Source organism: Panthera pardus, unplaced genomic scaffold, assembly GCF_024362965.1.
Source record: "Panthera pardus isolate Hobbes unplaced genomic scaffold, ASM2436296v1 HiC_scaffold_22, whole genome shotgun sequence".
NCBI classification, from domain to species: Eukaryota; Metazoa; Chordata; class Mammalia; order Carnivora; family Felidae; genus Panthera; species Panthera pardus.
In genome coordinates this window covers 45,235,751-45,307,839 of record NW_026526788.1, presented here as the reverse complement: position 1 = coordinate 45,307,839, position 72,089 = coordinate 45,235,751, and the positions used below count along the sequence as shown (strand labels likewise).

The 72,089-nt window shown below is 46.6% G+C and overlaps 1 long non-coding RNA gene across 1 annotated transcript; it reads left to right on the top strand.

Moving 5' to 3' along the window:
* Window positions 1-56,111: 56,111 nt before the first annotated feature.
* On the top strand, window positions 56,112-67,086 carry LOC109264546 (uncharacterized). Its single transcript, XR_002078772.2, has 5 exons — window positions 56,112-56,216; window positions 61,050-61,179; window positions 61,481-61,587; window positions 62,248-62,359; window positions 66,789-67,086. It is a non-coding gene; the product is annotated as an uncharacterized LOC109264546 (long non-coding RNA).
* The last annotated feature ends 5,003 nt before the right edge of the window (window positions 67,087-72,089 follow it).

The following is a 72,089-nucleotide window of genomic DNA, read 5'->3' as shown; positions in this document are numbered from 1 at the left end:
TTTTGGGATTGTATATCTTTTTGATGAATTTACCATTTCATTATTATAAAATTGTACCTCTGTATCTCTGGAAATACTTTCTGTCTTGAAGTCTACTTCTTCTGATTTTAATGTGAACATACCTTATTTTTCTGCTTGCACGATGCATATATTTCCATCTTTTACCTTTGGCTTCTGTGTATTTGTATTCCAAGAGCATCTCTTATAGTCAGCATGTGGTTGGATTTATTTCATTTTCCATTCTGATAACGTCTGTGTTTTTATTGGAGTGCTTAGTCCATCCAATTACATTTAATACAATTATTGGTAGATTGCATTTAAATCTATCATTTTGTTTTCTAGTTGTCCCAGACAATTGTTTTACTTCTATGTTCCTGATTCTTGTCTTTTTTTTTTTTTTTTGAGTTAACTGAATTTTCTTGGGTATTCTAATTTTTAATTTCTTTTGCTCTTTAGTTATAAATGTTTGTGTTTATTTAAATGGTTTCTCTAAGGATAATAATATGCATACTAAACTTACCTCAGTCTACAGAGAATTAGTATAGTAACTTCATGTAAAGTATGAGAACCTTAAACATTGAAAGTCCATTCTTTGTGCAATTATCACCACAAATATAATTTGATGTAATGTAATGTAATAGAATAGATCATATACAGACACAAAGAGATTACAGAGCTATCGTTTTGCTTTGACTAGTCGTATATGTTTAATTGAATAAAATTTATATATATATATATATATTTTTTTAAACTTTATTTATTTTTGAGAGAGAGAAAGAGAGAAAGCACAAGTGGGGGAGGAGTAGAGAGAGGGAGACAGAATCCCAAACAGGCTCCACACTGTCAGCATGGAGCCTGCCTTGGGGCTGGATCTCACGAGCCACGAGATCATGACCTGAGCTGAAATCAAGAGCTGGATGCTTAGCCAATTCAGCCACCCAGGCAACCCCATGTATGGTCTTTTATGAAGACTATAAAATTTTTAAATTTTCATTTGATATTTTTATTTTATATTGTATATTTATACATATTTTATATCATTTAAGAAAAAACTAAAACATGTTTTTATAAAGACTATATTTTATTTTTATAAAATAATATATGATTAGTTAAAGAAAAATGATAACACTCTATTCTCTCTATCTATATTATATTTACTATGTATAAGGATATAAAATTTATGGTGATAATAACAAAGAATGGGATTGTATATATACTTTAAATATATTGGAATTTTATATTTATTTACAACAAAGAATGAAATTATATACATTATGTATGTAATTACGTTGCTAGTTTTTATAATTATACTTTCTAGTTTTCAACATAAATATTATATAATTATAAATATATCTATTATCTAGCTATCTATCTATCAGTCAATCAATCCATCCCATTTCGGTTACTCTTCCTTTCCCAGATACAAAATTCTATCTGTTGTTTTTTCCCTTCAGCTTGAAGAACTTCCTTTAGTATTTCTACTGGTTACAGATTCTCTCAGATTTCCTTTATGTGAGAAGGTCTTTATTCATTCACACATCTAAAAGATTGTTTTCTGGATATTGAATTGTGGATTGACACTTTTTTCCCACCCATCATTTACAAGATGTTTCATCATCCTCTGGCTTCTGTAGTTTATAATAAGTTAGCCATCATTGTAATCATTGATCTTTGTAATGTGTGTCCTTTTTCTTTACCTGCTTTAAAGATTTCCCCACTATCTTTAATTTTCAGCATGTCGACTATGATCTAATTACATGTGATTTTCTTTGTATTTATCTTGCTGTGGTCTGCTGAACTTCTTGAATCTATCAGTTTACTTTCCACCAAATTTGGGGATATTGGGAGTATTTTTTAATATATTTTCTTCCCCATTCTGTCTTCTAATTTCCCTGAATTCAAACTATATGTACACTAGACTGCTTGATATTCTCCCACAGGTGACTGAGGGTCTGTTTTTGTTTTTGTTTTTTTTTTGTCTTATTTCCCTTTGGTCTTCAGATTCGAAAATGTCAATTGATCTGCAATCACATTTAATTGTTCATTCTTCAGAAGACTTTTCCTATCAAATGAATTACTCATTTTAGATACTTTAATTTTTAATTCTAGAATTTTCATTTACCTCAATATGACTATATTTTTAAGTCCTTAAAAATATTTGTAACAGCTACTTTAATGACCTTTCCTGTTATTCCACATCTGGACCACCTTGGATTCTCTTCCTGTTGCCCCTTTGTTGCCTCTATTATGAAATGCATTTTCCTGTTTCTTTGATAATGGGTCATATTTTCCATCTGCTTCACGTGTGAGAATTTTTTTATGAGGCAGAAAGAGCACGAGTGGGGGAGAGGGACAAAGGGAGAGAGAGAGAGAGAAGGAGAGAGAGGGAGAGGGAGAGAATCTTAAGCAGGCTGCATGCTCAGCACAGAGCCCAACATGGGGCTTGATCTCATGACCCTGAGATCATGAGATCATGACCGAGCCAAAATCAAGAGTCAGATGCTCAAATAACAGCCTCGTGGATGCCCCACATATAAGAATTTTTTAATTTATTTAATTTATTTATTTTTTTTATTTTTTATTTTTTTAAATATGAAATTTATTGTCAAATTGGTTTCCATACAACACCCAGTGCTCATCCCAACAGATGCCCTCCTCAATACCCCACACCCACCCTCCCCTCCCATCCCCCATCAACCCTCAGTTTGTTCTTAGTTTTTAAGAGTCTCTTATGTTTTGGCTCCCTCCCTCTCTAACCTTTTTTTTTTTCTTCCCCTCCCCTATGGTCTTCTGTTAAGTTTCTCAGGATCCACATAAGAGCGAAAACATATAAGAATTTTTTTATTGAGCACGGACACTTTAGGTAATGCAGGGTGTCTGAGTTGTATCATTTTCCTTCATAGGATGTTGAATTTGGTGGGCAGTTGAATCACTAGTAGAGCCTTTCTGTTCTGTCAGGCTTAGTTTGGGTCTCTGTTAGGGGAAGAGTATAAATGTTGTTTGTTTGTTGATTGTTTTCATTTTTAATCTAACTTCTTAACTTAGCTCTAAGTAAGAACCTTACTTTAGGCTGTGGTCCTTACTCTTAGATCTGGCCTTTCTGGTTCTCAGGTGAATGTCTGAGGCAGTCAGACTTATCTCCGAACTCTGGCTGGCTGGAACTCTGGAGACTGTAGCTCTGCACAACCTTGTGTCTCTACTTGGCTTTCAGTTCCCTGGTATGTGATTACCTCCAGGCCATCTGGAGTCTCATCTTGCATATTCACAGTCTGGACCTCACAAAAGACCCATGGGTGACCCCATGCAGACCTCTGGGGCTCACTGGGAAACTCCTGATTCTCTCATTTATGCCTCTTCAGCTTAGTGAAATATTTTCTGCTTGAGCCCCACCTCTACCTTTCTGCATGGTGGTTGAAAGTTGCTTCCGGGCAGAAACCAGGATGAATGTGTAGCTGACTTCATGCAATTCTCTTCTCTTATATATCACCAGTCTGCTCTTAAAGAGTTTCCTCTTGTATTTTGTTCAATTACAGTTATTTTCAGTGGGAGGACAAATTTGGAACCAGTTACTCTGTGATGATCAGGAACAGAAATCCTGACGGATCATTTTTACATTTTGGTTCAAGATCTCAATACTTTTTTTCCTAACCATTTCTACTTGCCTTTCAGTTTTGGCTCTTTGACATTTCTTTTTGGAGAGAGATAATTCTGTAGCTCAGACGTGAGCTATTGGAAAGGTAGTCAATGCTGTGGAAAGAACATGGGATTTGAGAAAATCTAACCTAAAGTCCTAGTTTAGTCACTTACAAGCTTGTGACCGATTAACTAATCACTTTGAGTTCCAGTTTTCTCATTTAAAAATGAGGCAGTGATAATAATATGAACACTTATGCTCATAACTTATAAATACAGAAGTCTAACTCCGTGCCAGAAATTTTTCTAAGTGTTTTGAATTTGAACATTCTTGAACATTCTTTGTAAGGATAGACATAATGATATGTGTAATGGTCAAGTGGCTCTGGGATTTGGGAAGAGAAAAATGAAAGATTCTGGGACTCAGGTGGGGTCTGACAGCCCCAGTGATGAGTCTTTGCATGAGTGTTGTCACTTGATGCTCAGTCTTCATTGTGATCCTCCCATTTTGTTTCTACCATCAACTGGGGGGATCATTTGCCTCCTCCAAGCATGAATGAATGCCCTCCTAGATGTGGGCAAACAGATGCGCTATAAACATTACTTGCTAGTTTTCTAAACAAATCTATTGGCTACAGTATAAGACTTATATTTTTACAGTGATTAAATGTTTAAGCTATTAAAAATTTGATATAATAAAGAAATTATAGAAGATGGGACTTAACAATTCTTGGATTAAAGACTTTTTTTTCTTATTACTTAAGCAAAGTAGAGAGTAGTAGCTTTCTTGACCAACATTGTTGAATAAACCTTAAACCTTGTATCAGTCAGTATAGTCTAGGTTACATTTAAGTAACAAACAATACCTAAATTTCAGAGACTCAACACAACCAACTTTGTTTCTTACTCATATAACATGTCAAATTCAGGGCAGAAAACTATGCTCATTGTAGTTTTTCAAGGATGTGAGGTTATCAAGACTATTTTTCTATATGGGCTTTCATAAACATTGAGACAGAGGAAAAGGAGCAAGGCATTTTTGGTAATCTTTTAAGGGCTTCCATGCATTTCATTGTCCAAGCAAGTCATTTAGCCATACGCTCCTTTATATTTGGGTAGGGAAGCAAATTTTAGCAGGTACTTGTGGTGGAAAGGTGGAATATTTGTAATGACCCTATTGACTATATTGTCTTTTTATAAGTTTCACCGAACCAGCTTGAAACGTGTCAGTCACAATTTCATTTGGTAACACCTAATATTCACAGGTGCTTTTGCTAAGGAGTTATATCTTTAAAATGGTTTTTGTCTCTTGAACATATGGTCTAGGTCTCATCTTTAAAACTCTCATAACCAATAAGAATGTCATTTCAGCCAGAACCTATGTCCAGCTCCATTTTTCTAACAAATATTTTTAAAGCCATAAAATTACATTTTAACCAATGAGAAAAGATGCAGCAAACACAAAAAGTGAAAGCTGTTGCCACAGAATTAAGACTGTGTGCTTTCTTTGGTTTCTAATTTCTTTGAAACTTACATAAATAATGATTACAACTTTGTGTATAACCTTAATTCATTTATATATAAGTTCCACAAAATTTTTCTGCCATCAGTAATGGTCACTAAATTTTCTTTCATTTTATATATGATAGAAGTGTGATAGAAATAGGTCAAACCTACTGATAGGTGAGATGTAGAATTCACAATTTAATGAGTAAGTTTTTCCATCAGAAAGAGCCAGACTAAACTGCAAACCACACAGTGAAAAGTGAATTGATTTGAGGGTGTCTGGAAAATAAATCTTGAATGTTTGCTACAGTTGAAATATTTCAGTAGTACCTACCCACAGAGCCCCCAGATTCTGAATTTCATGGACATGCTCCTGCCTAGCACTTCTGAAAATACTTGTTATTTGGGATAAACATTGCTTTGCTGGTCTCACCACACCTGGTTGTAAGCACTATTATATAAGATTATAGAAAGAGATTCATTTATAGAGAAGCATGAAACAGCCATGAAATCTGTGGATTATATGTCAAAGCCAAAAGTCTACTCAAATTCCCATTCTCAGTAGATTTATGCATGTTTTCCTAAGTTTCCAGCTAGGAAAATTTGAGGGTCATTTTAGGATCCAAAGCCTCTGGGATATTCACACTTATTAGGTAGCATCATTTCAAACACCACAAAACAAATCTCTGTGCTTCTCTCTTGCTAGTGATTTCAACAGTAAAAATGCTGTTTCATTCCTATAAATGCTCCCATCCTTCATCTCACCATGATAACCACCTCTGCTTTCCTTCTACCACTACTGTAACCATCGGGGTATCATAAACCTGTATTTTGTGGCTGGCTTCTCTTTTGTTTCTATCAGTAAGGGAGGCTACTTCTGGACATGATACATGTTACTGACTCTCCAAAATCGTCACTTCATGCACAGTCTTTTAGGATAAGAAAGTTAAGCCAAAAAATCAATAACAAAAAGAAAATTCTGTCCTGGACAAGATGGTGTAGACCTGTTTCCCCTTGTTCCTTCCCACTAAAGACAATGATAAACCCTGAAAACAATGAAGAGTCAGCCAAAGAGAATTTTGAAACGTGGAAAGGAGAAGGCAAACTGTTTAGGAGCCTCAGAGTGGGAGGAGCAACATGGCTGCGGGTCTTGCAACCCCTTCATATGAAAGAAAAAGAAGACCCAGGCCCAGTATTTCCCAGCAGCCAGCCTGGTAGCAGAAGTCAGCCCAGGTGGGCTTGTCCTCAGATGGGGGTCCTTCCAGGCACTACTTCAGGCAAGCTCTGCTGAACAACTGCTCAGACAAAGCATTTTTTTCCTGCTGGGCTTAAGACTCTCCTCCCCTAAGGGATTCCAGACAGCCCGGCAGCACTGGCAGAGAGATCCCAGCCCGACATGCTCCCAACTCTGGAAGCCTCTTTGTCCTCTCAAGCTCAAGACTCCTCTCCCCCAGTGAGAGACACTGAGGTGCAAGGTGACACCAACAAAAGGATCCTGTCACAAAAAGCACCTGACAAGGAAGTGCTCTCCATGCACCATAGGCAAGAGAGATCTCTCCAAAATGCAGCCCAGGGACTTCCTTTATTCATATACTGGCCTGGGAAATTCCTTCTTCCCTTCAGATAGCACCAGCAGAAAGGAGTGGGAGCCTCAGGAAAAAATGAGATAAACTAAGTAAACGAAAATAATACCACAAAGACCCTGAAAATTATATCATCATTGGAACCACAGATGACAAAAGTAGGCCAGGCCTTTGGGCTAACCCTACATGGGGACCCTGCCTGCTAAACAAAATGTTTAAGTAGAATCCAGACTGTTAGAGTAGCCAAAATGCTCTGGGTGCACTCTAAATCATCCATTACAACGAGAATCTGGACAATCACAACCTGAATGAGAAAAGACAATCAAATGACCTTAACATTGAGAGGGATCAAATGTTGGAATCATCTGACAAATATTTCAAAGCAAACACCATAAAAATGCTTCCATAATCAATTCTGAAGTTTCCTGAAACAAATGGAATAATAGAACATCTCAGCAAACCAATAGGGCTTATTTAAAAGAACCAAATAAAAATTATGGAATTGAAAAATACTGTAGCAGGAATAAAATCTTGTTAGATGAACTCAGTGCTAGAGTGGAGATGGTAGAGGGTAGAGTCAATGAACTTGAGGACAGCTCAATAGAATTTTACTCAATCTGACAAGAGCGATAAAATAGACCAAAAAAAAAAAAAAAAAAAAAAAAAAGGAACAGAGCTTCAGAGCCTTATTGGACCATAATGAAAGATCCAATCTTCTTATTACCGATGTTTCAAAAAAAAGAGAAGAAAGAAATGGGCTGAAAGTGTTTGAAATACTGGCTTTAAAGCTTTTCAAATTTAGCGCAGATTTGTAAATCTGAGCAAACTCAAAACAAAATAAACTCCAATAAATCTGTGCCAAGACACATCGTAATTAAGCTATTGAAAATTAAAGGGAAAAACCTTGAATCAGCCAGAGAGAAACAACACATTTTTTAATAAGGACCACGAATTTGATTAAAAGCAGGATTCTCATCTGGAACCCTGGAAACCAGAAGGAAATATCGCAACATTTTTTAAGTACAGGAAGACAAGAAGTCAACTGTGAATTCCATACCTTCAGGAATGAAGGAAAAATGAAGATACTCTCAGACAAAATAAATAAATAAATAAGTAAAAATAAATGAGCTTGTCATCAACTGACTTTCTTTAAAAGAGATGTTTTGAAGGAAATTCTTTGAACAGAATGTAAATGATAAAGAAAGGAACGTGAGAATATCAGGAAGTTGGAACAATAGAAAAAGCAGAAATATGGGCACATATTAGAGCCTATCTTTCTCGTGAATTTTACAGATCTCTTTGATTATTGAAATAAAAGCGATAGCACCATCTGACACTCAAGACAGTGGGACCTAAAAGAAAGATCCTGAGCAAGGCAGGAGCCTTGAGGGCAGACTCACCGCGGAGCCTCCCCCCACCTCTACCCTGACTTTGAGTCAGTGAGCTGCTCCCCAAGCCTGGCCAGCCTGGTGTGGGGCCCCTCACTCTCTGCTGCATAGGTAAGGCTATACCCCTCAGCACAGAGTAAGGATAAGAACCAAAAACTGAAATAAAAATGGAGCTACGAAAGCACACCTTTAAATCCTTGGGTTAGTTTTTTTGTAACTGATTCCTTTTGTGTAATGCAACTGACTAGCTTTAAATCGTTGTAATATTTTGTAAGTTTCTTTTTTAATTTTAAGATTTCTTAAAAGATTTAAGATTTTCTTAAGAGAGTTGGTCACATTAGACTTCTGATTTTAACTGAATGATAAGAAGTGTTTACATTTGCTACATTTAAGCGCCTAGGGAAATTTAGTTTGTTAAATGATATATGTATGCAGTTTGAACTAAATAGTGGGAGGCATGCTTATCTCATATTCAAAGAAAACCTAATTGTTTGGTATATTCACACAGTAAATAAATTGGACATTATCCAAGTACAAATTGTAGGAACATTATTTTCCACGCCTTAAATCTTCTCAATTTTTTATTTGAGAGGGAGAGAGAGAGTATTCAGCAGTCTCCATGCTCAGCTTGGAGCCCAATGGGGACTTGATCCCACGACCCTGGGATCATGACCTGAGCTGACAAGAGTCAGCCGCTCAACCAACAGAGCCACCCAGGCATCCATGTCAAATACCAAATGATTTATCAATAAGGGGAATCCAAATAACAATAATCCTCATCACTATTATTTCCATGCCATTTATTGGGCACCTTTTTGTGCATTTAGGGGCAACAGCAACACTTCCCTCACAGGAGAGAGCTGGTCACCACTAATGGTTTTCTAACAAGGGTTGCTACACCCCAGCATGGAGGGCTTTAACCCTGCCCCTGTGCTTCTCGGGTCTGAGTGTCATCATCAGTAGAACGGAAATTAATAGGAGATAAAACAATATGATATAATGCATTTGGCTCAGGGTTTCCAGGAAATAGAAGTGGTTAACACCTGTTAAATATTTACACTAGTGACTACCACGTGGTTAGTCTTCCATGCATGTTACTTACTATCATTATTCATTATTATTATTAATAACCCCTGGGAATCTAGGAAGGCTTCTCAAAAGAGGTGACACAGGAGTTGGACTGTGGAGGGGAATAGCAATGTTTTCAGTGCGATTTAAGAATGAGGAGGGCATTCTAGGTAGAAGGAACAGCACGTACACAGGTCCAGAGACAGGAGACACATGTGGCCTTTGTGGAAATTCAAAGCAGTCGGGTACTAATGGCACAGGCATGGAGAGAGAAAAGGCCAGGGGCCCTTGGAGGCCAGGTGTGGGAAGGCCACAAATGGTGGCTGAGGTCCACAGACTTAGCCCTGCAGGCCGGAGTCCACAGACCTCTGTTAGGTTCACAGGATGTCTTCTCAGGGGGAGCATAACCTATGAATATTTAGTAACTTTGTGGCTTTGTGTTTATAGTTTTTAAAAGGCTCTTTTAAAATGATAGTTTGCATTTGGAAGACGTTTTAACTGACTCAGATTTTAGTTTCATTAAGTCGGGATCCTGCCTAGGGTACCTCAAACTAAGATTCTTGGTCACCCGGAAATTTTGAACCAAAGTCTTATGGAGACTTTCTCCCCTCCCCCTTCACCCTCCCCCTCTCTCTGTACATAGATTCACCCACACCCATATGTCTAGGCTAAGAAAGGGTGCTGCATTATCCATACTGTTAGGCTTATGAGATTATATTTATATATTTATAAATACACACACATACATACTACACACACACACACACATTTCTTTTTCACTTTTTTTCAAGGTGACAGCACATTTTTATAAGCTTCAGAAACACTGCTGTGGGCAATGAATGCGTGTGGGCAAGGGCCAGTTTTGTGATGTGACAGCTGTCCGACCCTCTGGGCTCTGCATTGAGAGGCGCTCTGGACACATTTGAATGCCATGCTGTTACCAGAGATCCTCAGTGACTTTTGTACAAGGGCCCCGCATGTTCGTTTTACACTGGGTCCTGCAGATTACGTGGCCAGTCCTGTGCGTGGGGCACTGATGATCAGCTTATTCTCTTCATTGGTAGTTACGAAACCTGAGGTTTAGAGATGTCCATCATCTTGAATCGGGAAGTGGAAGATGGATGGGGCCAGCCTGGCTGACGCCTTTTTATTGTGCGTGAAGGTAGCCAAGTGCTGTATTTGAGTTTGGGGGAGAGACATAATTAGTTCCAACAGTTTTCCTTGAGTCGATAAACAAACATTCCCCTCACCGGGAGAGTCCCTTCCAAGGGGTTCCTGCTGTGGGCTTTTTGAGGCCTTTTTCCAGCAGCAGCTAATGTCTCCTCAACTCCCACCCAGGACTCCGGATCTGGGACTGAGCATTCAAGGTGGGAAAGCTTGGATCTTAATGGTCTCCACCCAGGCTGCTGTCCTGGGTTCCCAGAGCGGCTGCCACCCCGCCATGTCAAGGCTAAGACATGCGCTGCCTGATATGTACCATCAGGCCGCTGCTAGTGATGGGGGCTGGTGGGGACCCCTGCTCTCTACCTGACTCTCACTCCAGGAGGCTTCCATTTTTTTCCACCATCAGAGACCCCTTCGGGGGATCCCTTATAAGAGCAGGTTCATGTCACGGACGGCCAATGCTAAGCAGTGAGTTCTGGGCAGGTGCTCCAGAAGCCGCCCACCCCCGCTCAGGGCTGCTCTGACAGTAAGAAGGGTCTTCCTTACTGTGACGGCTCCAGAATGTGTCAGCGTGGCTGGATTGAGCTGCATTTCCCAGAACTCATTTTCAGCTATGTTTCTGGTTAGGGTGAGTCCCAGGAAGATCTTGGGAGTCTGGAAAGGTCTGCTGGGAAGTGGCACACACATCCATTGCTGCTGACTGCTGATTCATCCTGAGGGCAGCTGTGTGTGCCTAACCCTGCTATGGAGGGCCCAGGACACCCTTGTCACCAGGTCCAAGGCCACACGATGGACACGGTTTCAGCCCGAGCTCCCACTGGTAGCTCTGGCCTGCCTGGGCCCCTCCCTTCCTGACGGCCTGTTGTATGGACGGCAAACTCGAGCAGCAGCTGTGAGGACAGCAGCCTTGGAGGGACGGCTTAGCAAACCGCCTTCCATCACTGGGTCAGGTCAGTCCCCTCCACCAAAGCACGCATCTCTTTCTGGTTCTGCTTCTCGGAGTGAACCCCCAATGACACACTTAGATCCCACGGGAATCACGCTCCCTCTAACTTGCACTTGTGGGCCCTAACTTGACCTCTGGGAGGAACAAGCCTGTTCTCTCCTCTGCATCAGACTTTCCACTGCATCTGCTTTTCTCCAGCCCAGAGACCCTCAGGGCCTTCAGACAACCTGCCGAGGAATGTCTGGGCCCTCTCAAAGCTGGTGCTCTTGTGCCCCGTCTTGTCCTCATAGGGAACACCCAGAACAGGGCCTGATTGTCCAGGTAAGGCCTTTGCTTTCTTAAGTCCTTATTGCAGACCCTTCACACGGAGCTCTGACAAAACACGTATCAACGACCCCTAGTTCCTGCCTGAATTCATAAGAACCCGTTCTTTCTCCTGACTGCAGGAGAGAGTGGCCCCGGGAGAAACCTAACCCACTTGGTTCTTGTTTGGTTTTCTGCCCAGAGACTGAATGCCAGGCCAGGCTGGGCTGCCTCTGTCTCGTTATCACTCATCGGGCATCTTGGGCTTGGCAGAGGCTGTCTGCTAGTCTCAACACAGTGTCCTCTGTGGGTTCTGGCTGCATGGGGGGCTGCAAGGGCCTGGAAGTGCCCACTCACCCTTCCCCTCACTCCCAGGGTGGACACAGAGTGGAGCCACTCAGCCAGCTGAGTTTATGCACCTGATTCTCTGTAGTTAACTGGCTTCTGAAGTCACTGAACATTCCAGACCTCTCACCTTACCCCATGGCTCAGGGCTCTGACAGATGTAAAGAAAGGACTAGAAGTGGACCAGTCTGTTTGATATGCTTCTTCAGTGCTCTCATCCAGGCCCTGGGGTTCTGTCCTGTTCTGCCTCACTTATCTGCCCAAAGAAATTGTTCAGCTTTCAGTTCAGGCTTTTTCATTAAAACAATGAGGCAGTGCGACTAATTGCCTGACAACTTATCTCTGGACCCTCCCCCACTCCAGAAAAGCTAGCCACTCCCCCCCCCCCCCCAAATCTAGGCAGAGGCCAGATCCTACCTTACCCTTGGTCTACCCTGACTCCTTAATTTCTGGCCATAAACATACACTGTCCACACTTGTTAATCTCATGGCCCCTTAATTCCTGTGATTTTATAAGTCTTGTAATCTTGGAACAAAGATTTCTTCATGGACAACCAATCCCAAGGAAACTCAAAAGGTAGTTTGGGGATCCCAGAAAAGAAAGATTTAAGCCACGGTTGACACCTTAGAGGTTGACTCATGCATGTTTAGTATTGCTATAGGCACTGACTTTGGGTCAGGTACTGTTGGGGGCATCATCTGCACTGACAGTGGCATCTGTGACTGCATGTGTCTGTCCCCAGACAATTTATGTGGGGCTCGTTATAGGCAGGTATATAGAATTTGCTTATAAATTTCTGTGAGCTTCTAAGACTGGAGCGAGTCTGAAAGACTGGACCTCGAAATGGAGCTAGCCCTTCTCTGGTCTCCTGGGAGCAAGAATGGGAGCCCACTGAGTCATAGAAAGTGCAACTTCAGGCACCTTCTGAGAGTTCTTTTGGACTGTGTGAACCGCCCCTCCCCCCACCTGTGGTTCCAGATTGGCTTAGAGATTCTTCAAGATGTGAGGCGAAAGGCCAAGAAATCGGTTCCTCCTACCCCTTCAGCTGGGGTGCTCATCCTCCCTGAGGGCTGGGGAACTGGCATCTGGGAAGCTGCCATCATTAGCCCCCACATTCACTCTAGCTCCTCCTAGAATCTGAGACTGCGTCTCAGCTGGGCTCTGCTAGGCCATCCGTGGGGTGTGCTGGGGCCAGCACACCAGTAGCTCTGATGTCTCTTCCTTCTCCATCACCTCTCCTGTCCCTTTCTCCTACCTCCCATGCCTGGGCCCTCCTGCAAGATGACAGAAGTTTGGCCTAAGCTTGTAGTGCTCCTAACCCCCTTGCCATATTTGGTCTGCCCCCCTCATTTGTTCTAAAAAAAACCCAGTTATTGTCAACTTGTTTTTCTCTCCCAAACCAACCAATGGGCCTTTCTTCATGACATAATAGCCTTGGGGGCTCTCCCACCTTTTTTAAATGTTTATTTATTATTTTTGAGAGAGAGGGAGCGCGAGTGGGAGAGGGGCAGAGACAGAGGGGGACAGAGGATCCAAAGCGGGCTCTGTACTGAGAGCAGCGAGCCCGACATGGGGCTTGAACTCACAAACTGTGAGATCATGACCCGAGTCAAAGTCAGACGCTCAACTGCCTGAGTACCACCTTTTCACTGAGTGTCTTTGGCAAGTGAATGACACCTTTGTGCTTTCATCAAATGGAGAAAATCGTTGATGTTGGTTTGAGGATGCTGGAATCTGTGAGGGTGATTTATGAAGGTATCTGGGGGAGGCTGACCCCCTGTAGGTATCTTGTACATATAGGACCCCACTGCCCCTGTTCTTGCTCTGCTAGTTCAACCACAGTCACTCAATAATTGTCCCCTTATGTCCCTGACCAGGGGCATTGCTCTCTTCCAGGCAGGGAAGCCTGGGGCCCAGTGGCCTCAAGCTGTATGCTCATGGACTCCTGGGTGTGTCCAGGGCTCCTGGCCCCACTGAAGCTCCCTCCCCAAGAGGCCATCAAAACAGAGAACATGACTCCTAAAACAATTCTCCCATGAGGTGCGATAGTTCCAGAAACAACTTACCACATTTCATAGCAAAGTTTACTCTGTAATCAAAGTTTAAGTAACAAAATAGCCATTCCTACCCCACACTGCTGAAGCTTATGATAATAACTCAGTGATTTCTTTAAAAAAAAAAAAAAAAGTTGTGTTGACATATTTCTTTTCCTGGCCAAAAAAAGAAAGGAGTGAAAGAGAAAATACAAATGTAATTTTTGCCCAAGCTCAGGAGAAAGCCCGAGACTGTGTTTCTCCTCAGGTCAGCAGGATTTCTGGGTTGTGATGTTTGTGGTCCAAGGACGGGGCCTCAGGGGGGCTGGATGAGTACTTTCCAGGAGCCTTACTTTCAATGAAAAAAGGGCAATGGGAACCAAGAAAAGGCAAGGATGGATGCCGATACAGGATTCTGGAACAGTGTCTTCAGCTGGAAGTGCCCAGCACTAGGCAATGAGGCCTGGGATCTGCTGAGCCCTGCAACTGACACACATGTGGCCTGGGACAAGTGACGGGTCCTCTCCAACCCTCTGTTTTCCCCTCTGTGAGAGGGGTCTCCACAGTCCTTATGATATCTGAGAGCAGATGCCTGGTCTCTCTTTTGTCCCACTGGAGAGAATGGGGGCCAGGTACTGTCCCTGCTTTTGTGTCTTTTTCCTGCCTCCCCAACCCCCCCACTCACGAGACCTCAGTAGCCTCCCATGGAAGCCCAAGCAAAGTTCCAGCAGGGTCAGCCCATTAAACCTTGCAGGATCTGCAGAGGAAGTGAGCTCGTAGGTAGAGGCCTCCCTCCAAAAAAGAAGACCACAAAGGACCACTGTTGACAAGCTCGTGCCATGTGCCAGGCACACACTTTATCCTCATGACAGCTCTGCGAGGCCAGTGTGGAAAATCAGGTCCAGGGAAGCCCGTTCACATGCCCAAGGCATCCAGGCCTCCCAACTTCCTGAGCTGCCTACTCGGGAGGTGGCAGAAAACCCACCCCAACAGGGACCCTGGGGACGGTGCCTGTGTGTGACCCTCGCTGCAGCAGGCCTGGGCACTCTGTCTGCACTCCACTTTGGTTCTCCTTCCCTGGGGCCAGAATCTAGAAATTCCTGAGTCCCGAGGGCCCTGTTGTCCAGAGCTCTGCAGTCACCGGGACCCTGTTTTCTCCTAATCTTGAGCAGGGATCCTCACCGTGGTCTCCAAAGGACCTGAGAGGTCACTGACTCCTTATTTCATGATTTACCCATTATACACATGGGGAACGGAGCCCCAGAGAAGTTCGGTGATAGTCCAAGGTCACCTGACCCGTGAACCAACCCAGCCGCGCTTTGTTGCAAAAGCTGACCTACGGGCCGGCCCTGCCAACCCCACAAGGGCACGGAGCTGATGTGGCCAAGCCACTGTGCAACTAGGAACCTAACCAGTGAATCGCAGCAGCAATGCCCCCCCCCCCCCCCCCCCCGGCTGTAGAGACAACTCGCCAGGATAAGTATGGAACATAAATGACACAGTGCCCGGCACCTGGAAGGTGTTTGAGACATTAGCAACTAACACACATATTCTTTCTATCCTGCGGCAGGCTCTGTTCCACAGGCACTTAACTCGTTTACCCTCACGTGTCTGTGAGGCCGGCAGCGTGGTCATCTCCAGTTTACAGAGGACACAACTGAGACTCAGCAAGGCGGGCTCGTCCGGGCTTCTGTGCAACAGGGTCTGCGCTCCCGAAGGCCGGTTCAACTGCTCTCTCTTCCTCTCTTGGAGCCTGGAGACAGACTGGAGGAGACCCAGCCTGGCAGAGTGGGGGAAGGGCCTTTCAGGGCACAACGCCACCTGAGGGAGGGCCTGGACGGGAGAGGATGTGGTGCACTTTAAAGCTGACATATTTCACTTTGGAAATCCTCCCCTAACGCTCTCCAGATGCAGGAAATGGCTGAAGTGTACATTACTCAAAAAGCCATCCCAGGTGAATAATCTGACATGGAAACCGAAGGGAAAGCAGGTTGAGTGTGGGGGGACACTTACCTGCTGTTCAGGGGCCATGAGGTGCATGAGATGGCCTTCACCAGCAGTTTGCGGGGGACCCCCCCCTTCTGATGGTTGTCGCTGTCCATATGCACTTGTCAACCGATTTCATCTTCATGGCTCTGAGACACGAAAGGGCGGGCCAAGGAGGCAAAGCCCACCCAGGACAAGGCAGCCATGCACTACAGACCTCTGATTATGCCTGGTAGGAGGGTGTGTTTTTAAAACACTATCCAACAAACCATATTCCGCTTTTAATTCCCAGCCAACAAGTATCCCAAGCTGGCCCGGGCCTCTGGGCCCGGGACCCCAGCCACTCGGCCCTCCTCGCCGAGGCTGGAGATGTCAGGGGGCCTCCACACCACCTCCAGCTGTCCAGGTCAGGTGGGCAAGAGTGCCCAGGCCACCGCTCAGCAGACCTGTCCTCACCGGCGTCTGGCACACCTCAGTGCAGGACGCTGTGGGGACAGGAGCTCTGGATTTGCTGCTGCCTGGCTGGAAGGCCCAGCTGAGGTCGGGCCACAAGCTCACTGGGCCTCAGTTTCCTCATTTGCCAAGCAAGGATAGTGATGCCTCCCTATAGGACTGCTGAGAGGCTGCTCTGGGGGCAGAAGAGAAAGTGGGAACCCAGGTGGTCGGTGTCCTAGAGACGAAGAAGTCAGAGAACAAGGAGGGAAGCTGAGAGATGGGACAAAGCGGCAGCAGTGAGAGGTAAGGAGTCTTCACCGGTGGGGGTGGGGAGTGTAGGAGGAAATGGCTCCTGTTGGAGAAGTGGCTTCTCCAAGGTCAGTAGGGGGCACCACCATCCAGGAACAGGTGTCAGAGACCTGACGATCCTTGGTACCCTGTTCTCCCTGGGGCAGAAGCCACACCTTACTCTAAGTGGGCTGCTCCTTCCTCAACCCCTCCTGGGTTTCTTCTTGCTTGTGGGATGGAGAGAGATTCCTGCCCCTGGCCAGAGTCTATTTGTGGACTTCCCCACCCTCCTCTCTTGCCTCCTCCCTGACACTGTCTCTTCAGCCTCCCAAGCCTTTTCCTTCCCCAGTTATCACCACACTGCCATCTGCCCCAGTGCCTTGACACATGCTGTTTTCATCATTCAGTTCTTCTTCCTTCTCCTCTTCCTGTGGTTTTCGCACATCCTTCAGATACTTGGTCTCCCTGACTAGGAAACAGTCTTAAAGTGCGTTAGTGTGCATGCATACAACAGGCATGATCCATTATGGCATTTCCGCAGCCGTACTTCTTGTTTTTGAGAGGAGGGGTCCTCTTTGGTTTAATATCTGCCTCCTTCTCCCACTAGAAGGTGATCTTTGTGAGGGCAGGAGCTCTGGTACCCCAAGGCCCCATGCCAAATACAGAAGGAGGTGCTGAATGCTGGACCGTTGGGCCTGTGGGGTCTTAATTAAGTAGTCAGGTTCTATAGCTTTTGACCATCTTAAAGGAGTGGCTTTCATGTACTATAACTATTATGTTTCTGTGAAATGGAGTGTGCAGAAAGTCGGCCCCTCTTTGTTCCGGATACACCTCTGGGAGTCCAGAGAAGATGTGAGGATTCCTGGTTTGTGTCAGAAACAGAAACAGGAGCAGAGAGCTGCCGAAGGAGGCCTTCCCCGCGAGGGTTCCCGAGAGCACACACTCGTGCTGCGGCTGGGGTCACACACTCCTGCAGCAGAAATGCGTGTTACACCTCTGCGACAGCGTGAATTACAACCACGGAGTTACGCCTCGTCTCCTCCTTGAGGTGGGGCCTGAACTGTAACCTAGAGCTCAGATTTCAAAACCGAAGTGTGACGGGCCAGGCCTGCCTTCAGGGCCTTTGACTCCTTCCGGCCTAGTGAGGAGGGAAGGCGAACTGACACTTATCACCCCCCAGCTCTGTTCGGAGAGCAGGGGGAGCTCAGGCAGGTCCCAGATGATGTTTCAGCTTTGTCTGAAAGCAGGAAAGACAGCCTCTGGGAAGACGCAAAGGAGGGCTTGGGAGGGGGTTCAGGTAAAGGTGTGGAAGTGTGGAGGACAGATGTGGCATATTCAGGACGTCTTATGGGTGGCCTTCGTGGGGAGTGCTAGGGGAAGGGTGTCAGCAATATGGTGACAACACACAATGAGCCACCAAAGGATTTACAACAGACTCTGCTGTAGGAACTGTGACCTTGGTAGCCAGGGGGCACTCTCCCAGAGGGTGTAGGGGAGGCCTGGGGCGGGGAGAGGGGAGGAGGCTGTGGCCACAGTCTAGCAGGGAGGGGGGAAGCCTGAATGAAGGCGGGCAGCAGGGACAGAAGGGCAAGACAGAACCCAGCACCCTACTGCCATCTGCTGCAGGGGTGACAGATCCCACTGCCTGCTCAGGACTGAGCTAACCCAAGAGCAGAGTCTGTAACTGCCACGAATGGCTACGGATCCCCCTGCTCTGGTTTCGTCCACTGGCCCCACCCAATGGCGGCCCCACCCAATGGGCAGCAGCAGGCGGTGAAGGCATGTCGAAGGATAAACACATACTGAAAAATAGATTTGTAAGCTCTCATTAGTGTAGGGAAAGAACAGAATACGTGCTACCTTGAGAGAAAAAGATGGAGTGTGGGGGGGGGGGGTGTTTAATAGGCCCAGTGGGAAAAGAGCCCTCCAAGGAGGTGGTTTTTAAGTCAGATCCTGAGAAACCAGTAGGAGTTGGTAGGTAAAGAGTGAGGGAAAGGCTTCCGGCAGAGAGAACAACATAGACCAAGCCCCTGAGGAGGCAAACCACACGTGCTTGGAGGAGTGGACACCGAACAGTGGCTGTCGGTGCCTGAGGGGCAGTAGGGGTGAAAGCTGAAGAGGCAGCAAGGCCCTGATGGCCTTGGAGAGGACTTGGGGAGGCTTGGCGAGGACTGGTGAGGTCCTGGTGAAGGCCTCACTGAGATCGTCTGTCAGAGTAGGAGCTTGGTCTGTGGCCTCTGTTGTCCCCAAGTCCAGCCCAAGTCCTGACACAGAGCAGGTTCTCAGTAATAATCATCCATGCATGGGAAAAGATGATCTTTAGGCCCCAGAGCTGTGGACCCTGACGACCCCCCTTGTGGACTGGTGTGGTGGACTTTGGGAGGTCTGGGACTTGCCTAAACTCCTGGGGGCCGTGCCCTACTCTCTGTAGCCAGCCTAAAGGAAAGGACCCCTGGGAGGCAGCACAGGCCCTTTTTCTTTGCTAATTACTACCTGACATTTTAATGTTCATGTTTAATTACATTCTCCACCACTTGGTGCAAAAAAATAAAAACACATGAAGCCTTAGAGACCTATAAACCAAATAAGAGAACTTTTGTAAAGCCCTTTGAAGTCCCTACTGGAGCCCCAAATCCTTTGAATGTGCCAATTGTGTGATGGGGTTTTTGAAATGAGGAAAGGTTCTGGGCTCTGGGGGCACATTCACACGAAAGCACACACGTACGCATGCACACATGGGTCGGAGAGGCCCATAAACTCGCCACCACCGCCGCCCCCAGGTCCCCTGAGCCCACGTAGCTCTGGTCCGCAGCACAAGTTACTCAGAAGAGTGTCACTTATGAGTTGAGGGGCCCAAGTTCACAGTCCAGCCCTGTCATCCCTCATGCAAGACCTGGGCAAGTGACAAGGTGTGTGTCTCCTCATCGAATGGGCAGGGGTGACGCCTGTGAACGAGGGCCTTCTGTTCTGGTGTATGATACCTTCTCATCCACACTGGGTTTAGTAAGGTGGCTTATTAAGTCACCAGATTTCGAGTTCAATTTATAATCTTTGAAAAGATTTTCCATGGGAATGAATTCACCCTCCAGAGAAGGGTCCTCCCTCAGACAAGGTTGTGCCCAGATCCCTAGCATTCAAGGGCAGCTTTGGGGTGGTCGGGTGGGGTGACCCCTCTGAGTTGCCCTCACATAATTGTTTTCCTGAGCCGCTCAGTCACAGTTTTGCTGTCAGGATGCTCTTAAACCCGACAGCAAGGACTTTTTGAGGCCGGGCCTGAATTCAGATGAGCCAAACTCACCGATGACCACTTCACCTTCATTTCCAATCACTCTGGAAGCAGGAAGGAGTGGGCCATCGTGGCAGAGTGCAATTTCCAAGCATTGTATCAGCGGTATTGTTTGGATCTAGTGAAGGCTCAGGATGACCTCCCAAGAGCAGCTCAGGTGTCCAGGAAAGCCAGCAGAGCATCTGGAAATGACTTTTCCTTGTTGGCTGCCCAAACTATAGAAGAGCTGAAAACATGCACTCAGCCAAACGCTTCCTATGTCCTTCTGGTCTATGTTGTCTCAGCCGCAGCAGCAAGAGCACTGAATGATGCTCATGTACCGTGTGGCCACCCACAGTGGAAGCGGTGACTCCAGACTGTGAGGACAGAAGGTCTCTTCTACTTGCAGATGGGGATCAGAGAGATCCCCAGGAAAGAGTATTAGCTGGTGTCTCAGCCTCCTCTGGCCAACTCAGAGCAGTACAGTTGAGGCAAGCAGATGGACCTAGGATCAATTCTGTGCCTCATCATTTTTTGTTGGGGAATCTTGGCCAAGTGAACTTCCTTAAGTTTCATCTGTATGGCGGGGGACAGACCACCCACTCCACACAATTGTTGGGACAGTTAAGTGAGAGAATGTGTGTTAGGGGCTTGACATATTACAGGTGAGAAAAAAATGTGTCTAGCAAGGGGCAATGGCATGAACAGACACTATGTGTAATTGGATATTGGAAGAGTCTACAGGTGACAGTGGAGACCAAGTAAGACAAGGAGCCAGAGGTGGACCATGGAGAGGGTTAAACGCCACCCTAAAGAAATATGCACGTGTCTGTAGCTGCCAGAGAGCACGGAGGACCGTAAGCTGGACAGAGACAAAGGGCCAATTTCCTTCCCTCTCAACTTTGTCCACCTGCTCTTAATTCTTAAAATGTCACTTGATGGGGGCACCTGGGTGGCTCAGTCAGCTAAGTGTTTGACTTCGGCTCAGGTCATGATCTCACAGTTTGTGGGTTCGAGCCCCGCGTCGGGCTCTGTGCTGACAGCTCGGAGCCTGGAGCCTGCCTCGGATTCTGTGTCTCCCTCTTTCTCTGCCCCTCCCCGGCTTGCTCTCTGTCTCTCTGTCTCTCTCTCTCTCTCTCTCTCAAAATAAATAAATATGAAAAGAATCTTTTTTAATTTCACTTGATGAACTAATCAGGATTGACAGCAAAAGAGCTTATGCTAGACTTTTCTCTCCCGTTCCCCTACAGTTCTGATGAGGAGCACTGGGCAACTCAGAGGGTCTGGCATACATTAGGTGTTGATGAGTATCTGCTAAAATGAACAAAATGTACTGTAATAAGAGTTGAACTCAAGTCAAGCCCTTCGGGACAACTTTGGAACATAAATGAGAATATCATTCTAGATGTTTAATGAAAACTATTTACTCTCAATGAACCTTAGGTGAGCCGCAAATTATTCACATTTAGTTCAGTAACTGGTGGCTGTTTGGCGAAGTCTGGATTACTTGTAAGACCCTGGAGCTGGTCAGTAGATAACCCTGCGGTGTGATGCTAGCTTTCGCCTCCTCCCCCAGCCTGGACATCTTTTTCATGAAAGGACACTTTCCTGTTTGTACAGCAGCTGGAGGCTCACACGTGAAATCTTTATATGCACTGCAAGCAGTCCAAGCATCTGACTTCCATTCTCCACTCACAGCTGGGAGCAAGTGCGAGAAATCAGCAGAAAGTTGGAGGTTTGTTAACAGGGGGTTTATCTTGGCACTCGGTTGCAATTAAATCCGGTGGGTTAAAAGCTTCTGAATGCATTACCCTCTTTTAAACAGGGCACTTTTAAAGAGCGTTTCCACAATGAACAATATTCATCACCGAGGTTATATATGGCTGCCTTTCACCCTCAAATAATGCTTTCTTTGCTTGGAAGGAAAAGCAACTTTCCCATCATCATAATTGAATCCAAACATCTGTCACCCACAAAGGCATGGTTTCAGAGGTCGGCTAATGGATATCTGGCTTACACGGCACCCAGAACCACACTCATTTGCAGCAAATTTACACCCACACCCACATGCACATGCACACTCCCCAAATGCGTCGCTCCAGAAAATACATTTCCATTATCATTTCTTTGAGTGAAATTAAGACAGCAGTGAAGAAAGAGAATGTAGCTGGAGTAGCAAAAGGAGCAGAGGCTTGGGTCAGGAGACCGTGGTTCTGACCGTGGCTGCCGTCACAGGTTGCAAAGCCTACGACGAGCAGCCTAACTCCTCTGGCTCTCAGTTTCCACACCCGTGAAAAGCGTGGATGATGAAACCACCTCTACCACTGAACTCTCGCAACCCACCCACAGCCGTAAGTGTCCATGCCTTCGTGCCTTTGCGGGAAGGTCCCTCTGCCAGAGGCTTGTGATCCTTCAAGACTCAGCAGGTAAGAGGCTGCTTCCCCCAGGAAGCCCTCCCTGCTTCTCCCAGGGAGAGTTACCCGCTCATTTTCAATCGTCCCAGAAACCTTGCCGCTACGTCCATTATAGTTTTTACTGCATTAGATGGCAACCACTTAACTTACGTGCCAATCTCCCCACCTAAACTATTAACCCACGGAGAACAGGCCAGGTCTTATTTTTCTCCCTTTCCCTAGTGGCAAGCACGGATTAGCACAGTGTAGGTGCTAGGAAAAGGCTGAAGGGAAGAAAAAACAACGTGACAAGTAATTGCTTGATCGACACCATCCCCTAGTGAGAGCAGCCCAGAGGCAAGTCTGTAGCTGGCCCCAGTCTCTCTCCCCGCTGATGCTGGGGATGAGTTGCTGACAGAGGGCTGGGGAAACCCAGTGCTTGTCCCTTCTCATGCTCTTGGCTCATCGTCTTTGAACAGTCCAGACATCTCGTCTAGGCAACTCGTCTTTTTATGACCGAGTTGCTACCTCATTCGCTCCTCTGTTCTCCTCCCCTCCCGCCTGCCTGCTATGTTCCAGGAAACACAGCCAAGTTGCCCAGCATGCCATGTTCTCTCATACCCCTGAGCCTATCCCTCTGCACTGCGGCCCCAGCTGCCTTCCTCACCTCGCTCATCCTTACCTGTCTCCAAGGCTCTTCCCCCAGGAATCTTTCCTGGATCACCTAAGCCTCCTATTCTCCACCAGCCAGAATGCCATCCTGGACCATAATGAGCCTGTCTGTTTGTGGGTCTGTGAGCTCCTTGAGGACAAATGACGGGTCCTGATCACCTCATCGTCTCCTCCAGTACCTGCTGCAGCACCTGCCACATATGAGTGGACAGGTGAGCAGTATTTGCCTGACCAGTAAAGAGTCCTGTTGGAGGTCAACCACAAAACTTTTGCAGTATTATGATCACGCCATACCACCAGGTTGAGGGTTTGTCTTCTTGGCCTTTGAAGATGCTCTTCTTCTTGACCTTGACCAGTTTCTGAGAAAAGTTCCTTAAAATCCTCCAGTTGTAGCCATCAGTTTTCTTTTTTTAAAATTTTTTTTTCAACGTTTTTTATTTATTTTTGGGCAGAGAGAGACAGAGCATGAACGGGGGAGGGGCAGAAAGAGAGGGAGACACAGAATCGGAAACAGGCTCCAGGCTCCGAGCCATCAGCCCAGAGCCTGACGCGGGGCTCGAACTCACGGACCGCGAGATCGTGACCTGAGCTGAAGTCGGACGCTTAACCGACTGCGCCACCCAGGCGCCCCATCAGTTTTCAATTACATTGTGTGTGTATATATCTCATGTATTTCTATATTTATAAATGTATATCCAGTTAAGATATGTTGAAACTATATTTTAGGTATCTATAAGTTTGTGATTATCTTAATTCCTTTACAGAGTCAGCGTTGGCCTGGATTCTCTCGTTTTAGCTCCCATTCCCACCCCTGCCTTTCTCCCACTATTATTTTCAACCTCTCTATGTTGTTTTGTTTCAGGTAAATCTTTTGTAGGCAGCTTATGTTATCATTTTGAAAATCTAATTTCACTGTCTGTATCCTCTAGGATTTCCACCTGGCAAAATCACATTTATATTTGTCCAGCAATGTCTAAAATCATTCAGTATCTCTATCTTCATCCCAGAGAAGACACTGCTCCAGCATATTTCCAGCGCCCTGCGAACACCCCTGCCCCTCGCCTTCCACAAGTTGAGATCCATGTTTATTTTTTCTATCAAGAGTTAATAGTATCTGCCAACATAGTTGACCAACTATCTTGACCATTTCTTCTTGTATCCCGCTCTTCTCTGGATTTATTTTCCTTCTTGTTGAAGCTCATCTTTTAGTAGTTTTTTTTTTTTTTTTTTTGCAATGAAGGTAAATAGATGCTAAACTATCTTAGTCTTTTATGTCAGAATATGCCTTTATTTTGAATACTCTGGAATAGGAGTTAGCTGGGTGCAGAATTCTAGGCTGACAGTTCCTTTAAAGATAATTTTCAGTGTCTTCTTGCCCCTGTTGTGGCTGATTGAACGGTGCTAAGCCTGATTCCTTCATAAGCAATCTCTTAAGTAAATTTTGTGACTCCAGCTTTCTCTCTGACATGTTATTTTTTGGTTAAAATGTGTACTCAGATATAGATTTATTCCCATTGATTTTAGTATGTGCTTTCAATCGGAATGCCCAGTCCCTTGTTAACTCTTGAAAATTCTCACCACTTCAAACATTGCCCCTCCTCTTCCCTCAACTTCTGGAACTTGCATTAGATGAATGTCAGAGATTCCCAATGCCCCTCCCTATACTCTAGCTTCCCTTCCAAATATCCATGCTTCCTTTTCCCCCTTTTATTTTTCTCTTTTTATGGAGCTCAGACTCAGAGGATCAAGTTAATCATAAACCTTCATTCCATCTGCTCCGTGCAAGGTCCCTCTCTGGTTTTATTCACATAGCTATTCTGTTTCATGGTGATCCTCCCCCTCCCCCACTCCCACAAGAGGGACCCCTGCAGTCTGTTTCATGAGTAGTGTTTTGTTCGGATGTGATCTTAAAAAACACATATTGTTTCCTGAACATGAATTTTTAACTTGTGGGGACATATTGTGTTACTTAGATCATTTCGTTTCTTAATTTTTCACCAAGCACTGTATTTTGTAAGAGCCATCCCCATGTTGCATGTTCATCAAGTTCATTACTTCTAATTGCTGCATAATAATGCTATATGTGCCTCGACCATGTGTTACCAATTTACTCATCTATCCATCTGTACCCTCTACCTGTCTCCAGGAACATGCCTAATTTAATTAGTGCAAGACCGCCTTTCATAACAGTTGTGATATAGCATAAGCCTCCCTTAAATGTGTATAAGGTGCCTGTATCCCTTACCCCTACCAACATTTGGCTTTACTCGACTTTTCCATTTTTATTAGCATTTTTGATTGCTGTGTATTTGACAGCACTATCTTCCAATTTTACAGCACTATCTTCCAGTTTATTAATTTTGTCTTTCACTGGGCCCAGTTTTTATCCTGTCTTTCATAGATCTTAATGATTTGCTTTGTTTTATTTTAAGGACTCTATTTTTTATTTCATGGATTTCTAATTATTTTCCTTTTATACATTCACTTGGTTTGGATTCATAGTCACGTGTTTTTATGTTGTAAACACCTGTTGTTTTGATTGCTAGTAGTTCATGGCCTCTTAGAAAACAATAAATATCTTTATTTTCAAGACGGATGGTCCCTCAGTCTGTCCCTCAGCCCCACATTCCGGATCCACCATACTTTGTTCTGTGTTTTGTTGTTGTTGTCGATTTTTTCTGGAGCACTTATCAACTAACATACTATACAGATTGCTTTGTCTTTCTCCCTGTAGATGGGTCTTTGTTTTTGGCCTTAGGCTTAGCTTGGTTGTGAGCTCTATCTCCACCATCCTTTTGAAAAACAGATTTCTAAAAATACTTTTTTTCTTACCCTTTTGTCACTGCCACGATTTTCACAAATCTATTTTGTAATTCAAAAGCCAAGGACTAGGGCGCCTGGGTGGCTCAGTCAGTTAAGCATCCGACTTCGGCTCAGGTCATGATCTCACAGGCTGGTGAGCTCAAGCACTGCATCGGGCTCTGTGCTGATGGCTCAGAGCCTGGAGCCTGCTTTGGATTCTGTGTCTCCCTCTCTCCCTCCCCCTCCCCTGCTTGTGCTCTGTCTCTCAAAAATAAATAAACATTAAAAATTCTTCGCTCTAAAAAAAAAAGCCAAGGACTGATTCTTTTCCTTTCTTCTGCATTATAGTTTCATGACCATTCTCTGAGCCCATAAAGACTGAAACTAAACGTATAAACATCTCTAAAAATCTGAGAATATTATCCCCCACAAATACCCTTGTATGTAGTCTCTTTTTCTCCTAGTCTTTCACTGGGCAACTTGGGAATCATGTCCTTTGGACAAGCGGGTCAGGTTTTCATCTTAGCCCGCTGGGCTGCCATAATAAGATACCACAGGCTGGGTGCCTTGAACAAGAGATGCCATTCTCTCACAGTTCTGGGGCGAGAAGTCCAAGATCAAGTCCTGGCAGGGTTGGTTTCTCCTGAGGCCTGTCTCCTTGGCTTGCAGAGGGCTGCCTTCTGGCTGTGTCCTCACGTGGCCTTCCCTCAGTGAGCGTGCAGAGAGAGAGAGAGAGAGAGAGCACTCTGCTATCTCTTCTTCTAGGGACACCAGCCCTAGTGGATTAGGGCCCCACCCTTATGACCTTATTTAACCTCATTACCTCCTTTCAGGCTCTATGTCCCAATGCAGTCACCTTGGGGATTAGGGCTTCAACCTATGAATTTGAGGGCGTGGGGAGACAGTTCAGCCCATTCCTACCAGAAGCCGTGTGAGAACCGAACAGAAACAGAGTGGCAAACAGTGAGTGTGCACGCTCGGGCGTTTGTTTGGTGCTTCTCTTGTTGGTGGTCATCAACAAGAATAAAGCGACACCTTTTGTGAATCGAAGGTGACACACACACACTGTCACTGCCTCTATATCTCTACCTCGTGTGAGAGTGAGCGGAGGGGCCCAGGGAGGTGGAACTTTACACTAGTGAGACAGCTGTTGGTTACCAGCAGAGACATCAATTACCTTGGCACAGACCGTCTTTATTCTGCTTTGTTCTACCTTCCACGGCCCCTCTGGGAACTTGACGTTAGCAGGTAAGTGCCTCTTGCCCACACTCACCGTTTTGCGCCGAGAAGGTTATTCTCCGCAATAGTACTCACGAGAAGGAGTCAAGATCCCAAGTCCTCTCTTTTTGAAGCCTTAACGGGAAGGAGTGGATTGAGGGGACGCTACTGAAGGGCCGACAGGACAGGACACAGGGGTGGAAATTCACTGTGAGGCAGAGAAGGAGGGACTGGTTACCCTGGCCCCACATGGACCCCAGGTGGCAGGGAAGGATGTGGCTGAGCCTGGACAGCCCTCCTGTCCCGCCTCCCTGGGCAGGTGTTGGGAACATGTGTGGGTGTGGGTGTGAGTGTGTTCATGTGCACGTGGATGGAGGTGAGTAGCAGCAGGCGTCTGCCTGAGTAATTGAACACAGGGAGTTAGGCCCGCCGAACGTGGGTGTGTCACTGCAGAGCTTGTAGGAGGGCCAGAGACGCCCCTGCCCTGCCTCCTGCCCTGACCTAGCACTGCCATGAACCCGTGTCCACAGCCCAGCACTCTCTGCTTAAGGAGTATAGAAGCGGGATGCAACAGCAAGAACAACGCTCAGAAGAGAGCAGCACCGGGGCAGAGGGGGGAGGCCATCAGCCTGACCAGGGGCTGGGCCAGCCTTCCTGGGTTTTTAAGGGCTGCTGATCTGATTCCAGGAGGAAGGATACTCCTTGGGGAGGGTGCGAGGGGGGTAGACACATGCTATTTTAAGTTAAATGTTTCTATTTTAAGTGTTCATATTCTAAACGCAATTTTAAGTTAAACGAGATTTCATTTTGCATACCAAGCTCATGAATTGCCTCCACAATTTTGAAGTTAAGGAAACCAAGGCAAAAATGTGTATTTATGGATTGAACACTTGTTTATTTAGCACCAGTTTATCGGAGAGAATCAACACCCGCCTGCCTATAAGGAGTGTCCAGTCTGGGCCTAGGCCGCCTATGCCAATGCCACGTGATGCATGCAGCGTGATAAAGCCTGAAGAGCCGGGAAGGAGGGTTTCCTGGAGGAGGTGTCCCCTGAGCGGTGCCTTGATGAGTGAATAAGAGCTTGCCAGGAGTAGGGGGCGATGAGAGCAGCAGAAGGGGCCCCTCTGGTAAGGCAGGAGCGAGGCATCTTTATTCCACTTCTTTGAAAGTAAGAGTCTCCCATCCAGTGGGTGGGGCTGGGCTCATCCATGACCGAAGATGCTTCCGGGGAGGAGCTGGAGGTCACCCACACTGACTGATGTGTCACCTGCCATCAAGGGCATTGAGTGTGCAGCAAGCTGCAACATCAGAACTCTCTGTCCTGCACAGGACATGTGCCCCCCACCCCCCCACCATGGGAACATTTCCCAGGAATCTGGCCAAACCAGAGCTGACGCTGGAGACACAGAGACCTCCTCAGCTTGGCGGGCCCCTCTGCCCAGAGTGGAATGCCCTCCAGGAGGAGCCCCATCCCCGACTCCTGCCTTCATCTGCTTTTCATCGCCTTCTCTCCCTGCTCGCTAACCAAACACGGTCTCAATTGCCAACTGCTTGCTGCTGGGTCAGGAGGCTCACCCTCACAAAGGAGCTTGGAGAGTGAAGCTCCTTGAGTGACACTCCAGTAGGTCAAGATTTATCTAGGTGCAGGGGTTTCATCCCAGTGCTGGTGAGTCTTGCACCAAGTTTCAGATTCCCAGAGCAATCCCAGAGCGCAGAGCGCTCCCCAGGCCCCAGCTGGCTGCACGATGTTCTCTGGCAGAAGTCTGGGTTCTGACGAGGCTCTGTTTATCCAGATCACATTTAGGTACCCACGAGGGATACTGCTAACAGCATCAGGGAGCATCCGGGATCCTTCATCCCACAGTTTCTTAAGTTGCTGTCAGAAGACTTTGGCTAAACCTGTTCCTCGTCTCTCCAAATAAGTTACAGAAAGAGAAGTTTTCTGTGCCATCACACATGTCAGCAATCAAGTGACAGACCCCAGGAGGCTTCACGCCCCTGGCTGAGGGTATTGCTGGTGAGTCGGTGTGGTTTGGGGCCAGGATCTCCAAACCATTAGGATGTGTTGGACGGGGAATAAGTCCCGACACCCTCTCTCTATTGTGGAGTCAGTACACCCGAAGGGCCTTCCCAAGTCGCAGGGACATTGATGCTGAGGTGCAGAGGACAGGACGGCTGGTGACTGTCCTTGCCACAAGGGAGTCAGTGGCAGGGATGCTCAGGTACCAGAGATGAGATGTAAAAATACAACCGTCCATGTTGTTTGTGTGTTGTGGGAATCTCTTATGCTGAGTCCGGGCATCCTTACTGTGGAAAGGAGTGGGTTTTCAGGAGGTTCCTCTGGCAGAGAGACAAGGCAGAAAATGGGCTCAGCTAGATGGGGGCTGGGCTGTGCTCTTTCACACGGACTGCGACATCTGGAACCCACTGAAAGTGTGTACCCGAGGTACAGGTTTTAAAGGGACATTGCTGAGTTGGGGCACCTGGGAGGAAGCTCCAGCTAGATCCAGCAGAGGACGATGTGGGTCCTGAGGCCACCAGGCTCAGGGTCCTGAGTGTGTCCAGTGGGGCCATGAGCCGCAGGATGGGGTGGGCAGGAGGGTAAGCGGAATGGTGAGCCTGTGTTACTGGGACTTTACTAACTTCCCTCTCTGCAGCCATCAAAAGGCTGATTGGGGACCAGGAACACACTTCATCCATGATTGGAGGGGTAGGAAGGCAGGGAGAAGAGTTTTTCCAATGGTGCACAGTCCTTATAAAAATAGTATCAGTTTGTGCCCTTTCATATTGGGGTCCCTGTCTGTGGACTTTCTTTGAGCTCTGACACGTAGGGAGGGCAGCAGGAGAAGCAGCCTGGAAAGAGCCCCCCTGTGCAGGTGAGTGTCTCCAGCCTGGCCAGTGCCTCCAGAAGATGAGGACCTTACAAAAGGACACGTCCTCCAACAAATAAAGGAGTGTGAAAAGCCGAGAGGGAGATGAGACCCTGCGTTAAGTTAAAAATAATAAATACTGAGTGGCCAAAAGAGATAACAGTGGCAAGTAAGGGGCAGAGGGGAGACCAAAAGCCCTGGAGAGACGCAGTCCGGGGAACTATTGAATTGCAGCTGTTTTTATTAAGCTCATGGACCATGGCAGACTCCAAAATGGCCACAGAGCTTAGAGCAACTCCCGTGGCATGTTGGAGTCTTTCCCCACCCCCGGTTCAGGCTGGCCTTGTGACTTGCTTGGGCCAGTGGGAGAGCAGCAGACGTGACCTAAGCAAAGATTTGCTTGCTCATTAGGGCTTTCCCTCTTGCTGCTCTTGGGGCTGTCTTGCTATGTGATGAAGTGTGAGAACCTTCTGGATAACGAAAGACATTGAGCTCACTCCTCTTCCTCTTCCTCCTTCCTCACCCTCAAAATGCGCTTTAAACATCCCTTTCTCCAAGGACCCTTTTCTAACCCACCAGGATGAATTAGGAACCCTCCTTTGGGCTTTGATAGAATGGAAATCACCACCCCATGTAGTAATTTGGAGCATATCTATTACCCCCACCAGAATACTTATGAGTTTCTCAAAGCATGAAGTATGTTCATTTGGCTTTATAGCTCGTGCCTCCAGCACTGAAGCTGATACATAATAGGCACTCAATACGCATTTGCTGAAGAAAGAAGGGGAGGAGGAAGGGAAGGAAGGGGGGCACAGTGGGAGGAAGAAAGAATACCCACCTGGACCTGCACGCAGCATCTTACGTAAGAACTAGAATGAACAGTGTTGGTAGGAACTCTGGTTTAACATAAAATCATACGATCTCACCATGACACAGAACCTTGATATTTACAGCTACTGTTTCATAAATATTTTTTTCTCATAACAGTATTGCATAAAAGATCATTTTCATTCCTATCTGAAGATATATCTTATTCTTTTATCTACCTTAAATTTCACCCCTATCCTAGAGGGCTTAGATGCCTCGTCCAGCATTGTGATCCATTCAGTGTTGACAGCAGGACTGAAGCCAGGATTTCTTTTTTTTTAATGTTTATTTATTTATCGTGAGAGAGGGAGACAGAGTAGAGGAGGGACAGAGAGAGAGAAAGAGAGACAATCCAACCGGGCTCCACACCGTCAGCGTGGAACTCTATTCAGGGCTCCAACTCACAAACCGTTAAGATCATGACCTGAGCTGAGATCAACAGTCGGACACTTAGCTGACTGAGCCACCTAGGCACCCCAAAGCCAGGGTTTCTGACTCCAAATCCCCACACCATCCTATCGGGAGGTGCCTCTCATGATCAGTCATTTGAGTGATGCCTTAAAAAGTTTTGCCATATCTATGGACCATTTGTCATTAACATTTTTTACTTACTTTAAAAAAATATTAACATGTATTTATTTTTGAGAGACAGGGAAAGACAGAGAACGAGCAGAGGAGGGGCAGAAGCAAAGGGAGACACAGAATCCAAAGCAGGCTCTAGGCTCTGAGAGTCAGCACAGAGCCTGATGCAGGGCATGAACTCATGAACCGTGAGATCATGACCTGAGCCGAAGTCAGATGCTTAACCGACTGAGCCACCCAGGAGCTCTACTTACTTTTTTTTTTTAATGGACTAATTTCAACTTTAGTATATTTACTAGTTTTCAATTAATTTTTTTTTTAATTTTGAGATAACTTCAGATTCACGTGTAGTCGTAAGAAACAATAGATCCCTATATCTTTCACTCAGTTTTCCCCAATGGTAATATCTTGAAAGACTGTAGTGCAATATCACAGCCAGGATTATTAACACTGATACAGTCAAGATACAGAATATTTCCATCACTATAAGGATCCCTCCTGTTGCCTTCTTACAACTACATTTATTCCCGTCCCACCTCATCCCCTCCTTGATCCCTGACAATCACTAATCTGTTTTCCTTTTCTACAATTTTGTAATACTGAGAGCATTCCATAAAGGGAACTGTTTGGTATGCAATATTTTTGAATTGGTTTTCTTTTTTTTTTAACTTTTTTTTTTAATTTATTTTTTGAAAGAGTCAGAGACAGAGTGCCAGCTGGGGAGGGGCACAGAGAGAGGGAGACACAGAATCCGAAGCAGGCTCCAGGCTCTGAGCCGTCAGCACAAAGCCCCACATGGGGCTCAAACCCACAAACAGCGAGATCACGACCTGAGCCGGAGTCAGACGCTTAACGCACTGAGCCACTGAGGTGCCCCTACCTATTTATTTTTGAAAGAAACTGACAAACACTTTGGCAGTGTGGCTGTATTATTTTAAATTCCCATCAGCACTGCATGAGTGATCCAGTTTCTTCATATGCTTGCCAGCAATGGTATGGTCGCTACTTTTTTTTTTTTTTTTTTTTTTTTAGGCATTCTGATAGATGCGTAGTGATATATCATTGTGGTTTTAATTTGCATTTCCCTAACGGCTGATGGTGTTAAAGATTTCTTCATGTGCTTATTTTACATCGGTATCCCCTCTTTGGTGAAATGTCTCCTCTAGTCTTTAGTCTATTTACTAATTGAGTTGTTTGAATTTTTGTTGGTGAGTTTTGAGAGTTCTTTGTATATTCTAGGTCCTAGTTATAGGTCTAGTCCTTTGTTGGATACATGGTTTGCAAATATTTCCTCCCAGTCTATAGCTTATATTTTTATGCTCTTCACAGGGTCTTTTGTGGAGCAAACATCATTATATTTGTGAAGTCTAATTTATCATTTTTCCATCTATGGATTGTGCTTTTTGTACCAAGTCTAATAACTCTTTGTCTAGCCCTACCTCCTGGAGATTTTCTTGTAGTTTTTTTTACAAGTTTTGTGCTTTCAATGTTTTACATTTAAGTTTATCAACAATTTTTTTGTTCTTTTTTCTTTGTTGCCTGTGAATGAATGCCTAATTCCTCCAGCACATTTGTTGAAAAGGGCATCGTCCCTTCGTTGAATAGCTTTTGCCCCTTTGTCAAAAAATCACATGGGCGTGGGTGGATCTGTTTCTTAGTTCTTTATCTCATTCACTGATCGATCTCTGTGTCTGTCTCTCCACCCATACCACACAACCTTGACTAATATAGGTATCTAATAAATCTTAAAATTAGGTAGACTGATTCTTCCCACTTTATTAGTACTTTTAAAAATTGTTTTAGCTATTCAAGTTCCTTTTTCCTTCCATACACATTTTGAATGCATTTTTTAGACTAATTTTAGAATAATTTCGCTTATATTTACAAAAAATATCTTGCTGGGATTTTGATAAAACGGCACTAAACTGTATTTCAACTTGGGGATAATTGACACCTCAACTTGGCTAGATGCCTTCCATAGCCCCTCTTTCCCACCCACCATTGTCAAACAGATGTGATATGTCCATCTCTGCAGCCCAGGGACCCTCTCAAGACACGATAAGGGAAATAAAATAAATCGCATGTAGACTATTTAAAGAATACTCTTCTATTCACTTCACCCATCCTTGAGTGAGCAGGGGACTCCTCTTGAGCCTGGGACAGATAGAGGAATAAAACGCTGTCCCTGTCCTCCAGGAGTTCAAGAACATGCTTTGGTGACAAACGTGCAACCGTTAATCATCGGTGCAGAAAGCTACGTGGATCCAGTGGCCAGGTTTCCCTGGGGAGCAGGGGACATTAGGTAGTACTTAATCTACATAGGGACCCAAAAAGGTAGCGATGTTTACCCCATTCTACAGTGGAGAAAACTGAGAGTTTTACATAATTTTTCCAAGACTGCAAAGTCAGTAAATGACAGAACTGGTTTGGGCTCTATGCCAAATCCCTAGGTGTTTTGTTTTGTTTTGTTTTTTTCCATTGAGCAAATGGAAGGCTCAGTATTTATTGAATGGATGTAGAAAGGTAGATATAAATTCTGTGCATCTGCCAAGAAGAGAAAGAGCAATCGCTCCCCTGGCCCTTTCCAGCAGGGGCTGCTGGTGCTCCCGCCCGGGGTTCTGTGCGGCCTGTCCCGGGAGAACCACGCCAGTGCTGCCGACAGCCTGGGGAGGACTCCCCCCACCCTCCCGTCCCCAGGAAGGCCTGCGGGGATCCTCTTCACACTCCTGGGTTGTTTGTTTGCTCAATTCCATTCACCCAGCAAATGACTTTGAATAAATAGCCTCCCTCATGTGAACCTGGCTGGGGGGCCGGGGCCGGGGGTGAGCGTGTAAGGAAGTGTGGGCAGTGAAGAGAAGCTTCTGAGTTCATAGGGCAGGTCCGCCGCCCAAAGCGTGAAGCGATTTGTCCAAGGAAGCACGTCCATCAGATGAGAGCCAGGATCTGGACTCCAGGTTTGCCTGGGCCCTCCCCACGTGCCCCTGGGCCTCTTTGGAGATTCAGAGGAACCGATGAAGCAGCCAGCAACGCTGAACGTGCAGATGACCCAAGAGAAGGAAGGGGCCGCCGCGGAGCCCCTGGGCCAGGGGGAGGACATGCGTCTCTGCTCTGCCCCAGACGGTGCCCTGCCAAGGCCCGCTCTGCCTGCGTCCTGGGGGGCTCTGGGCTGAGGCCCCATTTCAACTTCCTCCCAGGCGGGGCCCAGCCCACTGCAACAGCTCGGCACAGCCCAGCACAGCTCCCAGCGAACCCCGAGTGAACTCTTGGGGGCTTTATTTTCATTTCTTCTTGGCAGGACGTAACTTCCTGCTTCTAAGAAAAACATCTTTAAGCGGAGCCATGAACTAGTTCCAGGGCGTTCTGCACATCCCCCAGCTCCGACAGAACAACATGATGAGCCCAATTGGAAGCACATGGAGCCTGTTTCCTTTCAAAATCCCCAAGAGTCTCAGGCTTGGAGGAGAGAGGTGTTTGATAAATCATGTTGGAGATTTTATCAGGTCCAGCGCGTGAGAGCAAAACCCAAGAGAAGGAGGAGGAGCCAACGCAGGCCTCAGAATCCACTCGGGGAAGACCGAAGGGCAAGAGCCACTTGGGCCAAATCAGGACTGAACAACAGGAAGAAGCCCGTGTTTACCGAGCACCCACTTCGTGCCAGGTGCTGGGCTAATCCAGCGGCCAGAGACCGAAGTGAGCCGGGCACCTGTCCTGACTCCTGCCGGGAAGGCTTCACAAACTATAGTTACAAGGCGCGGGGAGCAAAGGGCTGAGGAATTCTGACCATGTGGACACCCGGAGCTGAGCTGGTACTGGGGCTCCGTCCTCACATCACCTCTGAGGACCAAGGGGAGACGAATTTGTGTAAGCCAAGGGGCGCGGTCTTGAGTCATCCTCCTCTGCCCCCATCTGTGTGCAGGCGGATCCGTGCTTGGCCGAGTCGCAGGATGCTCCCCAGGAGAACACGGCCGCCCAGGGCAGGACAGAGAAGGGCAGTGAAGAAGGACGTGTTGAGAGCCCGAGAGGGCCAGCAGTGCTAGCCCGCGCCCCTGTCCCCAGCGAGGGGTGCTGGGCCCCTCCTCTGGCCTCACCAGGAAGAGCGGGCAGTGTGTTCAAGCCCTGACCCAGACAACTGGCCTTGCTAACCATCACAGCCTGGACGCAGGTCACACGTAGCAGTGACTGGCTTTGTCGCCTAGCTTTAGTGGTTCATACACAAACATCCCCTACAATGTGGTCACTTCATTAATAATTTTCTTGCAGTCTCCGAGAAACAGTATCGCGGAGGCCCTTTCTCATATGACAGGAAAGGGTGTCAAGACCAACGGACTTTGGACTCAGACAGCAATGGTTCCAACTGTACCTTCTTAGCGGACTCAGTCTCCACTCATCAGTTTTCTTATCTGTGGAATGGGCACAAGGACAGATACTTTATGGATTTGGTGTGAGGGTTATTTTAGTTACTCATGTATCCCTTTTTGTTACAAAAAGATTAGGATAAGGGTGCCTGGGTGGCTCAGTTGGTTAAGTGTCTGACTTTGGCTCAGGTCATGATCTCACGGTCTGTGGGTTCGAGCCCTGCAGCGAACTCCGCTGACAGCTCAGAGCCTGGGGCCTGCTTCGGATTCTGTGCCCCGCCCCTTCTCTCTTTGCACCTCCCCAATTATAAGTGACTTACAAGGATACATAAGACAGACGAAAATGGTATAGAAACAACAATAAAAGAAGGATACGAGCAAAGGAGAAGACAGTGAATCTGGGAATAAGGCTAAGAACCGCACGCCATGATGCCACATCATAGGCTCGGGGTGAAGAACACTTATACCTCTAAGAATTCTTGTTGCCGACATGAGAAAGGGACCCCGTGGGCTCCACAGTTGGTGGAGGTCACATGATGAAGCAGAACAAGTCCACAAGAACCTCAACAATTCCTGGTACCGAGACGAGGTAGGAATTAAGCCTGTTCGTCTTTTTGAAGAGAATGCGGTGTGGGATAATGACGGATGTCCTAGGAAAATGTTATCAGTCCTGACAGGGGGCACCCTCGCGACCTGGATAAATAGCATCACACAGCAAAGCAATTCAGTCAAAGCAAATGTGCCAGATGTAGATTTAGATGTAGATTTCACAGTACTGGGAAGAATGATCTTTCAAGAAATTATCCTCTCACGTGTCGACAAATTGAAGACTGTTTTCTCCAATCGCTACAGGATGGGCAGCCGCTCCTGGTTGCTGATGAAACGCAGACCCCGTAAGTTTTGGCAAGGAGTGGAACACGGGAAGTGTTGGCCTCCTCCTGGGAAAACGGTGATGCCCGACCATGACTCAGGCCCGAGCTCTTGCTTAAGAGTGTGTGTGTATGTGTCTGTGTGTTCCATAATCCTCTATAGAAAATTATTTTGAATCCACTAGAAAATACAGACTTTAATGAGGGCTCGAATTCCCTAACATCCACACACCTTATTAAATGGACACAATAGTTTCAGTCTTGAGTATGTTCGGAGCCAGCGAAATCAGTGAACCACCCCAGTCAAATAATCTCCATAAATTCTAGCACTCCAAACTTGGGTTTGAACAATGCTATATCCCAGGGATAGCAAGTAGATTTTTAGTGAAATGAACGATTTAGTTAAAGAGATATTTGTTTATAAGCCACCCAGGTAGAGAATTGTCTACAGAAACTATAACAGAAAAATTTGAGTAGCTGACTCTATGTTCAAGCAATGCATGGCTGTTTCAGCCAGCAGATGACTGAGATGCTACATTTCTCGTCTACACAGAAGACAAAGCATGTGTTTATATTACCCACATTCCCTATACCAGGCAATTACATATCCACCTACCCCTGAGAGTATAAGACAATAAGTTTGGTGGTATCTTTTTCAGTGACAGAATACATTTTTCTAATGCTTTAATTTTATAACACTGAGACACTTTAGTAGTAAAAGATCCAAACAATGTTGAAAGTTATAGAATAAATCTCTCCCCCCGCCCCCTTCCCTGCCCATCCTGTGCTCCAAGGGCAATCACTTTTCAAAATGTCCGATTTTGCTTTTCCTGGTGGTGACCTCCAGAGCTCTAAATAATATGCCCAGAGCTCTTTTTCCTGACCTGCCAACTCTCAAGAGCACCTCTTAGCTCTTCCTGTTTAAAAAAAAAAAGAAATTTAGGGGCGCCTGGGTGGCTCAGTTGGTTGAGCGTCCGGCTTCAGCTCAGGTCATGATCTCATGGTTTGTGAGTTCAAGCCCCACATCGGGCTCTGTGCTGACAGCTCAGAGCCTGCCTGCTTCGGATTCTGTGTCTCCCTCTCTCTCTGCCCCTCCCCCCCGACACTCTGTCTCTCTCTCAGAAATAAATAAACATTAAAAAAATTTTTTTAAAGAAATTTTAAATTACTTACATCAGATTTTACTCAGTCTAAACTTTATCACCATATATCATTTAGTTCTTCAGTTCTCCAAGCTCACCCTTATGATTTTAAAATATGCTCAAAGCTATTTCTTGATCTCTATTTACAGAGCACCTGTTATGTCTCAGCCATGTGAGCTGAAGGAATCATAATCTTTGCTTTCCCTGCTCTTTCCCACTTCTCCATCTCATCTACTATCATTTCTATTCTTTTAAAAAAAAAACGTTTTTTTAATGTTTATTTATTTTTGAGAGAGACAGAATGTGAGCAGAGGAGGGGCAGAGAGAGAGGGAGACACAGAATCCAAGGCAGGCTCCAGGCTCTGAGCTGTCAGCACAGAGCCCGACGCGGGGCTCAAACCCCCGAACCATGCGATCATGACCCGAGCCAGAGTCGGATGCTTAACCGACTGAGTCACCTACGTACCCCTGTCATTTCTGTTCTTACTTCAAACTGTTAAGGTTTATAATATTTTCTTTTTCCTTTGTCAATATATCATATTTTATTGATTTGAAGCGGTCATGAATTCTAGGACACACATTGCTTTATGTTCCAGTAAGTAAAAGTAAATAAATACATACATGCTGCCAATGATACCCCATTAAAAGCATATCCTAGTTTCAGAGAGGCTAAAATATGGGGGGAAATGTGTCTTAGAATCAATGAAAGACGGTAATTAGTCTCTGGTGTTTTGACCTATTTATAAGTTAATTCTAAATATAGAAATGAACTGCCTTTATAATATTATCATTGTGTAATATTCCGGTAGGTGATTAGGACTGTAGAGAAGGAATATAGCTTTTGTCATGAAACACGTGCTTGTCAGATGGAATTGGTCCATGTCAAAGAGATTCTCTTTTCTTGTAGTCTATAATTTGCCCCAAATCATGCAACATTTTCTTGCTTTTCATATGGTTTTCTAATACATGTTTCCTGGAATGTCTATTATATACTTTTTTTCTTCTTCTTAAAAAAAAAAGAAAAAAGGAATACCTTGCCTTCACTTTAGCACTAAGATGGTCTGGCCCCCAAATCATATTATATGTTGTGAAATCTACTTTATTCTCGAAAATATTCTTTTTGGGACCCTTTGGTTTGACCAATGTGTTTGTAGCCCTGCCACATAGATGCCATCCTTAGATGTCCCAGAACGGAGTACTGCTTTCTAGCTTCATTTTCCTAAAGGTGCACATGTCCTTCTCTCCATTAGATCCCTTTTCATTACTTTGTAGCGTACATGTAATGTTTTTCAGAAGAATAATAAGAAAGTGTGTTTCTGATTATGCATATTCATTGACCTCTGCTCCCTAACCAAACCCCACTGAAATGACAATAAAGTGGCTTTTTAAAGCACATTGTTTAAGAGACAGGAGAGTAGTTAATATCAATAAATACAGTAAGCTAAAAAGTGGAACAATGAATGGTGAGTGGCTGAGTAGGATCCCAAACCTCCAGGGGTGAATGGTGAGCATTCAATCCCTCCGCAGGCTGGGTGCTAGCAGTCCCCAGACACCTCTGGGAGTGAGGGCCAGGTGAGGCTGGATGCAGGAGGTTTGCTCGCAGTGTACTTAAATTTGTTAATGATTTCCCTCAAGCATCCTTTAGTTGTTCTTATTTGTGATTGAATTAGGATCCTGATTATAGAGCCAGGCACAACCCTTTTAGTGTGCTGGTCCCTACTCTTTCTGTCCTCATGGCTGTTGTGAAATTTTTTCCTCTATGTTCTTTAGCATCTTTTCATTAGCAATTTGGGGAAGATAGATAGATCGATACATCAGTAGATAGTCAGCCATTTTGAAGTAGTATAACGGCTGGAAAAATCAAGTGTCTGCCGAGAGATGATTCCTCCTTATTCATAGTGCAAGTGTTGCAAGCTTGGCCCATGATTCAAAAGCAAAATCCTTTGTTGACCTCATGTGACTTTGTCCATAACCAAGTTACATCAGTAAATTAAAGGTCATTAAAGGTCAGTGAAATCTACCAATAAGGTGACATAATTATGCTGTTCATTAAAGGTCAATAAATTAAAGGTCATTAAAGGTCAGTGAAATCTACCAATAAGGTGACATAATTATGCTGTCCCCCAAGTGACAAGCAGTTGAACGTTAGGCTGTGTGTAAAGTCCCCTGATTCCATCTGGAAAACATTGGCTTGAAAAACGCTGACCCACAGTGTGTCAAATAAGAAACAGAACAATATTTGGATAAAGGGTCTGTTAATTAAATTTTTAGGGAGGAGAGAAAGGTCTTTTTAAAGCCAGGATTCCCTTTCTCCAACCACATGGGACCATGTCTATAGAGCCAACACAGGTGAGCAAGGGTTTCAGGAGCAAAGCCCATCCCACTATTCTGAGACCCTTTAATGCCCTAAGTTTTTAGTCAGTTCCTTAAACTGAAGGACCACTGCCCAGTTGAAATGCTCCTATGTCAGTCTGCTTGGGCTACAACAACAAATACCATAGCCTGAGTGATTGAAGCGATAGAAATTTATGTTCTTACAGTTCTAGAGGCTGGAAAGTCCAAGATAAGGATCCCAGCATGGTTGGGTTCTGGTGAGGGCTCTTCGTGGCTTGTGGATGGCTGCCTTCTTGCTGTGTCCTCACATGGAAGAGAGAGAGAGAGAGAGAGAGAGAGAGAGAGAGAGAGAGAGAGAGAGTTGCGGCATCTCTTCCTCTTTTATACAGACACCAATTCTATCTGACCAGGGATCCCCCCGTTATGATCTCATTTAACCTCTATCACCTCTTTAAAGGCCCTATATTCAAATACAGTCACATGAGGATTTAGGGCTCCAACATAAAAAGTGGGGGGTGGGGTCACGATTCTGTTCAGTGTCTTAAGAGCCATGTGTACGAGGACCAGTGGCCATTATTTGTGGAGGAGAGCAGAAAAATATCTCGCAAGTATCCACAGTGATCTGGGACTCTCACCTCACTGGGTGTACAACCAGCCTGTCTCTGAGCATCCAGCTTGTTTCTGCTCCTCGTCCACAAAAGGGCTTTAGGGAACCCAACTTCCATCTATTCGAAAGAAAACCATGGTTGCTACTGGTTTCTATCTAGTTCTTTTCATGTTGGAATAGCACTGTGTGGCCACAAGGCTGTGACTGTCAGTTCTCATCCAGGCTCTCCCATTCACTCCTGTATGAGCTGGGGAAAGTTATCTAACTTCTCTGAGCCTTCCTTTCCTCATCTGGAACACAGGGAGCACGGCACCAATCTCAAGGCTGTGGGGAGGACTCAGGAGACCGTGGATGTCAGGCGCACAGTGCTGTATTCGGCAAAGGGTGCAGCCTGCAGATATTCACTCCTTGCTCCTTCCTTGCCCTTCACACAACCAAGGACGTTCTGTGGTCCCCTTCTCATCTGAGATCCTGCAAAATGTAAATTCCATCCATTGTTGTTCAGTGACCCTATCCCTGCGAATGTTCAGACATAGCTGGGCCATATTTCCCAGGATGAAAGCCACACCTGACCCAGGTCCCCCCGTGTGGAAACAGTCTATGGGTGTCCCTTTGCTTCCTCTTTCTCCCTCTTCCAAGGCAGCTCTGCCTGTGGGTCTGCCTCGGCCCCCAGCCCCCTCTGATCTTACTCTCCTCAGTGTGCTCCAGGGCAGTGATTCTACAAAGCACCCCCGACCAGCATCCACATTCCTGGGAACCTGCTAACAGGGCAGTCTAGGATCCCAGCCCATACCCAGTGCGTCAGGAGCCCCAGACAGGACCCAGAGATCAGTGTTGTCTCAAGCCCTCCGTGAGAAGCTGACGCAATTTGAGAATTGCTATTTTGGCCAGTGGTGGGTCAGCGGGTACGGACCCCCTGTCCCTGGAGAGGACAGGAATTTCTCAGTATGGCACCTGGCAAATCACATGTATAAGGATCGGTTGCTGTGGTGTCTTTTCTGTGCTCCTCCTGAAGTCGGCTCTGACCCCAAACGCTCTGAGCAACACTTCCTTTTGTTGGTTTTGTTTTATTCACTGCTCCATCCCTGGTGTTGAGAAGGGCAGCTATCCAAGAGCTAAAGAGATAGCAGCAGAATGAAAGTCCAGCAAGATCCTGACATAACTCACCTTCATTGGTGGACCTGTGAGACACAGACAGGGTGTGATCTTGTCAGGGTATGCACTTGAAAATCAGGTGACACACATCGGCGAGGAGAAACAGCTCATTGGAAAGCTAGGCCCCACTGTGGATGATGAAATGGGTGCAACATGTGAAGTCAGGGGTTCATCGGAGGTCACACGTACCCTTCCCCAAACACACCCCCACGTAGAGCAGCAACCTTGGAGGTTAGGAATGATCGTCTCATTGCCCCAGTGGTTCAAGCAGAACAGTAGCAACGCGTGAGCGTGGACCCATGTGGGATTCCACCCGGTTCCTCCAGGCATGGCTGCTGACTGTTCCACGAAGCTGGGGTGCTCACGTCCATCAAGACATGATGCAATCTAGTGATGGGCTTGCAGGGGCCAGAGCCAGTTGCCTGGATTTGAATCTCTGCTTTAGCTGTGAGGTCCTAGACAGCCTGTGCCTCAGTTTCCCCAGCTGTAAAATGGGTTCTGGTCTAGTTAGCTGACCCTATCTATGCTCTCAATCTGTCCCTGAACTTCCTTCAGAAATCCTGAGTTTCTCTGGTGACTTTTGCTGTTTAATGTCTGCTACATGCATGCATGTATGTGCATACACACACACACACACACACACACACACACACACACACCAACAGTGACCTTGAGCTACTTGAGAGCAGAGTCTTCACCTCTCAGTCACCAGTCCCAGCCCAGTGGGAAGTTACTACATGATGTAGGAGAAAGCACTTTGCCAATGGTCCACTTCTATACAGATTGAATGCAATCAAATATCCAGCCAAGAACAATACAACACCTAGCATGGCCCTGCCTCTGAATTCCTTCTAGAAGTGGGGTTTTCATTCTGATGATAAAATCTCCCAAATGATGGGGCAGAGTGTCCCATTGGGCCAGGCTGGCAGGGAAGGGCCTCATGCCCTCCTGGAGAGGCTCCGCCCTACGTTGGCAGCGTGCCCTCTTCCCACTTCGCCGCCACTGGACATCCCCAAGCGAAGAGGCGAAGAGGCGTCCCTCTGTCCCTGGGTAGTTCCACAGGCTGGGAGGGACTGTGAGGCCCCAGCAGGCATCTCCATTGTTGAGGCCGAGGTGGGGGGGGGGGGGGGGGGACAGCCACAGCACCAGCGATGGTATCTGTTTGATTTTCCTATGGTCAATTAGCCTTTATTTCTAAATACCCTGGGGGTCACAGCGCTGCCCTGAAACAGCCTTTCCAAGCACTGCCTTCCTCTTGAAGACAATGCCCAACTTAATGAAGATTGATGGCCCCTTCGCTGGGCCCCTTCCCCACAGTAGGAGGGAGACTCTGAGGAGCCTGGGGGAGGCAGGTGTGACGGCCTTGGTGCTGACACTCCTCCCACAAACCGCTAGGAAAATGGGCTGTCTTCACTGCTGGCCTTCATAAGCAGGTTAAAAATAAACCCCAATGATGTTGTCTCCTGACCCCAGCTCTGTTTCCACACACCCCAAAGAGACTCTAAAATGCAAATGTGGCCCCTGGGTCAGGCCCTTGCTTAGTTACCTTTTACTACTGCCTTCAGGATAAAAGCGCAGCTGGCACCCAGGATTTCTCCCACCGAGCCCTGATCTCTTCCTCCTCCCTTCCCGCCACCCCTCCCCTGGGCATTTCAGCAGCTCTGAGCCGATGCTGGTTCCAAGCCCTGCCGCCCTGTCTCCTGGGTGGGGACGCACGCTCCTGGTTCCCAGTGTCTGCAGATGGTCTGACAAGCCCCCACTCATCCTCTTTCCCTAAGCCTCTCCTGACCCCAACAGTTAAACTCCTCACTCCACTCTGATGCTGCACATCTGTTCCCTCCTCTGTCTTGTCATTTTGTGTATTCCGTTGTCCTTTTTTAAACCTTTCATCCTTTGTTCCTAATTACTGGAGGGCCACACGGTTACCATAAAATAGAAAGTACAGGAACCCACAAGTTCAAGAACGGTCGTGCGCTGTCACCAGGCTGCTGTGGTGTGTATTTTAGTCACTCCATGGTTACATCTGTCTCCCCACGCAGGGCTCTCCTGGAGGCCCTGTCACCCTCCTCCCCTGTGGAGCCCTGCCTGGCAGGAGTCACCGGTACAGAGCTAGAGAGAGTAGGTGGGAGGTCCCCACTCACTCTCAGGGTCATGTCCAAAGCCTACACCCTTTGGTTCCTCGGTCCCAGACAGCGATGTGTCTTTCCTCTAGTCCTACTCTGCCTACTGTAAGCCCCTGGAGAAGGGCGACAGGAGATCAATGTCATGACCCGGAGCCCGAGCTGCCTGCTTGCTGCAAATGTTTAGCTGCGAGAAACAGAGGGAGAGTGCTGACGGTGAAGCCCACAGGCTTGGGGAAGGTGTGTAAACCTAGGGCTCTGACCCAGGATCCAGGGCAGCAGAGCTGAGTGGCTCCTTGTGAGCTGCGTGCCACAAAGAGCAGAGCAGGAATACAGTGAGCCGACAGTTCTCCCAAAGCTGAAAGACTCGCCCGAGATTAAATCCCGGGCCAGTCTGGTGCCTGAACTCCTGCTCTGACCATGGCGGCACTCTGCCCCCATCCAGCAACAAACAAGCACGGGCTATTCTGATGGGATTTGGTGCCTGGTGCCAGAGTCTGACATGCAGCCCGACAAGTCATGCGGTGGTGGCCTCGGTGGGGGGGTCGTCGACTCTAGGGTGGGTCGGCAAGTGCTTCAGACAGTCAGAGCTGGTCTTCAATGTGTTTTCCACACATCTTGTGATCCTTCTGGCCTTTTCCAGACCAGATGGCCATTAACCTTGAACATATGGGATCTGGTCTTGGCTGGATGTCGAAAGCTGACCTGATCTCAAAGTCTCATTTGAGGTCTTCAAAATAGAATTCACTTCGTCAATAGGGCTTTGTTTTGAAAGTAAACAGGTGGAAAATAACAGATCATGCTTTCAAACATCAGCCGAGTAATAGCCCATGACAGCACGACCTATGTGTTACCAGGCTTCATGGAAACGGTCCGCATGGTTCCAATCACTCTACGTGCTCTGGCCACTCCAGGATGTGAATAGTTTCTAAATGATGTGCACACTCATTTGCAAGGTCCACAGCCAGCTCGGAAGGAACGCTGCCTGAATCACCGAGGAAAAAGACAATAGAACCTGTTTGTAGACATGGATTTTAAGAAACACTCGAGGTTCGTCCCAAAGCCTTCAAATCACCCACACGGCTTTATAACCCCCACGATCACGGTCCACCCTCCTGAGGACCTTCTCCCTACCTGCTCATGGCTTCTTCTATCCCTCATTTCCTCTCTCCCTTAACAGGTCCCACAGGGAGGGAACTGACAGTTGGGGGAAGCCGGCCAAACGATCTTCTGCTTGGGGAACATTTGCTGATGCTTCCAGTGCTCAGGGATCGGTGACTCCCCAGTGGACCATGCCAAGCTCTTTTCCCTTCATTTCTGAGGCCCGCGGTGCAGTTGAAAGAAAAACTACTCCATGTGTTTCTGATCCATCTCCGCACAGCTCATCCAAAGTTTGGATTTTAAGCGTTCGTAGATATGCATGATGCTTTTGGAGTCTGCTTTACAAGCCTTCCACGCTTTCATTTCTATTGTGAGAGGAAGCTGAGCGTTGCCAAGAGTAAACGAGTTGGCGTCTCAGAAGGTTCACGTTGGGTCTGTAGCACTGAAGCCATAAGGCTTGAGTGGAAGCCGAGTTTCAGAGAAAGTGCTCTCATCTCGACCCAGATGCACCCAGAGAGGACGCTTTCTTTGGAGGGGCTGAAGCCATTATACGTTCAGCCTCTGCACGTTCCATGCGCGCTCACTACAGATCCCCTTGGGCTTTGCCATGTTAAGATGCAATCTAACACTGCCAAGAGGCTCTCATCGGTCATGGGTGATCTTTGGGGGGGTGGGGGTAAGGGTCTCCAAAGCTGACAGGGTGAATCACTTCCCACACTGTTAACACGTCAGCGCCACAGCTATTGAGGTTCAGAGCAGGGCGACATGACTGGGGATCTGAATTCCTCTGCTTCCAAATTAGTATTAGCAGCCCAGAAGAAGAATGGAAGGAAACATGGTCTTTCTGGAGAGCCACGCACTAGGGAAGGAAAGAAGGAGGTAGAGCAAGTTACATCCTTCCAATAAAACACTTCAGGAATAGCATGGACTATGCAGCTCGGGGTCTGTCCAGATATTCCCCTTGGTTGTACAGCTGACACAGTGTTGGTATCCCGAAGGAAACACATGCATCAACAGGCCAAATGCGTGGTGTTGGGAACTGCTCTCATTTCCACCGAGGCAGGGGGCCTGAAGGGCAGCTGCAGGGTATAGTACAAAGCCAGGCTTGGAGCCAGACATACCTGGGGTTGCATCCTGAATCTACCCCCTCCTAGCCATGTGACCTCGGGCAAATCCTTTCACCTCAGTTTCTTCCTCTGTAAAATGGGTGTAACAGTATAACCTCTTGGCATAATTGGGAGAATATATACATAGTGCTTAATAAACAATAATATATGATGATGGCGATGGGCTGCCATTGGTAAGTGAGTAGAGTTCTGTGGCCCTGTGGACTGATTGGCTGAGGCCTCAAGGGCTCTGCTCTCCATTGCAGCATGTTTGAAAAGAGTAAAGCAGAGGTCTTTATAACCCACAGGTTGGGGCGGTGCAGAGCAGGGAAAGAGCTTGAATATGGCCGTCTAAGGCCTTGAGACCTAGGCTTGAGTCTTGGCTCTACATCCTGGAGCAAGTAGCTGAACCTCTCTGGGCCTCAGCTTCTTTATCTAGACAAAGGTGGCTTATGGTACTGAAAACCTAAGAATCACATGAGAGATGGGATATGAGAGTGAGCAGAGCTCTAGGCGGGGCCACAAAGCCAGCGCCCAGGGGGCCAGACAGGTGCAGGAGTGAAGGGCGGCCCGTGGGAGGAAATAGTGGTGGGAAAGGGGGGCTGGGGCATGCCTTCCTGGATGAAGGCATTCACCTTCATGGTTACAAATGCCCCCCACCCCCCACCCTGCCCCCAGCAGGAACCACACTCACTGTGCAAGCCAAACAGAGCAGGTCAGGCTCGGGCAGCTAGATATAACCTCAGGGGCGATCGGTGCCCACAACTTCACATTTTACATCATTACAGAAAGTCTTGCTGTTGAAGATGGAAATCTCCACTGGCTGCCAGTGCATCAGACAGGTTAGAAAACATCAGAAGAAACCATTTATGAGACGGCGTATGCCTCTCCGTCACCCCATTGTCTCGGACAAGTCATTTTCCTCGTTAAGCCTCACTTTTCCGTCTGCAGAACAGAGTGTCATCGAACATGGAAGGGGATGCCATCTCCAGAGGCCAGACACAGGGCAGGCTCTCAGTCATTGTTTTTGACTTTTTCTTCCCACAAACTAAAAAGTCAAACTGCCCCAATTTTTCTCTGAGGGTCAGTGCAGGCTTTTCTTAATGTTGGTAGTCAGGGGCGCCTGGGTGGTTCAGTTGGTTGAGTGTCCGAATTCGGCTCAGGTCATGATTTCATAGTCCATGAGTTCGAGCCCCACGCTGGGCTCTGTGCTGACAGCTCAGAACCTGGAGCCTGCTTCGGATTCTGTGTCTCCCTCTCTCTCTGCCTCTGCCCCTCTCATGCTCTGTTTTTCTCTGTCTCAGAAATAAATAAACATGAAAGAAAAAATGTTTAAATATTGGTGGTCAAAGATACAAAAACAGGCAGGTGCAGATGAGCCCCGTCTGAGGGCAGCCTCCGTTTTGAAATAGCCCAGGGGGAAAATGCAGATCTGGTCTTGGTGCAATTTAATTGCTCTGTTGAGGCATCATGGGAACGCACATAAACAGGAGGGCTTTTCTGCCTCACTTAGGCAGAGGGTTTGCAGGAGGAAGGCTCACTTCCTCACGGGCTCTACTCACAATGGACTCCAGGAAGGCTGTTCTCCGATCTGCCCGGCGTGTTTTGCCTCTGGAGGCCCCAGCAGCCGCTAACAGAGCCCCTATTCACTGCCGCCGCTGCAAGTAACAGAGCGGTTCACTACTGCGTGCGCCGGGCACGCGGAGCGCAGGTTTACAAAGAGTTATTTTCTTAAGAACAGATTTTTTAAAATCCCATTTCCTTCCCTGTTGCCCAACCCCCACATCCTTGCGAATGGACCAGAAAGCTCTGTGGCCAAGCTTTTCTTGGATCGTGAAAATCAAGATCAATAAATATCTGTGCCGGAGCATGACTCGCCCTGGCGCCTCCCTACGTTCTGGAACAGGGGCCCTGGTGGTGCGCGGCCTTGCAGCCCTGGAACCCGGTGATCCCGCCACACGTCCGTGTTGTGTGCGGGCTCCCCAGGCTGCTAGCACCCAGCGAGGAAAGAACCTTCCCAGGGATAAAGCACACCTCGGGGGGATGGGGGGGAGGCACCCTTCCAGGAGCGTTGCCAGTCTCGGGGGGAGGAGGGTAAGGGGCTCCGCTCCATTTGTCTGGGGTTTCCAGGATGAATTTTTTTAAAAACAAAGTTTTTTAATGTTTATTTTTGACAGAAAGAGAGACAGAGCACGAGTGGGGGAGGGGCAGAGAGAGAGAGAGAGAGATCCAGAATTCGAAGCAGGCTCCAGGCTCTGAGCGATCAGCCCAGAGCCCAAAGCCTGGCCAAACTCACGGACTACGAGATCATGACCTGAGCCGAAGTCGTAGGCTCAACTGACTGAGCCACCCAGGCGCCCAGCCAGGATGTATTTTTAGGCCTTGTTTTCCACAGCTTGATTTTCGGTGGTTCATGAGGTGTTCCAGGTACTGCTACGTACCTGAGTTCTGAAGTACCAGCACGTTCCCTCTCTATTCTGTGCCTCCCCTCCCTCTATCCCTGACCTCTCTTTAACTCGCTCTGATCAGGTGTTCACCCCCACTGTCCCACCAACATCGCTAAGATGACCGCCATCTTGTTAAACCCACTGGTGGATTCTCTGTCTTCATCTGGCTTGATCCTTCAGCAACATTTGTCAGTGATCACTTCATCCTTTGCAAATACCTTCTCCTCTTTGATGCTTCCATTGAACCGGAAGGCCACAGTGGGCTGTCTTCCCTACTTCAGCCTGGCTGGGCCTTCTCTTCTTCCTGACCCATTAATTTGGGGGCATCAAGGGCTCAGGCATTTATTGACACTCGCTCCCTGGGTAGCCATATTTGGGCCGGTGGCTTCAAACACCGATGATGCAGTCAATACCCTTACGTTGATCATTTCAGCCCCAACCTCTTCACACTGGCCTGGTTCAATTAATCATTTGAACACCTACATGGAAGCAATATGTCCCAAACTCAATATGCCCAAAGCATATTGGCTCTATCGAGCCCTCCCCTGCTGCAAAACATACCCCTACTTAGAATATACACTACATTCTCCATTCTCTTTCTTAATTTTCTTCTTACAATTAGATATTTTTCATCTTTTTCCTTGTTCCCTGTCTGTCCTCCCTGCTACATTTTAAGCCCTACAGAGAAGAAACTTTATTTATCTTATATTTCATGCTGTATTCTTAGTACCAAGGACCATCCACTCAGGCACCCAATAAATATTTAATAAATGAATGAATAAAGTAACACTGAATTTTGTAATGTGAGTGTTATTCTCTTTCCAGTTCTCTTTGGCTCCATAAAAGCATGTCTGTAACACTGCTCTGACACATGATAATTTCCCTTTTGAACAAAGAGAGAACAGTTTTAGTCTGAAAAACTTGGCAAAATAGTATCTTGCTAGAGTTTAATAAACTTATTTTATTTTCATTGTCTTTTTAATATAGTTTTCTTCTCTTTATGGCAAATATTAATAATTCTATATTTATACTTCTGGTATAAAGTTTCTTTTTAAAATTTATTTATGTAGGCAATATACGTGAATCAATTTAAAGAAAATATTAAGTAAATAATAGAAGACTGGACATTGGTGCTGGGTGGTAAGAGAGAGACTTCTGCCAACAGCCCCAGCCACGGCATCACTGGGCTCCAGGGCCACAGGGAAAGGAAGTGAGGCAGGTGTCTCCTCATCACAGGACCAGGGAGGGGCTTCATGAGGGCCCAGCCCCCAAGGCAAGGCTTTCTCCCTGGAGAACTCTGGATAATGGCTGTGCCCTTTTAATTTCTGCTGGGGCATCTGGAACCCCGCCTTCCTTTCAGGTTACATGGCCAGAGTCAAATGACCTCAAGGACCTTCTGGGAAGGAAGAAAAGAAGGGGAAGGGGAAAGAAGAAGGTGGGGAGTGAGGAAGGAAGCAGGAAAAATATTAAGTATTTATTGTTTGTCACACTTTACAAATGATCTCGATTAATCTACTCTAAATGTTTGGTGCACAGACACAAAGGAACACCTGTCTAATGGCTCCATTGTCTGCCCTGCGACCAGAATGATCTTTGGCAATGAGCCCAGGCATTGTCTCCCTCCGCATGAGGCCTCTGCTTCTTGCCAGAGTTTTCTCTGAGACTGGGGGCCGAAAGAGGGCAGGGCCTCGGCACACGTTATACCTCATGGTGGTGTCCCCAGAACCTCACGAATACTGAGCTGCACAAAAGTCTTTGCTGAATAAATGCAATAAAATTAAAAGTGGAGGAAAAAAAGCCCTCTGAACACATCAAATCCCCATCAATAGTTTAAGACAGAATAACATGGGAACAAGTCAATAAGTGAGTGTCAAGTGAATGAATGAACTGATCTTAAAGGAAATGCTGCGGGGTGAAGGTGGGGCTGGGACGCCATGTAAATGTGGCGTGGGCTTCTTAGTTCTCCAGGGAAGACTCTCAGAACATTCTTTTACCAGAGTTTACTACCTCTCCAACTCCCGAAGGATGATGGCACAGAAATTCTACAACAGAGATGTCTAGTGAGATACTGAAGGCTCCATGGGCCAGAAAGGGTTCTGGCCATCTGACTCACCGTCTGGGTGTGCATATGACGGCCGGAGTGGCATCACTATGGCAGCAGGCATGGTGAGCTGGCCGGTGTTGGCTTTGCACCAATTACAGTGTCCTTTGTAGCAAGGACGCACCTGGTAAGTGAGGCTGGCGGCCATTCCACAGGGCTAAAGCACTCCCCACACCAGTTAACTTCCCTCGTGAGGATATTCTGGAAGGAAAGGAATGTCCCTCATCAAAGAGAAATCATTCTGACACGTGTTAAATAGAGCAGGACTTTACTCAAGATTATTGAAGTAAGGGGGAGAGAGGATTTACAGCCAGCAGGCAGGATGAGGGACAGCATAAAAAACTTCTAAGAAAAGCTAGGTTGGACACCTAGGGCAAGGGGAATTCTTGATAAACTGGTTGAGCAGGATTCTTCACTTGAACTGGGCCTAGAAGGCCAAGGATGAGGCCAAGATGAAAGCTCAGAGGAACCTGACTATCATTTGGTCAAAGAGGGTGTCCTTGTCACCCTTAAGAAGAGAGAGGCTTGCCTGGGACATGGGTTAGGCTTGGGGATGGAAGGAGAGAACAGTTTTGAGTTGAGTACCTAGAGAAGCCATCCACATGTGTCTCAGGCCTCCAGGAATATAAACTAGGTCCATGTGTTAGAGGAAGGGTCTAGAAAAGGTGGTAGGAACAATCTGGGCCCGGGGACCCTGGCATGTAGTCCAATCAAGGTGTTTCGTATGAGTGAGTTTAGAGTATCCCTCTCACACTCCAGCACATGAGACCCCAGTGAGTGGTGGGCATTGCCCTTTGGAGAGACAAGCTGGGACCCATTTCCAAGAGTCTGGAAAGGGCATGTCAGCTCTGGGACTGTAGAGGGCCTGGGGTTCACAGGGCGGCAGCACCTGAGGGGCCCGTGGACAGAATGGAAGTGTTTGGAAGGGTTGGAGGTGGGCCCTCAGGAATGTCACAAATCAGGCTAGAACCAGAGTGTACTGAACTGAAGTTGTTGGGGCCTCATTCCTTGGTCAGACCCCCCAGGCTGGCTTGGCCTTGTGGGGCTTGGCTCACATCACTGTGGGCCTGGAGAGTGATAACCAACAGACAGGACGATGGCCAAGGCCTGACTCCATTTTCATCATTAATGAAAGACTGTGTTACTTTCACCGGACCGGCCATCCTGTGGCATCGGGGTGGATGAATGCTTTACTCTGAAAATGAATGTTTGAAAAAGGTAAGGTTTCATGACATTTATGCCCAGGTATTTCACTTCTGGGAACTCAGCCAAAGTAAATAATATTAAACAGAAAACAAGCTTTATGCACAAAGATGTTTATTGCAGTGGTACTTACGCTAATGTAAAATTGCAAACAATCTCAATGTCCCAGGACAGAGGATGATGATTAAGTAAGTTCTTTCATAATCCACTGTGAAATATTTATTCAGCCATTAAAAACGGTGCTTACAAATTCTATAACAACATGAAGGAATGTTTAAAATGAGTGAAAAAGTGGGAAACAGAATTCACATATAATGTTTGCGTCTGTATACAAGTAAGAAGAAATGAAACGCCATGACTTCAGAATTCTAATACGTTTTGATGCTCTGCTTTGACCAAAAAATCTAGCTGTCCAGGACACCCTCACCCCAGACGATTCTCTATAAGGTAGCACTGCTCTGTGGTTTAGGTCACTGTGCTCTGTCGTCCAGACACTTGGGCAGTAGGGGTGAATGCCTGCCCCAAGTGGCCCCGACTGGGTCCATTAGTCAGTACGAGTGAAGCTGTGATCCAGTGACAACCAACCGTTAAATCGCATGGCTTCAAACAACACAGCTTGATTCCTCATTCAGGTCACTCGTCCACAGAAGGGCGACGGGGGACTCTGCTCCTATCTGCACTCAGAATGCAGGCTGACAGCCTCTACCACCTGGGGTGCGGATGGAGAGGGCTAGGAACTGTCGGCTGCTCCCCCACAATTAAATGCTCCACCCCAGAAGCAACGCACCGCACTCCCACTCACAGCTTGCTAGTGAACGAGTCAGATGGCCCTCTCCTCCAGAGGAAAGGCCAACCTCGTCTGTGCTGGAAAGAGGAAGAGAACCAACTAACTGTCTCAGAGCAGCACCATTGGCCATGACAAGGGCCTTCCAGGAGCCCAAGTGGTACCAGGAAATCTCTTGGGAAGATTTCTCGGTGCTGATGGTCCAGCATCACCCTCCCTGTTTTGACCACCAGCTGAGAAAGGCAACAGCAGACATTTGGTTCCAAAAACCACAAGAAATGACTGCCCTCCCCTCCTTTTTTTTTTTTTTGTTTTTTGTTTTTTGTTTTTTGTTTTTCAGCTGCAAAGTGGAGATATTTACCATCTCCAAAATTATTCCTCCTTGGGCACTTTACAGAATGTGCAATGTTTTCATACACACACAGCCCGAGGCCATGGCCAGCACAGAGCTGTGCAAGGTCCGTGCCCAGACAGGCTCTCCCTCCAGAGTAATTCATTCTGCAGGGATGCTCCATGCTCCAGAGAAAAAGTTCTAATCAGAGGTTGTGAAGGTTAATTCACTGAGTTTTGCTTCCTTCTTGGCACTATTAGAAAAGAGGTTTAAAAATGAATGAATACATAAAAGAAGACTAAGACAACAGCATTTGTTGTAGCAAAAGCGCTATGTCTGGGAAAGCTACAGGAGTCTCTCTCTCTCTCTCCTCTTTCTCTCTCTCTCTCTCTCCTTCTCTCTTTCTTTCTCTGTCCCCCTCCTGCCCCTCTCTCATAATTCTCACCTCTGTCCCATTATCGTGTTTCAACTGTAAGCATACAGTTGTCATAAGAGTCGTTTCCTATCAAACATGCTTGAGCTGAGATATATTGAGGCACCACTGAGGTGCCAAGCTTAGGTCAAACCTTACTTCATAGGCGCTGAGAGATTTATCAATAGAAGCCTGCAAGAGGATACATTGAGTTTTGATTGCTGGGTAACAAATGACCACAAGCCTTGGTGGCTTAAAATAACACAGACACCTCCCAGTTTCCTGGGGTCAAGAGTCTGGGTGCAGTTTGAGGGGAGGGTCCTCTGCCTAGGGGCTCACCAGGCTGAAATCATGGGTCAACCATCAGCATTCTTGTTTGGGGCTCATTCAAGTTGTTAGTAGAATTCAGGACCTGAGATTGTGGCACTGAGGTCCCCACTTCCTTGGGAGCTGTGAACCAGAGGCCACTCACAGCTCTTAGAGACCTCATGGCTCCTCACCATGGTACCTTCCACGGGTATGGCTATTTGCTTTCTTTCAAGCCAGTAGAAGGGCTGCGGCTGCCCAAGTCCCTAAAGGCTCACCTGAGACACTCAGACTCACCCAGGACAATCTCCACTGTTATTCAATCAAAGTCAACTTATTAGGGACCTTCATCATATCTGCACAATCCTTCTTGCCATATAATGTAACCTGCTCACTGGACCAATATGGCATCATGTTCGTGGGTCCTGTCTCCACCCAAAGGTAAGAAATTATAAAAAGGCATGACCCCCAGGGACAGTAATCACAAGGACATCTTCAGATTCCCACAGCAGGGGGTCTGCATTTCTGTGATGATCAGATTCAGTGCATAGCCAGGGGGAGCTTCTAAGCAGGGCACTTGAAGCTGTCTTGGACATGAAAAAGAGCCACATTTTGCTAGGAGAGTTCTTTGTTCTCATGGTCAGAGAGGAGCCTTCTGCATCTCTGAGCAGAAAATGGGAGCCTCCAATTCACAGGCACTGCCCTTCCTTCTCTGTGTGACAGCACAGAGAGGGGCCAGGGCAGCCTTGGAGGGTGGCAGGAACAACAGAGCAGGGCAACACCATGCACAGAGAGCTACCAGTCCTTGGATCCCTGGGGCAGCCACATTAATATTTTCTTCTCACCAGTCAGGGGAAGCAGAGGGCAGTGGGGGGAGGTGGTGAGGAAGTGGGGCCTTGGTTGACAGTTGACTGCATGAGGGGTGTCAGAGAAGTTCCCCCACACCCTGCTCTTGGGAAACAGACTCTCTGGTCTCTATGCAAAAGTCTCCATCAGCCATCACTCAGAAATGTTCCCCCACCCTCTTCCCTGGGAGCTGGGAAACCATGTGGGGACTTGAATAACTTTGAGTCACAGGGACTGTATTGGGTTGGAGTCAAGGGTCTTGCGTTCCAGTTCTTCCCTTTAGCTGGCTGTTGCTCTGGGCAAGTATGAGCCTCGCTTTCCGGCTCTATAGAGGGGAGAGGCAGGATGGAGTGAGGTCCCTTTGAGAAAGCAGCTTTCCAGTCCGTCACGCATTGTTAGTACCCCCCACACCTTTTGCTCTTGGATGTCCCACTGCATATCTGTGCCTGTGGCTGGCTCAGCTTTGCTTGGGGTCCAGGTGGACCACAAAGAATGCTTCTCCTCTTCACCTATTGCTTCACCCACACAGTTCTGATAACCTTTGCCAGACTGGGTCAGGGAAGTCAAAATGGCCCCGTGACCAATAGGCCACACAACACGGCTATGCCAAAGCAAGAGCCTGAGCCACCGATTAGGTCTGATAAATCGGGGCTATACTTAGGGCCTCAGCTTCTCTGTCTCAAACTGAGGAGTTGGACTAGTCCTAAAATATCCACTATACTGTGTGAGGTCTAGGGTTGAGCCTCCCTGGTTCTGGGGCAGCCTGCTGTGATTTTAACCATCATTTTAAAACGAAATGATCTAGCATTTTGTGGGCCCCCAAAGGTTTACTTAGTGAAACTAGACTGAGCAGGAAAATCTCTGGGGAAGACCTCCAAGGTGGGTAAATCTGTGGGTATAGCAAGAGGAGACTATATATTGGAAGAGCCCATCATGGAAGACTCCATCCCAACCCTAGCAGGGCCTTCAGTATGGCTCTCCCCAGGGATGGATGCCCAGAGCCCTCATTTCACTCACTGCTGGACGGTTCTGCCCTAAGCTGAAGGCAGCCCCCCTGTCGTTCTGCACGGCAGCCTTTGCAGGGATTGAGGAGTCTGTGCGGTGCCTGGCACGTAGCAGCCTGAGGCCTTGGGGTGGACACAGCTACGCTGTGATGCAAAACTCATGGACCTGAAATCCCACCCCCCAGACCACCAGGTGCCTTAGCTGGCTGGGGGAGCCGGGGCAACCACCTGCCTTTCCGAAGCCTGTTTCCTCTTCTGCAAAATGGAACCAACAAACCCAGTTTCTCCTGGGTAGGGTGAAAGCGAACCACTCTGGAATGGACAGTTTACAGGGTGTTACGGTCACAGTTATGTACCCCTAAATCCACACGTTGAAGCCCTCATGCCCTGGGCCTCAGAATGAGGCTATATTTGGAGACAGGGCCTTTAAAGAGGTGATTAGGTAAAATGAGGTCATTAGAGTAGGCCTAATCCAATCCGACTGAAGTCAGCGTAAGAAGAGATTAGGACACAGATGCACACACACACGGGGGAGACAGTTTGAAGACACAGGGAGAAGATGGTCATCTACAAACCAAGGAGAGAGGCCTCAGAAGAAACCATCTGGGTCCATACCTTGGTCTGGAACTTCCAGCTTCCAGAACTGTGAGACGATAAATATCTGCTGCTTAAGTCCCCAGTCTGTGGTGTTTTGTTAGGACAGCCCCAGGTCACCCAGCACGGGGGAAGATTTGTTTTGCAATAGGCAGAGAGGGGAAGGCCCAGGGGGCTGGAGCTCCACCCTCCAAGCTGAGGCCTGTCCCCACTGCCCTCCCCGTGTGGCCCACGGCCAGGCAGCTCCCCCCCCCCCCCCCCCCCGGGGCCTGCAGCACCCGGTGCCCAGCGCAGGCCGGCCTGCCGGGCCTCGGGCAGGGTAGCTGAGGCAGCGCACCGCAGCCAGCTTGTTTTGATTGCAGGCGGCTCTGCTGGGAGGCTGCAAACTCCGCCAACTCGTCTAACATGATTCCGCGAGAAATGTTGACTCTAAATTACAAGGACTTAATTTTTCCAACCACAGCTAGGCAGTAAATGACTCTCTGAAATGACAGATGGAAAGTTCAGTTAATATGTTTATCTTCTGGCTCTAAGCGGTCCCGCCTCCCCCAGCATGGCTCAGGCCAGCCTGCACAGTGGGGGGGTGGGGGTGGGGAGCGACATCGGTTGCCCTACCCCCCCCCCCAACCCTGCCCCGACCCCAGGCCCGCTGCTCCTCAGACCTAGACCTCCAGACCTGCCCCCGACAGGAGGCGGCTGCTGTGCGCAGGGCAGGAAAGCCGCCCACCGGAGCCAGGCTCCAGGCCTTTCTGTGCAACCAGCTCAGTGTCTCCATCTCAGAAAAGTCAGGTGAGCTATCTACCCTGAGGTAGCAGTGACCGGGCTTTGTCCCCAAGGTGGCAAGTCACCTGGCTTCTTTGGCTCTGTCATCTACAAAACGGTAATTCAAAACTCTCCCACCAGCTGGCAGGGGGACGCCAGGAGCACAGTCATAATTATACCAGCGAAGATCTGCATAGTGGTGTCCATGGGTCTGGCACTGAACTGTCCCAGGATGTAGCTGTTATTATTATGATCTCCATTTTATTGTTGAGGACACTGAGGCGCAGAGAGGTTAAGCCGCTTGCTCAAGGTCACGCAGAGAGCAGCAGAGCCTGAATTCCAACCTGGGAGGGCTGGCTCCATGATTCATGCTCTTGATCACTCTTTTGCTGGGCATCCCCAAAGACACTCGCTGTGGGGAGATGCTAGGGGTAGGATTCTGTGGTAGCTACTTGGCAAGGAGGTCACCGCTCAGTTCTGGATCCCCCGTCTCCCTGTAGACAGCAGCATGGTGGGCTCAGACCGGCCTGGGCAGGGTGCCGGATCACACTCAGCTGCTGACCCCTGCAGGGAAATGACACGCACACCTCCCCACCTTCTTCCTACCCTCTCACCTCCAGTCCTTGCCCGGGCTGCCAGTCCTGCCCGGGAGCTCTGCCCACCAGCCCCCATGTGATGTCACTGCCCAAAGGGAGAGACCACCGTTGCCAGAGTTGACCAGTCCCCTCTGAGACCTCTGCTCCCAGGGGAGGGCTACAGGTCACAGCCCAAGGCCTGCCACTCTGTTGGCTGCCTTGACGGTAGCTTCCTGGCTTAGCCTGGTGGACATGGGGCCAGCCCCTGGTACAAGGAGCTGGAGTCATGGGGAGGACATAGGGGGTAGTTTCCCTTTAGTGGGGAGAGACGTGATCACCACAGTCTTTAGCAGGGTCGGTCTGAACATGGCAGAGCCGAGTGTGGGTAGGACCCTGAGGCCTGGTGGGGAAAGGCTTCCTTGCTAAGGTCTTGCCTGGGTAGAGTCTTCCAGAAGTTTGGTAAGGCAGAAATAAGGAGAATCCCAGGCAGAGGAACAACCTGAATAAGAAAACGATGGAGAAATAGTGTGGTGTGTGCATACAAGGAAGCTGAAGAGATTGGGCTTCCAGGGCGTAATGGAGAGACTGGAAGGACTGACGGACTGACACAGACAAAGCTGGTAGGGGTGACAGGGCCTGACTAAATGACCTTCTGTAAAAGTTTCATGTGACAAGTTCAGGAGATTGGGCTTCTTCTGTTGAGGGATGCATCTTTCGTGTGTATGTGGTAAAATAGATGTAACTTAAAATTTACCATTTCTACCATTTTTAATGTTTATTTGTTTATTTATTTATTTTGACAGAGAGAGGAGCGAGAGAGAGAGAGAGAGAGAGAGCATGAGTTTGGATGCAAGTGAGGGAGGGGCAGAGACAGAGGGAGAGAGAGAATCCCAAGCAGACTCCTTGCTGTCAGCGCAGAGCATCAGATGTCCCTGACGTGGGACTCGATCCCATGAACCATGAGATCATGACCTGAGCTAATAGCAAGAGTCAGACGCTTAACTGACTGAGTCAACCAGGTGGCCACTTGTCATCATTTTTAAGTGTACTGTTCAATGGCATCGAGTGCATTCATGTCATTGGGCAGCCATCCCCAACATTCGTCTCCAGAACTTTCCAAGCATCCCAGACTGAAACTCTACACCCGTAAAACAACCACTCTCTACAGCCCTCCTCCCAGGCCTGGCCACCACCATTCTCTTCTCTGCATCTGGAAGTGACCCTCTAGCAAGGGGGCTCAGTCCTAACCTGGGAAGCCTGACATGGCGAGGGGCTGGGTTAGCCAGCCGCTGTAGCTGCAGAAGAGAAAGATCTCACCAGTGGCTGCCACGGAAGCCCCAGCAAAAGACGAGCCTGCTTGCCCGGATGTGGTGGCCGCCGGCAGATGCCCAGCCTGGAGGGCAGACCTGGGTTTGGAGTCCAGCCCAAGAACTCAGAGTTCTGTGGCCCCAGGAAAGTCCTCAGCCTCTGCAGGCTAACTATGAGGAAGAGATAACAGTGCTTCGCAGAGCTGCCTTTGGGTAAAGTCATAATAATAGCAGTGACTATTTGCTCTGCCCTGTCCAGTACTGGGTATACGCCAAACCCTTTCTGCGCCTGTCTGTCAAGTCAGCCTTGGGCCTTACAGACTGAGCGCCTCTGGGAAACTGAGTTTCATTGAGGTTCAGGTCTTACAGCCCAGGATTTGCAGCTGAGAGAATCTTACCCCAGGACCCAACGCAGAGGGGGTGCTCATAAATGTGGGTTTACTTATAGTCCCTCCGTAAATGTAAATCAACCATTATGCTGAATTTCTCACATGGATGCAAGGATCGGCCATTCAGGTAAATGGTACTTTTCGCTGTTGGGCTTGCACTAGAGTTCAAAGCAAAGCGGCCCCAAGACAGATCTGTTTCAGTGCAGCTATGGTCTCGGCAGGAGGCCCCGGCTTCTGTTGCAAGGCAGGGAGGGCCCCAGGCCAGACAGCTCATCAGAGAGGCTGCTCGGGGGCCTCTGCCTGAGACTGGCCCAGGCTTGCTGTTTAGGATGTGGGAGGCAGCAGAGCCCCGGCCGTCTCCTGGGGACAGGAGTGTCATGGGCTCTCTCGTGGAGCAGCCAGACACCAGCCCTGTGTTACTTTGAGGAAGTGACACGGTTGGAAAAGCCCATGTGAGAAGAGTGTCCACGTCCTCCTTGCTGAAGAGGAAATGATGTCCCCTGCCATAGGAACTCCCCCCCCCCCCCCCCCGTCCCAAGCCTGATTGGCTGGAGCCAGGAGGTCTTTTGGAGAATCCAGGATGCAGGATTCTTCCCAAGAGCCTGCCCAGAAGTTCCTGGCACATCAGGAAAATGGACTGGGTCATGGGCTCTATTCCCCAACACACAGGCTTCCATGGAGAAATGCAGGACATACTGTTCTCTATCTCCTCATCTTCTGCAATGCCTCACTGCCACATGTCACCTCCTTGGCCTAGTACCCTGGCCTTTTGTGACCCAGCCGTGTCTGATGCTGTTGCATCCTGCTGTACTCCCCTCTCCTCATGTACACGGAGCTCGAGCCCAGAGAAAAGTCAGTTCCCTCTCCATCCCAAGTCTTCCATGATTTGGCACCCATGAGTAGGCGAGTAGGCTGTGCTCTCTACCCAGAGCTGTTTCATTTTCATCTGCTGACCAAATCCTACTCAAAGCCAATCCAATGTCATCTTTCTCAGATACCCTCTGGGATTCTTGCCAACAGATGGACTCCTACCTGCTCCCCCGACCCCACCCCCGACCCCCAGCCCCATGTTCTCACTGGGTTCTACTGGGTTCCACCTCTAGGGTTGCTCGTCCACATCTATCCACATGCCTGGTCAATGCCCTAGATTGACAAGGTTTGTGCCAAAGCCTCCGTGGCCATAGTGTCCAGGGTGGTAGTCAGGGCATGTTACTTGTCTAAGTTAAGCAAGGTGTTCTGGTCATCTTTCTAGGTAACAAACCACCACAAGTGTGGTAGCATAAGGGCACCTGGGTGGCTCAGTTGGTTAAGTGTCTGACTTTGGCTCAGGTCACAATCTCGCAGTTTGTGAGTTCGAGCCCTGAGTTGGGCTCTGTGCTGACAGCTCAGAGCCTGGAGCCTGCTTTGGATTCTGTGTCTCCCTCTGTCTCTCTTCCCCTCCCCTGCCCATGCTGTGTCTCTCTCTGTATCTCAATAATACATAAATGTTAAAATAAAATTTTAATGTGGTAGTGTGAAACCACCATTGTATTATGCCCATGGATGCTGTGGGTCTGGAATTCAGTCACAATGCAGTAGGATGGTTTATCTCTCCTTTGTGAGGTTTGTGACTTCTGCTGGGAAGCCTGGAAAAAGTGGGAGTGACTTGATGGCAAAAGGCTGGCATCATCTGATGACCCCTTCACTCAGTTCCTACATGTGGTTTCTCCATGTCCCCTGGGCTTCCCCACAAGATGGCAGCTTCAGGACAGTCAGACTTTTTACACAGCAGCTCTGGTCTCCAGTACTAGCATTCCAGTGGAGGAGGAAGCTGCATTGTCTTTTTGTTTTCCTTTCTGTTTTCTTCTTAAGCCCACCAAATTCAAGAGGAGAAGACACCTGTCCATGTGAAGGTGGCAAAGTCACATTGTAGAGGAGCATGTAGGACAGATGATATTGTTGTACCTGTCTTCAGAAATCCAATCTGCCACAAAATGAATAGGTGAGAGATTGAAATATGTGTATATATATACAATTTGAATATATATATATATATATATATATATATATATATATATACAATTTGAAATGTTCTTCTCTTTCCCCACCCTCAGTCTCCAAAATCAGGTTTTCAGCACAAGAAAGAAGGCAAGTACCAATAGACTTACGTAACTGAGCTCATTTATGGCTCCAAAAATATGTTAAAACAAAAATCCTTTGCAAGCACAGATCCTTGCGCATGTTTAAAATATGACATCCCAGACCCTGTGACAAAGAAATTATTTCTTCCATCTTTCCTACAGGGTAGTTTCCAGAATCAGACGGTTTCTTGATCTACATTTGAAAACTGAAAGAAGAACATTAGGTCCTAATCTCCATCAACAAATTCCTTCCAGCCAAGAACTCCCAGGTTCCACTTTGTTCATTTCTGTAGGAATTTGGACGAGCTAAAAGAGACACTGTTTTTCAACTCAGGATCCCCATCCCATCCAATTGGGATGAATGTCAGATGTGAAAGCTTGTGTGTGTGTGGGGGGGGGGGGTGGTGGTGGTGGTGGTGGAGATAAGTCCCTTAAAGACATAGAATATGAAGGGAGGAATGGCATTAGAATAAATAGAATGCTGGATGTTGAAACGTACGCTTGTTTATTGAACACTTTTAAAGAAATTGAAAATGCCATTGGTCCTATCTCTTTAATTAGAGATGAGACCAGAAGGCTGGGGATGTCGAGGTTAGCTGAAAACAGAGCTGCACTGACCCCAGTCTAAACAGAGGGAAAATTAGTGTGAGCACCAAAAAAAGCAGTTGATTATTTTTCTTTAAATGTAAATAATATTTTTGGCCAGTAGAGAGTTGAGGACAGGCTAAAACTGCCTTTGCTGCTTTCAGCAAATAAAACCCTGTTCAAGGCACAGTGTAGCCTCACTGCCAATTGCGACTCTATTCAAAGTCGTAGGACTTTCTTGAGCCTTGCATGTCAGTTCAACTGGCCTGGGACCTTTGGGTAACATCTGGAAGGAATGTATACCAGCAGATGCCAAAACTAACTTTTAAATATCAGTCCTCTAGACTGAGCCACGGGGAGGGAGGCATTCTCGAGAACCGATGGGAAGATCAACCTCATTTTATTGGTTTGGAGGACAGCCGGACCTCTAAGGCGTCCATGTGGTATGATTGGGAGGTACGAGGTTCTAGCTTTTCCCTCCCCTCGGCACTGCCGCTGTCTGCAAATGAGCCTGCAGAAGTCATGAGGGTGTCTCTCGGTTATGAGTATGCTCCTGGTAATCGGGCAGGCCTTGGATTTTTGGGGTTTGCTCGAGGGACAGGACTGCCATTTAACTTAGCCAATGGAGCACAGAAGGAGGGAGTTCAGCAGTGGGACCGGTGCTCAGGATGGGAAACTGACTGAGGACCCATGCGGCCTGCTCTTGGTATACCTGCCAGAAACTCTGGTAAAATCCGTGCTTCAGCTTGTGCTGGAATACCTGCTTAGATGGGGAACTCACTGTCTGCTAAAATCTCCTATTCCATTAGAACTCTTTGTTGGGAAGCTCTTTCTTTCTTTCTTTTTTTAAAGTTTATTTATTTATTTGAGAGAGAGAGAGAGAGTGTGCGTGAAAGGGGCAGAGACAGAGAGAGGGAAGAGAGAGAATCCCAAGCAGGCTCTGCACTGTCCGGGCAGAGCCCAAGGAGGGGCTTGAACCCACAAACCACGAGATCATGACCTGAGCCAAAGTCAAGAGTCAGATGCTCTTTCTAATACTAAGCTAGAATAACAGCCTGCTCCAGTTAGCTGTGGGACAAAATGAAAGAAAGAAAGAAATACCAAGTTGACGTCATTCTCACTTGCACCACCTGTCGTGCTGTGCCCCCTGGACCTTTATACAAGGAGTCCAAGGCAGTAACACAGAAGGACGAGCGCTGCCTATGGGTCATTCACATCAGCAGTTCTCCTCGAAGGCACCAGAGCTCACAAGGCCGTCACACGGGGGTGGTCTACCCTGAGAGATACACCAGGCCCAGCATGCCGTGAGGACAGGCTGTGAGGCCTGGAGCGAGTCAGCTGGCACGAAGCTTATGCAATGTGGGACAACTGTGCCTCAGGAGTGTGAATCCCACAGGACTCGGAAAGGTTTTCCGCACACGCTGCTGTTTTGCCGAAGAACAATGAAGTGGATCCTTGAGGGAAATTAGAAGTAGACTTTAATTCCTTTTCATGTTTAAGGCATGCTTTTAATATTCAGATCACGCAGGGCTTTGGAGGTGTCTGTACGGAAGTTCGTTCTTACTTTGTAGGAATGGAGAGGCCATTGCAGAGTCTTGGCAGAAGAGTAGGACCTGGATTCCATTCTGAGAGTGTCGCTCCATGTTCAAAGCATGCCCGACACATCACAACCCGGAGAGCCACATCTTTATCCATCCGTTTAATGTAGTCGTTCATTCCACAAATATTTTTTAAATGTTTATTTATTTTGAGAGAGAGAGAGAGCGGGAGTGGGGGAGGAGCAGAGACAGAGGAGGAGAGAGAGAATCCCAAGCAGGCTCTGTGCCGTGAGCACAGAGCCCGACGCAGGGCTTGATCCCGCGAACCGTGAGATCATGACCTAAGCCAAAACCGAGAGTCAAACACCCAACAGACTGGGCCACCCAGGCGCCCCATCATTCCACAATATTTATGGAAGACTTACTCTGAAATGAGTGTTATTTGTCCTCAGAGTTGAGGACAGGGCAGGGAACAAGGCAGGTGTGCCCTTTTCACCTCGAGGCTCAGCACCTACCTGGTGGGGAGTAGCAATGAACAAACAGCGATGCATTTTGTTAAGGAAAGCAGAGCAGGCTTAGGAGAAGGAGAGGATGAAGAAGGGAGAGGACCTTTTTAGGGAGGGTGGTCTGTGTGGAAACCCTGGGAGAACAGCATTTCAGCATTTCCCTCCAGAGGGGTGGCGAGTACAAAATCCTGTGGCCCCAATGTGCTTAGCTGTCCCAGACCAGCGGTAAGAGAACCAGCTGTTCTGGACACCGGTGAGCAAGACGGAAAATGAAGGGCAAGTAGGTGGGAGAGATGGTGAGGGGTTTTGGAGGCCACTGTAGGAGTGTTGCTTTCCCTTTGTTGGATAGAGGCCGTGGGAGAATCTTGGGAGAAGACTGATATGACCCAGGCTACACTGTGAGTGAGTTGGTCTGTACATTATGAGCAAAATTGAGGTTGGGGAGGAAGGAGGAAACAGAAGTCTACTAAAATCATCCAAGCAAGAGATGATGGTAGCCCAGACCAGGCCAGCCTGGGTCGTCTTCAGCTGCAAGCATCCTTAATGGTCAATATGTCTAGCCGAGAACACTGCCACCTGAATGCTGTCAGAGTTCTCGTAGGGAGGAAGGTGAGAACGAATCCAGGCCACACAGCTGCAGAACCTGTCTAGTGTGCCTTGGGGTTCAGACTTGGGTCTTCAGTGCTATTTGTCACCAAATAGTGCTATTGTCACCAAAAGGAATCAGGCAGGACTCTTGTCCTCAAATCTGGGGGCTGCGAAAGTATTACTGAGTAAGGAAGATGTTTTTTCATGCCTATAAATATGTCCGCTTTCAAAAAATGACAGTAAAGTTGCTAGGGAATGGACAAAGCAGAAGCTTTGAAGCGATCCCATCAACCAAGATGATCGGGAAAAAGAAAATACTAATGAAGGTTGCCTGACACCAAATGATTTTGGGGAAGGCCACGAAATCATAATAGCATTCAAAAGAAGACAGTTACTCCAAGGGGCGCCTGGGTGGCTCAGTCGGTTGAGTGTCCGACTTCGGCTCGGGTCACGATCTCACAGTCTGTGAGTTCGAGCCCTGCGTCGGGCTCTGTGCTGACAGCTCAGAGCCTGAAGCCTGCTTCAGATTCTGTGTCTCCCCTCTTTCTGCCCCTCCTCCACTCATGCTCTGTCTCTCTGTCAAAAATAAATAAACATTAAAAAAAAGAAGACGGTTAATATAATGTGTGCAAAAGAAGAACGCATGTATTAAGATATGTTTAATTGTGTTGCTTTTAATAAGTGGAAGATTATGTTGTATTTATTTTTCTATGAAGCATACGTCTGTTTACAAAGTATAGAGTTCTGTTTCTCACCCTCTCTGTTGATGAGAAAGAATAAACACAGGGAGCTATAAATAAACGAAAATAATCCCTTAACCATGGGTACTGTGTCACGTAATAAGCAGGTGGAAGAAAAGTCCAGAAATTGATTGCTTTTGTGTTCCCACACAGAAATTAATGAAACAGAGAATCCCACAGAGTATTCTAAGATAATTAATTAATTGAACATTACACATACTCCATCTCTCAACTCCTAATAGATGGGACCTCAAGATGACCCTACTAATTATAATGCAATATTGATAAGGCATACTTAAGTTTCCAGTTAAAATTTATAGAGTAGGCCAATTCATCATAATGACAGGACAATAGTTTAGGTAGTGCTAACCATAAGAAACTTTTAGAAATACATCATTTCTGGGAAAGACACCAAGTTTCAAAAAACTAAATCTCTGAATTTAGATTTTGAAAAGCAGTGGCTTTAAAGTCCGGATATAACAAATAGAACTTCATTATCTGAAGGAACTCAGCCAGTAACTTTGTTTGGATCACTGTGGACTATACAAACTTGTCCTAGATCAGAATCGGCGACCTCTTGTCTTCTGAAGTGGTATACATGCATTTACTTTGAGATCTGCTAAACTTATTGGGATCCGATAGAATTACTGAAGTCCCATGTGGGTGTAAAAAATGAAATCTTTGGAATACTACAAGTAAAGATAATAACCATGTCAATGTAGGGGATTCGTAATTGTGTGGCCACTTTTACATATCAATTATTGTGGTTTTGTTAATATATATACATGATATATATATGATATATATATGATATATATTTATACACATATATGAGACATATATATATACATACATGAGATATATATATATACATACATGAGATATATATACATTATGTGTATATATATATATATATATATGTATGTATATGAGAGAGAGAGAGTGAGCAAGTGAGGGAGAGGGGCAGAGGGAGAGAGAGAGAAACGTAAGAAGACTCCACACTCAGCACAGAGACAGAACTTGATCCCATGACCCTGGGATCATGACCCAAGGTGAAATAAAAGGTTGGATGCTCAGCTGACTGAGCCACCCAGGCACCCGTGTTAATGTTTACATCTTAAAATGACTACTAGTCAGGACAGCCTAGGTTATGCTGTAACTGCAAATAATCTCGAAATTCCAATGACTTTATCTCATGTTCCATGTACATCTTGGTTCATCAAAGAGCTCTCTGTTCCAGTAAGTCACCCAGGGACCCAGACTGATAGAGGCTCCACGGCCTTATAGTTAGTTACCTCACCTGGAACATGCAGTGAGTGTGGTGGTTTTAAAATGTGACCACAAATTAATGTACACTTCCCTTTCAAAAAGTAAAGACTAATCTCCCCCCCTTTGAGTGCAGAATGTACTGGGTGGCTTGCTTTTAATTAATACAGTGTTGCAGTGGTAATGACACTTGGTTTCTGAGACCAGATCATAAGAGGCATTGTGACTTCCTCCTTCTTCTGTCTAGGATCACTCATCCTGGAAAAAGCCAGTTGCCATGTTATGAGAACCTTCAAGCGATCCTATGGAAAAGCGCAAATGGCAAGAAACTAAAGCCTTTTTCCAATAGTCAGAGAGAAACTGAGGCCTCATGCCAATAATCATGTAAGTGAACCATCACATGAGCAGATCCTCCAGCCTTAGTCAAGCTCTCAGGTGACCACAGCCCTGGCCACCATTGTGACTCTCACTTCAGGAGAGGCCCTGAGCCCAAACTACCCAGCTAAGCTGTTTCTGAGTTCTTGACCCACAGAAACTGTGGGATAATAAATATTTACTGTATTAAGCCACTAAGTGTTGGAGGTAGTTTGTTATGTAGTGATAAACAGCTAACACACTGAGTTAGGGCAAGAGGGCATTGAAGAGTTTTCTTCTGGCAAGTTAGTGTTTTAGCCCAGAAGAGGTGCATTTAATTTCTATTCTTGTCCCATCAGCCAGAATTGGCCAAAGTTTCATGCCAAACTGCAAGGTCCTTGCACACAGGAAGAGAGAATTCAGATATGGACAACTGCTATAAGCCTCCACTACAAAGCATTTAAGACATCAAAGAGAATCTTATATATTTGACCTGTACTTTTAATTAACTATTTGGGAAGTTCGATTAAATAGGCTTTTAATAATGTATCCATATTGGGAAATTTTTCGTTCATATTTCAATCACATTCATAATTATGAAGGATTATTTTAGAAATGTATATTTAGAGAAAATGTTGACTGTTAATATATATAATATATTGCTAATCTGCACAAGGAACCCTTTAAAGTTTAAATTTTTTTTAATGTTTATTTATTTCTGAGTCAGAGTGAGACAGAGCATGAGCAGGGGAGGGGCAGAGAGAGAGGGAGACGCAGAGTCCGAAGCAGCTTCAGGCTCTGAGCTGTCAGCACAGAGCCCGACGCGGGCTTGAACTCACGAAACGTGAGATCATGACCTGAGCCGAAGTCGGTCGCTCAACCAACTGAGTCACCCAGGCACCCCAGAACCCCTTAAAGGTTAAAGAGTCTATTAAGTCTAGTGAAGAAGTGGGTGGATGTATGTTCTGGTGCTCATAACGAAGAAAATAATAGGTTCTGAAAGATAAGACACTGCTTTTTAGGAAGTTTCTAAATGGAACTATTAAATAGAAGAAGGTGACATACCTGGGAAAGAAGGTGAGTCAGCATGGGTTCACCAAGAACAAGCCATGACAGACCAACTTGATTTGCATAACAGTGTATTTATTTCTCTGTTAATTTAAGTTTTATCAGAACATATGCAAGGACTATTTTACCCCCTTGCATTACATGACATGGAAGCATATAATGCAAAACCCATCAGGGTAGTTACTCTGATGGATCATCAGCTCATGATCCAAAATGATCCTATTAAATAGAGGAAAGATCTGAAACCAAGATGAAATCAAGTGCATTCACTGAGAGCCTTCAACTATTGGACAGGGCCACTTTGTCTATTTTACCCGTTATTTTGGACTCCCTGCGTCATGGCCAGAAATCTCTCTTCCTCCTTCTCTCCTATCTAAGTATAGATGGTCAGGGCTCAGGATTTGTCTTCTGTAAGCATATCAGGGCACCTTGCTGTGTGTGTGTGTGTGTGTGTATGTGTGTGCACACCTATGTGTGTTCTAGCTTCTTTACCCTAAAATGGATGAGTTAAGTCAGACTTACACTGTTTCCCAGTTGTCTTCAATATAGGATGGAGACAACTGAGGTTAGTCTTCAGCCTTGGTGAACTAAAACAAGGTCTCTGTTCCAGTTTAGATCAGGGAAGCCTGCCTTAGATCTTGGGATGTATGCCCAACCACTAATAAAGAGTTTTCACTTTTATTTTCATCTGTTTTTATCTATACACCATTGGACAGAACTCTGTGAGGGAAGAGGGCTAAGTCTTAGGTGTCAATTCCCAATGACACCTTATAGTCTGAATGGACTATAAGCCCAGTGTGTGACATGGCTATTGGGAAAACTAGTGTTATTTGAGGTGGCATTGCCAGAATTGTGCAGAAACCAGAATGGAGTAGTGATAACCTTTTATTTGGCAGCGGTCAGACTATAGAGAAATGGTGCTTGCTTCTGAGCTCCACGCTAAAGGGAGGCGATACATAGAGTGGGAATCAGGACAGTGAAAAGATGGAGGTCACGTTGGGATGGAGTAGGAAACTGAATGTATGTAACCTAGATTGGAAGGAGACATATTGATGACCTCGGGCATTGGAAGGGTCATGGGGGAGGAGCAATGGACAAAACCAGCTCCATTTAAGGTAGAGAACTAATTCTGGGAACTGATTGTGCCAGAAAAAGGATAGGTGCAGAACAAGGAATAATTTTCCAATGAGCTCTCTAAGCATGGAGTTTTCCCAGTTCATGAGATGGTGAGACTCCAGCACTGGAAGTGGCAAAAGAGAGGTTTGATGTTTGGATTTGTTAGGATTGATTTGTTAGGATTGATGCCAAGGATCCTGACTTATAATTAATTGAACTAGTGGCCTTCAAGTTCCTTCCTTGCCAACACTCCATAACTGTGAATCTGGGTAGCCTAAAGATAGATGCTCAGAAGTTAGCCAGATGAAATCTTAACCTAATGAAGAGAGCTTTGGTCTATATGTTTAATGCAGCTACTGTTCATCAATGTCTAGTTCTCTCCTACTTTCACTTATGCAGAGGAGTATAAGTTCTATTCCTTGAAGTGATGTTGACCATACAGCTAGTTCCTACCAAAGAAATGTGAATGGAAATGATGTATCACTCTGGCCCAAAGCAATTAACTACAGATGCTTGACCTTCTGATTCTTTCCTCATCTGCAACACAGAGGTGTTGAGATAGAGAGGCCAAAAGAAGGAGATCATCCAAATTGCTAAATATGGAGAAGAGGTGCCCTGGAGAGTCTCCCCAGATCTCAAATGAAGGTAAACTAGTCTTCTGGAGTTGCCACCTTGGTTCTGTGAAAAGACCAAAGATGTCTCCTTTGTGAGAAGAAGCCAGCACCATTTTGTCTGCAAACAAAGCATATCTGGGTCGACACAGAGTCTGTAGAAACTGAGATCTCACAGTTTCCAGCGAGCTTGAAACAGGGTCCTTTTACGTTCTGTCTTCTCACCAGGCCATGATATGGCGATTGCATGAGGAACATATTTCTTCAAAGGAGAATCAAACAACACTCCCCAGGCACCATGTCAACAGCCCTGGGCTGGTGAGGAAAGGCAGTGCTCCTTACAGAAGCTCCGTTTACAGCAGGGCTCACACTTTGCCCCAAGACAGCTTTGATCACAATGAAGTTTCCACAAACACAGAATGAATGAGGAAGAAGATGGTTATGTTTTTAACCTCATCTACACTGACGAGAAATGAGGCATACACAGTCTTCAGCACAAAGATTTCCTTAACTCCCTGGCTTCAAACATCTGTCATCTTTCCTTTTAAAGTATAGGCTTCAAATAGTTGTGTATTTTTTTTCTGCTTGTTATCCCTTCTCATCGCATAATTAAGACTCGACGGTGAAAGTCACTTATGGCTTACTGATACAGTTGAGTAGAGTACAAGCTCAAAAATCAGCCTGCCTGCCTTCAAATCCCAGTTTCCTGCATTTGTCTCTGGCTGTGTGGCTTTGGGCAAGTTACTTAACCACCACGTGCTTTAATTTCCTCATCAGTTAAGTGGGTATCATAATAGGATCTATCTCACAAGGCAGTTGCGGGATAAAATGTGTTAATATATGTAAAGCATTTGGAAAAATGCTTAGCATATGGTAAGTATTCAAAAAATAGTATTTATATTTTACTAAGTTCTTGACTGGCAGCCAAGCAAATTCCAAGAACTGTGAACAGTCTGTGTGCTCAAGTCTAGGGGGGTTTAAAGTAAGGTAATTCATGGCATCCCCTAAATGCCCCAAAAGTCCATCAGAAAAAAAAAAAAAAAACACCTAGACTAAGCAACAATCCAAGGATTATTGGTAAGAAAGAACAGTGGGCAATAGACAGGAGGTGACAGCATCTGCTATAGTCATGGTGTCACATGATCACCTCTAGCTATAGGGCTGCTGGGAAAAGAATGTTTTCAAAGGCCAATGAGATGAAAGCAGATGTCTTCAGGGCCTTTCCGGCAAGCTTTGCTTTCTGCTCTGTGTTACACCTTCCTTGTCTCGTCTTCCCCTCCCTCTTAGAAACCAACATGGTCTGTTTCCAATTAGGAAAGGCCACAAGATATCAGACACCTTGATCCTGTCAGTCCCAAGCCACTGAACCAGGATCTGGTACATGAGGGGAAAAAAAGAAAACAAAACTGTAATATGTTTATGTTACTCTTGAGTGGATTTTGTTTTTTGTGGCAAAATGCAGGCCCTAACTAATATAGTCATCTCGGCTGCTCGGAAAACGAATGTTTTAAAAACAAAAGAAAGAAGAAACAGAGGATCATGGGAACCATAAAGTGGTCAGTAACCCACCAATTTCTCTTTTTCACTGAGCTTTCAAAAACCCTGCAGAGTGTGGAACCTACAAATAGTGCAGAACTTGCTAGAAATGCAAGGAATGGACAACCTAACATCAAATAATAGCATTGATAATCTGTTCCTTCAGAAACCAAAATAATTAAAAGATTTAAGTATAGATAGAGATGAAAAAGCTAGTTAAGAAGAAACAAAAATTGAAAAAATAACATACTTAAAGCAGGAAGAAGCTACCATGAAAAGAGAACAAAAACAGTAAAAACATCCTAGAGAGTACAGATATTTTTTTATTAAAAAAAATTTTTTTTTTAACATTTATTTATTTTTGAGAGACAGAGAGAGGCAGAGTATTAGCAGGGGAGGGGCAGAGAGAGAGGGAGACAGAATTCGAAGCAGGCTCCGGGCTCCAAGCTGTCAGCACAGAGCCATACGCAGGCCCGAACTCACAAACCGCGAAATCATGACCTGAGCTGAAGTCAGATGCTCAACCGATTGAGCCACCCAGACGCCCCCAGATATTTCTGCCAATACAACAAATTCATTAGGCATTCTTGAAAATAAAAGGGGAGAAATCTCTCAGAGTATAAAGCAAAAGGAAAAATATATGTACATCCCTAATTGGAAGAATTAAAATTTCAAAATGGGGCAATGGAGATTGCAAAAGTAATATTTTATAAGGAAAAAAATGAGTAAGAACAGAGATAAAACAGTTGTGGGTTTTTTGTTGTTGTTGTTTTTTTGCATTTTCACGTTTAAAGCCAAAGAGATGGTGATAAAGCTGATATTCTCTAAATAACCTAAAACAAACTTATTTAATTCTTTCGAAA